Source organism: Pseudonaja textilis, chromosome 6 (genome assembly GCF_049901715.1).
Source record: "Pseudonaja textilis isolate UNSWEBS1 chromosome 6, rPseTex1.2, whole genome shotgun sequence".
Classification (NCBI taxonomy): Eukaryota; Metazoa; Chordata; class Lepidosauria; order Squamata; family Elapidae; genus Pseudonaja; species Pseudonaja textilis.
The window spans coordinates 3880091-3951445 of NC_141995.1; the positions used below are offsets into that span (position 1 = coordinate 3880091).

Consider the following 71355-nt stretch of genomic DNA (forward strand, 5'->3'; position numbering starts at 1 on the left):
ATACCGGAAGTGCCGAAATGGGCTTGTTTTTCGGCCTGCAGAGGCTGCCCTCGAGCCTCCAGGAGGGCGAAAACGGTCTCAAACGGGCCAAAAATTAGTTGGGAGCCACGAGCACGTGCAGTTCAGGTAAAGGGGTGGGCAGGGGTGTTAGGTGCGTATGCACAGGGGGTGGAGCACACTATCGGCACGCGACAAAAAGTTTTGCCATCTCCGCTTAGGAGCATTGCCGTATCCACGCGATCAAAATCCCGGGTGCTTGGCAACTAGCACGTACTTATGACGATTGCAGGATCCCGGGGGCACGGCGTCTCACCCTTTGTGATCTTCCCAGGCAGCCTCAGACAAGCGAAGTCCAAAGCCTGATTCGTTTAATGACCGCAAGTTTCATTTAACTGCAGTGATTTACTTCGCAAATTTTGCAAAAAAAAAGAAAAATCCAGTTGCAAAATTGGGCGTGATTCGATTAACCACCAACTGGCTGAAGAACGGAAATTCTGGTTCCAATTGTGGTCGTAAGCCGAGGACTACCTGTACCTCAGGTGTAGCATGTGTATAAATCAGAGGATTTCATTTCCTGGCAGGTGGTTTTTCTCAAGCTCAGTGTCAAGTTTTAAGATGTGTGGACTTCAACTCCCAGAATTCCCAGCCCACTGAGAGACCCTTGTCTAGCGGAAGGATGAAATTTGTTAAGGGTGGGAGGGAGGGAGAAAGGAAAGATAGATGGGAAAAGGAAGAAAAGGAAGAGGGAAGGAAAGAAAGAGTGAAGGAGACAGAGAAATGTGTGGAGGTGGGGAAGGAAAAGAAGGGAAAAAGGAAAGGAAGGAAGGGAGAGAAGACGGGAAAAGGAAGAGAAGAAAGGAAGAGGGAAGGAAAGAAAGAGCGAAAGTAGGAGAGAGAAAAATTAGGGAGAAGGGAAGGAAGAAAGGAAAAGAAAGAAAAAAAGTAAAGAAAGAGGGAGGGAGAAAGGAAGGAGATAGATGGGAAGAGAAGGAAGCAGGACGGAAGGAAAGAAAGAGACAAATGTAGAGAGACGGGAAGGAAAAGAAGGGAAAAAGGAAAGAAAGAGGAAGGGAGAGGGGAGGGAAGAGAAGACGGGAAAAGGAAAAGAAAGGAAGAGGGAAGGAAAGAAAGAGCGAAAGTAGGAGAGAAAAAATTAGAAGGGAAGGAAGAGGAAAAGAAAGGAAAGAAAGAGGGAGGGAAGGAGTAAGGAAGGAGATAGATGGGAAGAGAAGAAAGCAGGATGGAAGGAAAGAAAGAGACAAATGTAGAGAGAGGGGAAGGAAAAGAAGGGAAAACGGAAAGAGAGGAAGGGAGAGAAGATGGGAAAAGGAAGAGAAGAAAGGAAGAGGGAAGGAAAGAAAGAGCGAAAGTAGGAGAGAGAAAAAATTAGGGAGAAGGGAAGGAAGAAAGGGAAAAAAAGGAAAAAAAGTAAAGAGGGAGGGGAGAAAGGAAGGAGATAGATGGGAAGAGAAGGAAGCAGGACGGAAGGAAAGAAAGAGACAAATTTGGGAGGAGAAGGAAGGAAGGAAAAGAGGGAAAAAAATAAAAGCGGGAGGGAGGGAGGAAAAAGGGAGGGAGAAAGGAAGGAGCGATGGGAAAAGGAAGAGAAGGAAGCAGGACAGAAGGAAAGGAAGACAAATATAGGGAGAGAGGGAGGAAGGAAAAGAAAGAAAAAGAGGGAGAGAAAAAGAAAGAAAGAAAACAGGATTCTCACTGGGAGAAGAAACACTCAGGTTTTCCAAGGGATTTTGGTGGTGGTGGGACCTTGGTCAATGACCGCAGCTTGCGAGGTGTGTGTTCTTTATTAATTACTTTTATTTCTGTGATTTGTTTTATCCCATTTTTATTACAGGAAGTCCTCCACTTATAACTCTTCATTTAGTGACCGCTCCAAGTTACAACGGCACTGGGGGTGGGGGGAAGTGACTTAGGACCACTTTTCACACTTAAAACGACCGTTGCAAGCATCCCCAGAGGGTCGTGCGATCCGAATTAAGACAGTTGGCAACTAGCTTCCATTTATGACGGCCGCAGCGCCCGGGGTGGTGGTGGCGGCGGGGTCACGTAATCCCCTTTTGCGACCTTCTGACGAGTCAATGGGGGAAGCCTGATTCGTTTAACAACCCTGTTACTGAATTAGGAACTGCAGCGATTCACTTAGCGACTGCGGCAAGTAAAACAGGGCAAAACGCACAACTTACAAGCATTTGTTTAGTGACCGAAGTTGCAATTAGCACTGGGGGGGGAGGAGTGACTTATGACCGGTTCTCACCCTTATGACTGTTGCACTTAACAACCATCTTGCTTAGCAACAGAAAGATTAGGCTCAATTACGGTCAGAGGCCAAACCCATTATGAGGTGCAGCGAATCCTTGACAACTCCAATATTTGATCCAGTGGAAGGGCTACCCTTTATCAGCGGCATCTTGGGTAAAGAGTAGGAACGTCCAAGCCGATCGCCTTGTAGTAAGGTCCCATGCAGAAAATCCAACCAAGCCTTGGGGGCGGGTTTGCAACTCTTTAAGTTCTATACCTGCAATCAATTTGGTTTTTATGCGTTTTTTTGGGGGGGTGGGGGTGTTGCACTTCAAGAAGTGAGGGGAGCCGAATGTCAACTCATAAAATATTTCTATGGTCTTTTTAGAGTTGCCAACAGAAAGGGAGGAGGGAAAGGGTTTTGCTTGGAAATCGAAAGTGCATCCCATACATAGTTTTTCAGAGATAGTAACTAGGTGACTGAAGTCTCTGCCGCGCAAAATTCTAACTGGAGAGCATGACTGATGACTCTGGGCTATGGATGTGTCCCATTGGAGAATATGAATTATGATACACCCAGAGAGGTGGGGGAAAACCAGGGTGTCAAGGGTGACAATGAATGATGTGCCTCAGAGTTGGCTGCACCCAAGTAGTGCCGGCATGTTAACTCCCAATAAATTTTTAAGTTTTGGCTCGAGACTCATGGTTTAATTGGGGTAGCTGCCGGAATCCTGACAGCTGGAGGAATTCCTGTGCTGTATCAAACGAACATTAAAGATTAATCAGCATTATTCATTACATATCCGGAGACGAAAAAGCAAGCCAAGCCAAATCGAAGCAAATCTTTTAGTGTATTGAAGGAGGCGGGAGAGATTTGCATAGAATTACAAAATTTGCAGGAAGAAGCGTGAACGGACGAAAAAAGGGCCTTCAAAAAGCAAAACTATCCGGTTTTTCAATCCCGGGTCAGGACAGCAGACAAGACTAAAACAAGGATTAATGATAGTCCGTCTGACAATCCGGGACTGGATTGCCGAAAAACGGAGGGACGGCCGAACACGTCGCAGCAGGCCAAGCAAACTCGGGTGCCGGGTTCGGATTCTGGCTTTTGGAGGCTGTGGGTCGAGGTCCAAACCCCGGAATCAACCCAGCCTGCTTGGGGGGAAGAGGGGGAAGGGCAGGGGTAGGGTTCAGCCGGTTTGGACCAGTTTGGGAGAACTGGATGTTAAATTTGCACCTGGTTCGCCGAACCGGTCACCCCTCCCGTCCCGTCCCCGGAGTCTCCACGCGGCCCGTTTCTGATGCAGGTTAAGTGCAGACTCCACGCAGAGGATCTGGGAGCGGGGGAAGTACAAAACCTTCCGGAAGTACAAAAGTCTGGAAACAGGAGCCTGGGGGAGGCTGTTTTCGCCCTCCCAGAGGCCTGAGGAAAGCCTCCGGATTCTGGGACAGGTGAAAAACAGCCCTCCCGGAAGTTCCAGTAGGCCACGCCCACCCTGGCCACGCCCACACAGCAACCAGGTAGAGAACTGGTCGCTGGGATTTTTGAAACCCACCCCTACGGGAGGGGGGGTGCCCCGTGGGACTTCAGGCCTGGCCTGTGGGTCTCCCCCAAAACACCCAGCCCAGCCAGCATCTTGAAATGGACCCCCGATATTTTCGGGCCCGGGCTGTTTTGCATAGCTGGAGACCACAGGGGGAGCAGAAAGAGAGAGAGAGTGAGCACAGGTAAACTTCGACTTACGACCACCTTGTTTAGTGACTGAAGTCAGCCCACGGCCCCCCAAAAAGGGCTTTTAAGACATGTTTGGTAGTTACGACCTTTCCAGCATCCCCCGTGGGATCGTAATTCGGATTGCTTGGCAACTGGTTCACATTTATGACCGTCGTTATGTCCCGTTGCAACATTCTGATAAAAGGGGGGGAAGCCCGATTTGCTTAACAACCGGGAGGGACTGACTTATCAACGGCGGCGATTCACTTAGCCACAGAGCAAAGTCATCCGAATGGGGACAAACTCCCCTTTGGCAAAATGTCTCACTGAACGACAGAAACTTAAGGCTCAATGGTGGTCATAAGTCGAGGACCAGCTGGATAGAAAACCAGGTTTATCTGCTTCGCTTCCCCGGGAAGACCAAGAGCTGCGGTTCGGGGCCAGGATTGGATTCTCACGGCCTTTAAGGCAAATACTGTCTCACTGGCTAGATGCAAACCTGGTTAGGATGGATGAGTTTTTGTTGAATCCTGGTCTGTTGGAAATGGACACCCAGATCTTCTGCTCCCTTCCAGGTTGGAGTGGCCAGGGGGCATCCATGCCCATTCAGGACCCAACCATTCCTTACTGGGCACCCTGTGGGTCAAGAGGATGGATACGGAGGTTGCTTTGAGCCCCTCCCTGGCCACCACATGTCCCCCCCACAACTTTCATCCTCCCAAGCCACCATCTAACCAGGATGCTGTTCCCAACACAGCCCAGGGCTCTAGAGGTGTCCCCCATTCGTCCCTTCCTCCCCCTCCCACCCTGGAGCCCAGATCAAACGTCCGTCATCTCGTCTTCCAGCTCAGCTCCGTCCGCCTCTCCTTCGACTTCCTCCTCCTCTTCCTCCTCCGACGTTACGTCCGGATCCTCGGCTTGAGCCAGGCACTTGGGGCAGGAACAGACGAACAGGTAGTTTTCCCTACAGAAATTTGGGGGAGGGGAGAACCGGGAGAGCGGGAAGGGGAGAGAGAGAGAGAGAGAGAGAGAGAAATTGGGAGAGTTTTCACGACACGGAAGATTTGCTGGGAATTGAAGGCGGGTGTGATGACCCAAAGGGGCGTGACACAAAAATAACAAAGTCACCAAAGTAGAATAAATTCCCTTTAATGCCTCCAACTTGGCCCCCAATGTCCAGTTATCCTCGGCTGGAGATCAAACTCTTCCAAAAACAGTCTACGAAGGGCAGAAATGCAGTCCGAACCCAAAGTAAAGATAATTAGAAATAAAAAAAGCCAACACAAACCACACTGAAGTAATTAACATGGCAGGCCGGGATGATAAATTGCAGACTTTCAAAGGATAATGCGGCACCCACAGTTGGGAGGACCCCAAAACCCAGATAAGCCTCGGCCAACATAAAGCACGCTGTGCTTCCAGCAAGGAGCTATTTAAATGCTCCACTTATATCTTGTTCTCCCAGCTGCAACTAATGAAAGGGATCAGGGCCCTTTTCTCTCCCGTAAGCCAGTTTGCTCCCTTCTCCGTTCCTCCCTGCGTGCCTTAGGATGAAGAGGGGGTGGCCTTCTTCTGAAGGCCCAGCTGGACTGTGCCCTTCCCCCATTTCTTCCACAGCCACTGGAGCCACACTCCCACTCCTGTCAGCTGCTCAACCTCCCCCCCAGAATCGGACTCTAACAAGGGCATGACAGCAGGCCTCGACTTATGACCGGGTACTTCGCTGGCAACGTCTCGCCATCAAGAAATTAAAAATACAATCCTTTGGGACATAGAACTATTCAGGTAGTCCTCGATTCACAACAGTTCATTTAGTGACCATTTGAACTTACAATGGCCCTGAAAAAAAAGTGACTAAGGGTTTCTTTTTCACACTTATGACTGCTGCAGCGTTCCCCAGGATCACATTTATCCAAATCCAGACCCTGGGCGACTGGTTCATATTTACGACGGCCACAGTGTGTCATGTGATCCCCTTTGGCGACCTTCAGACAAAGCCAAATCCATGGAGGAGCCAGTTTCACTTAGCGGCCGGGCTACTAACTTTCAACTGCAGCGATTCACTTAACAACCGAGGCAAGACAAGTTGTAAAATGGGTGACTTGATAAATGCGTCACTTTAACAGCAGAAATGTGGGGGCTGGATTGTGGTTGTAAGTCGAGGACCTGCCTGTAATGAGCGGGCTTCCCTTCTGGTCATAGGTTGAGGATATCCTAACCCAGGCTGAGCTGGAGGAAGGGGTCAAAGGTGTCATCAGCCTCAAGATTGCAGTCCCGGCCACTTTGAATTCCGCTGACTCTCATCTGGCTTGGACTGTTCAGATTCTCGTAGGGCGCAAATGCTTGCAATAAACCTTTATCCCTGTTTGAACTGCCTGGGATTCCTGATTCCCATGCTGGACAGCCCCCTACGGAAAGCCAGTCAACTCTCTTTCACCCCAGCCCACCTCACAGGGTGGTTGTTGTGGGGAAAATAAGAGAAAGAAGGATTAGGAGGGATGTGTTTGTGTGTGTGCTTGTGTGTGTTACGGACGGATGGGCAGATAGATAGATAGATAGATAGACAGACAGATGATAGACAGGATAGATAAATAGATAGATAAGAGATAGGTAGGTAGATAGATAGATAGATAGATAGATAGATAGATAGATAGATAGATAGATGGAAGAATGGATGGATGGATTGATAGACGGATACATACAAAGGCAAATAGATAGATAGATAGATAGATAGATAGATAGATAGATAGATAGATAGATAGATGATAGATAGATAGATAGATGATAGATAGATAGACAGACAGACAGACAGACAGACAGATAGGATAGATAGATAAAAGATAGATAGATTGTTGGGTATAACATTGATACACCAACTAAGTTTGGGTGAATAAATATATAAACCAAGGTTTGGGAGTTTGTAACTTGTAGCTTTAAGCACAAAACTGCTTGTAATTAACTAATTAAGGGTGCGGTTACAAATGGCAATAAAAAGGCAGTAAGAAAGCAATAACCTCTCTCTGCTTGTCATCTGCTTGCTACTGTTTTGTTTGCTACTGTTTGCTACAACTGTTTGAATACCTGAGCGAAAGGACTATTTCATTGATGTGCTGATATCCTGTGAATACTCAGCGTTGTCTTCAAAGAAGGTATCAGAGGAGAAGATATCTTTACAAGAAGATAAGGATATAGAACTGACTAGTAAATGGACTAAGTTACTGAAAGGATATATTTGTGAATGACATATGGACTGATTGACAATGTTTAAACTCTAATTGGATTAAACAACTATTTAACCTACAAACAGTGTTTTGTCATCAGTGTGTGTAAACCCCAGGGCCCTTCCTCTCTCATTTGGCTGCCTGGCTTGACTGCTGCTGCACATTCTGTTTGGGGGTTTGTCCCCAAACACTAACATAGATAATAGATTTTTGGGAGGTGGGCTGCAGGAACATTTGAGAAAGAAAAGGCTGCCAGGAGGATTTCAGCTGTGTGTGGAAATGTAATTTCTTAGGAGCCAGCTCTTTTGCTCCATCAATTTAACAATCCAGGAGTTTATAAATGCCAGGTTTGCCAGATAGATAGATAGATAGATAGATAGATAGATAGATAGATAGATAGATAGATAGATAGATAGATAGATAGATAGAGATGATAGATAGATGATAGATAGATAGATAGATAGATAGATAGATAGATAGATAGATAGATAGATAGATAGATAGATAGATAGATAGACAGACAGACAGACAGACAGATAGACAGACAGACAGACAGACAGACAGACAGATAGATAGATAGATAGATAGATAGATAGATAGATGGATAGGTAGGTAGGTAGACAGGATGGTAAATGGATGGATGGATAGGATGGTATATAGATGGATAGGTAGGTCAGTAGGTAGATAGAGATAGAAACAGGTCAACAGGTAGGTAGATAGATAGATAGATAGATAGATAGATAGATAGATAGATAGATAGATAGATAGAGATAGATAGATAGATAGATAGATAGATAGATAGATAGATAGATAGATAGATAGATAGATAGATCAAGCTGGCTGGCTGCCTGGCTGGATAGATGCATATATCAAGATGGATGGATGGATGGATGGAGAGACGATAGACAGACAGACAGACCCTCACTACTCACTGTAGGATTTTGCACCGGCTGTGCCGGCTCCGTTCTCTCTGGCAACAGTCCAGGTAGCTGATGCAGATCTCCTGGGTGGACGAAAACGCCGTTTGCAAAGGCCCCCAAAGCAGAAAAACGAGGTGCCTCCGCCACAGCCAAGACAGCCGGGGAGGGAAGGGGAAAGAGAGAGCGGCCTCCCTGGGGGAATTCTCCCCCAGGCTCTGCCGACAGATCACCTCACCTCTCCCCGGTGGATGTCCTCCACGGCCGTCAAATGCAGGACGAAATTGTTATCCGGGAAGGAGGCCTCGGCGTTGGGAAGACAGCTGTGGTTGCCTGTAAAAAGGAGCAGTTGAAGCCTTTGTCCGGATGAGGGGGAAGCGGTCCGGGGTGTCAAAGAGCAGAGACCCCTCCCCGGGAGGGGAAAGGGGGGGGGCGGAGAGGCGGTGCTGGGTACTCACAGCAGCTCTGGAGCATGTAGAGGCCGGAGCCTTCGCAGTTCAGGAAGTCCCCTGTCTCTAAAACCAAAGAGACCGAGAGAGAGACGGTTCAGAGAAAGACGGGGCGACGTGGAAGGGGCTGGACGAGGTTGGAAGGGGTGTGGAATCACGAGGCTCAAAAGCCGTCCCTGGGACCGAGAGAGGGAGAGGGGGAAGGAGATAGACGGGAGGGGTGGGGAAGAGGAGAAAAGGGGAAGGGAGGAGGGAGGGAAGGAAGGAGGGAAAGAAGGAGATGGATGGGAGGGATGGAGGATAGGAGAAAAAGGAGAGGGAGGGAGAGAAGGGAGGAAGGGAGGAAGGAAGGAAGGAAGGAAGGAAGGAAGGAAGGAAGGAAGGAAGGAAGGAAGGAAGGAAGGAAGGAAGGAAGGAGATAGCTGGGAGGGAGAAAAGAGGGAGGGAAGGGAGGAAGGAAGGGAGGAAGGAGATAGGTGGGAGGGAGGATGGGAGAAAAGGGGAAGGGAGGAGGGAGGGAAGGAAGGAGGGAAAGAAGGAGATAGATGGGAGGAATGGAGGATAGGATAAAAAAGAGAGGGAGGGAGGGAAGGGAGGAAGGAAGAAAGGAAGGAGATAGATGGGAGGGATGGAGGATAGGAGAAAAGGGGAAGGGGAGGGAGGGAGGAAGGAAGGAGGGAAGGAGATAGATGGGAGGGAGGATAGGAGAAAAAGGAGGGAGGGAGGGAAGGGAGGAAGGAGGGAAAGAAGGAGATAGATGGGAGGGAGGGAGGATAGGAGAAAAGGGGAAGGGAGGGAGAGAAGGGAGGAAGATAGGAAGGAAGGAAGGAAGGAAGGAAGGAAGGAAGGAAGGAAGGAAGGAAGGAAGGGAAGGAAGGAAGGAAGGAAGGAAAGATAGGGAAGGGAGGGAGGGTAGGAGAAAAGAGGGGAGGGAAGGAGGAGGGAGGGAGGGAGGGGAGGAAGGAGGAGATAGATGGGAGGAAAGGAGGATAGGAGAAAAGGGGGACGGAGGGAGGGAGGGAAGGAAGGAAGGAGGGAGGGAAATAGATGGGAGGAATGGAGGATAGGAGAAAGAGGAAGGGGAGGGAAGGAAGGAGATAGATGGGAGGGAGGATAGGAGAAAAGGGGGGCAGGGAGGGAGGGAAGAAATAGATGGGAAGGATGGAGGAATGGAGAAACGTAAGGAAGGAAAGCAGGAAGGTAGGAAAGAGAGGAAGAAGGATGAGAGGGGGAAGGAAGGAATGGAGAGGGGGATGAAGGGTGAGAGGCAGGAAGGAGATAGATGGAAGGAAGGATGGAGGAATGGAAGGAAGGAAGGAGAGAGAGAGAGAGATTGAGAGAGAGGTGGAAAGGACAGAGGGAGGGGTGGAAGGAAGGAAGGTTCGGACTCTTTGGAGGTCTTAGAAAGCATCTACTCAGCCCTTCCACCTCTGATCCACATGGTCTTCCCTGGATCTTCCAGCGCGTCATGAGTTGGGCAATGCTACCCCAACGTCCGGTAGTTTCTCCCCAATTTCCAGAACTCCCATGGAAGCCCCCTCCCCACAAGAACCCACCGAGCCTTCCCCCACCGTCCCATCCCGTCCCTTCCCCCCCAGCAGGGCAAGGACCTTCGAGGGGCTGGAGGTCTCCCCATCTGACTCACCCTTCTCGATGTCCTTGTACAGCTGGTCGATGAAAGCGTCCAACTCTTCCCGTTGTTGAATCGGGAGCTCCAAAGCGTCGCAGGCATGGACCCACTGACTCAGGGAGCTGCCGGGGGAGGAGGGGAGGGGAACGAGGGCGGGGGAGAGAGAGAAGCAAAGCCCACAACAAGTGGGATTATGAGTCTCAACCTGCCCTCAATTTCTAAGAACAATAACAATAACAATAATAATATCCTAAACAGACTGGTTAAAAAAAGATAATAGGGAAACATGTAGATTTAAACCTGAACTGTTTTTATTAGGGATGATATCAGAAAAAAAAAACCGGTAAGGAAAATATGTACTATATTTTGTATTACATGTCTTAGCGGCAGTGAGGATGATCTTCACACAATATTGGAAAGACGAAGAAACACCGCAAGATGAAGAGATAATTAAGATATCAGATGGTGCAGAAATGGATAGATTGACATTAAAAATCAAGCAGAAAGAAGGCACAGAATATGATCAAACATGAAATTTATTTTACCAATGGCTGGAAAAAAGGGGTGGAGAGTGAGAATGGAATCGGTATTGATAAGCAAATTAAATACCCAGACAACATGATGTTTGTTAAGCACTAAGAAATGTAATTAATAGAAACTTCATTACATTTATTTTTAAAAAAACCATCCTAAGCAAACCCCAAAATCCAGCCATCCCATCTACAACACACAATGTAAGGACTGCAACCACTATACAGAATACAGAATAGGTAGTCCTCAACATACGACCACAATGGAGCCCCAAATTTTTGTTGCTAAGTGAGACATTGGCAAGGGGAGCTTTGGTCCATTTTACGACCTTTCTTGCCACCGTTAAGCAAATCATTGCAATTGTGTTAACAACACGGTTGTTAAAGCGAATCTAGCTTCCTCCTTGACTCTGCTTGTCAGAAGACCTGATCCCGGGACACTACAACCGTCATAAATGAGAGACGGTTGCCAAGTGGCCAAATTTTGATCACATGACCCTGGGAATGCTGCAACAGACGTAAGTAGGAAAATTAAGTCATTGTTTTTCAGTGTCGTCGTGACTTTGAAAGGTCATTGAATAAACGGTCATAAATCGAGGACTGCCCATAGCTATTAAGTTTATATATTTGACTTACCTCGTCCCAATGCCTTGTCCGTTGGTCCCAACCAGGGCAAACAAAGACCGAAAGCCTTCGGGAGAAAACCACTGTAGGAGAGAAAAGAAGAATTGTACACATTGGGGAGGTGCAAATTGTGCCACATTCATATCCCTGATAATTGGTAAAATTTGCACTAAGCTTAAACTATTTGAACTGAGTTCTGCATGATATGGGGAAAACGGCTCAGCTTTCCAGAGGAAGGTTTTCGGAGAATGGCCCAAACAGCAGCCCAGAAACAATGCATGTCTTCAGGAGGGCCAACTTTCAGATAGGTGGCCTTCAACTCCCAGAATTCCTCAGTCAGCACATGTGGACTTCAACTCCCAGAATTCCCCAGTCAACACATGTGGCCTTCAACTCCCAGAATTCCCCAGTCAGCACATGCGGCCTTCAACTCCCAGAATTCCCCAGTCATCACATGTGGCCTTCAATTCCCAGAATTCCCCAGTCAGCACATGTGGCCTTCCACTCCCAGAATTCCCCAGGCAACACATGTGGCCTTCCACTCCCAGAATTCCTCAGTCAACACATGTGGCTTTCAACTCCCAGAATTCCTCAGTCAGCACATGTGGTCTTCAACTCCCAGAATTCCCCAGTCAACACATGTGGCCTTCCACTCCCAGAATTCCCCAGTCAACACATGTGGCCTTCAACTCCCAGAATTCCTCAGTCAGCACATGTGGCCTTCAACTCCCAGAATTCCCCAGTCAGCACATGTGGCCTTCAACTCCCAGAATTCCCCAGGCAACACATGTGGCCTTCCACTCCCAGAATTCCTCAGTCAACACATGTGGCCTTCAACTCCCAGAATTACTCAGTCAGCACATGTAGCCTTCAACTCCCAGAATTCCCCAGTCAGCACATGTGGCCTTCAACTCCCAGAATTCCCCAGGCAACACATGTGGCCTTCCACTCCCAGAATTCCTCAGTCAACACATGTGGCCTTCAATTCCCAGAATTCCTCAGTCAGCACATGTGGCCTTCAACTCCCAGAATTCCTCAGTCAACATATGTGGCCTTCAACTCCCAGAATTCCTCAGTCAGCACATGTGGCCTTCAACTCCCAGAATTCCTCAGTCAACACATGTGGCCTTCAACTCCCAGAATTCCCCAGTCAGCACATGCGGCCTTCAACTCCCAGAATTCCCCAGTCAGCACATGTGGCCTTCAACTCCCAGAATTCCTCAGTCAACATATGTGGCCTTCAACTCCCAGAATTCCTCAGTCAACATATGTGGCCTTCAACTCCCAGAATTCCTCAGTCAACATATGTGGCCTTCAACTCCCAGAATTCCTCAGTCAGCACATGTGGCCTTCAACTCCCAGAATTCCTCAGTCAACACATGCGCCTTCAACTCCCAGAATTCCTCAGTCAGCACATGCGGCCTTCAACTCCCAGAATTCCCCAGTCAGCACATGTGGCCTTCAACTCCCAGAATTCCCAGTCAGCACATGTGGCCTTCAACTCCCAGAATTCCTCAGTCAACATATGTGGCCTTCAACTCCCAGAATTCCCCAGTCAGCACATGTGGCCTTCAACTCCCAGAATTCCTCAGTCAGCACATGTGGCCTTCAACTCCCAGAATTCCACCCAACTTGAAGCATGCTAGCTGGAGATTTCTGAGACTTGAAGTCCGCGGATCTTTAAGTTGCCAAGGTTAAGACACACTGCGTTCTCAGCTGGGAAAGGATCCAAAATCTCTCCCCAGCCTTTCCAAAATGGCTTTTTCACCCCAAAATGGCTTTTTCTCCCCAAAATCTTGTTGATGGAAGTTGCACACTCCTGGCCAAGATATTTCTCTATAAGGAAGCACGCAAATTAATCCCACCCGTGTTTCTCTTCCTGTGAAATGTCTTGAGTCATGGAATTACACGTGGTCCTAAACAGTTTGTTTAGCGACCGTTCAAAGTTAGAACAGAACTGAAAAGTGTGAGTTATGAACTTTTTTCACTTATAACCACTACAGCTTCTCCATGGTCAGGTGATTAACACTGAGATGCTTGGCAACTGACTCATATTTATGACCGTTGCGGACTCCTGGGGTCACGTGATCCCCTTTTGCAACCTCTGACAAGCAATGGGGAAGCCGGATTCACTTAATAACTGGGTTACCAACTTAACAGCTGCAGTGATTCACTTAACAACGGTGGCAAGACCATGGGGCAAAATTCACTCAACTGCCTTGATTAGCAGAGGAAATTTTGGGCTCAAATGAGATGGTCAGTCAAGGATTACCTGTCTAGTCCCTGCACTGGTTGAAGGGGGCCTACAATGGCTGGACAGGTGTGAGGTTTACCTTGTTGAGATGGTCATCATAAAGAGCCTCTGTGAAAAGCATCCGCAGGACTTCGAGTTGGCCCTGGAAGGAGAAGGAGGAGAAGAAACTCGGTCTTACTGACTGCATCTGCACCACACAAAACCTGGCTAGTGAACTAACCCGGATATGGGTTCAGATGGAAAGTGAGAAAGCGCACAAAGGTACCCAGGGAGGGCTGGGTAGCACCGCACACCTGCAACCACAAAGATGCTTCGAAATTGGAACAGAGCATTTCTTTCCAAATCTTTAAAGCAGCCACATCTTTCCCTAACCCAAACTTTTTAAAGTAGCTGCATTCTTTTGCTAACTGAAACTTTTTAAAGTACACATTCTTTTCCTAACTGAAACTTTTAAAAGCAGCCGTGTCATTCCCTAACCCAAACTTTTTAAAGTAGCCGCATCTTTCCCTAACCCAAACTTTTTTCAGCAGCCACATCTTTCCCAAACCGAAACTTTTAAAAGCAGCCACATCTTTCCCTAACTGAAACTTTTTAAAGTAGCCGCATCTTTCCCTTACCAAAACTTTTAAAGCAGTCGCATCATTCCCTAATCGAAACGTTTTTTAAAAAGCAGCCACGTCTTTCCCTAACTGAAACTTTTAAAGTAGCCGCATCTTTCCCTTACCAAAACTTTTAAAGCAGTCGCATCATTCCCTAACCAAAACTTTTTAAAAAGCAGCCACGTCTTTCCATAACTGAAACTTTTTAAAGTAGCCACATCTTTCCCTAACCAAAACTTTTTAAAGCAGCCGTGTCATTCCCTAATCCAAACTTTTTAAAGTAGCCGCATCTTTCCCTAACCAAAACTTTTTAAAGCAGCCGCATCTTTCCCAAACCGAAACTTTTTAAAGCAGCCGCATCTTTCCCAAACCGAAACTTTTTAAAGCAGCCACGTCTTTCCCTAACTGAAACTTTTTAAAGCAGCCACGTCTTTCCCTAACTAAAACTTTTTAAAGTAGCCGCATCTTTCCCTTACCAAAACTTTTTAAAGCAGTCGCATCATTCTCTAACCGAAACTTTTTAAAACAGCTGTGTCTTTCCCTAGCCAAAACTTTTTAAAGCAGCTGTGTCTTTCCCTAACCAAAACTTTTTAAAGCAGCCATGTCTTTTCTTCGGAATGAAGTGAGCACTGTCAGCACAAACCCACAGACTCCAGATTAATTTCCAAGGATGCCTTCTGCGGCAAAATTTGAACAGCCTGCTGTGGACACTCTCACAAAATGACTCCAGTGGGAGACCCACGGCCTACCTAGGGCCCTCCTTAGCTCCCTTGTAAGTTTCTCCCTCTGCCCTTGCTAAATTCTGTCTTGGCACAACTAACCCTGGAGCAGAAGGCTTTCCCCATTTTTAATTTAATTTCAAGCGAGCATTCGGAGAGAGAAATGTTGCATCTGCACCAACATTACTGCAACTACAATGTGATTCCTCCAAGAGAGAGAAAACTGTAATGTTTTGATTTGACATTTGCATCGTTTAATAGATTTAAAAACAGAAATATGGCATGGCAAAAGAGAAGGGAGTGGGGTGTAGGAGGAGGAAGAGGAGGAGGAGGGAAAGAGGAGGAAAAAGAGGACCAAGAGAAAGAAGGAGGAGGAGGAGGAGAAGGAAGAAAAGAAGGGAGAAGGGAGGAGTAAAAGGAAAAGAAGAGGAGGAGGAGGAAGGAGAAAAGAAGGGGAGGGTAGGGGGAGGAGGAGGAGGGGAAGAGGAAGAAAAAGAGGAATAGGAGAAAGAAGAGGAAGAGAAGGAGGAAGAAAAGAAGGGAGGAGCAGAAGGAGAAGAAGAGGAGGAAGGAGAAAAGAAGGAGAGGGTAGGGAGAGGAGGAAGAGAAAGAGAAGGAGGAGGAAAAAGAAAACAGGAGAAAAAGGAGGAAGAGGAGGAGGAAGGAGAAAAGAAGGAGAGGGTAGGGAGAGGAGGAAGAGAAAGAGAAGGAGGAGGAAAAAGAAAACAGGAGAAAAAGGAGGAAGAGGAGGAGGAAGGAGGAAGGAGAAAAGAAGGAGAGGGTAGGGCGAGGAGGAAGAGAAGGAGGAGGAGGGGAAGAGGAGGAAAAAGAAAACAGGAGAAAGAAGAGGAGGAGGAAAAGAAGAGGAGGAGGAGGAGGAGGAGGAGGAAAAAGAAGAACAGGAGAAAAAGGAGGAAGAGGAGGAGGAGGAAGGAAGAGGAAGAGGAGGAGGAGGAAGTGGAGGTAGCACACCATGGCCATCTCTGATCCTTTCTTTGAAAAACTGTCCTCACCTTAAATTTGTCTCCCAGCAACTTGTGAATGATCTCTTCTTCCTCGTTGGCGGTTTTATTGCAGAACTGAGAAAAAAGTTTGATCCACCACTCTTTGTCTTTCGCCTGGAACAAAATGAAGTTTCACTCGACGACCCCTTAGTGAAACGGAATTAGCGACAGTCTCACTCAGCAGCAGGAATTTGGGGGCTGAACTGTGGTCGTAGCTCGAGGACTAGCCGTACTCCCAGGAGGCTTAGCCTGCAGGGGCCCCGTCCTCACTGGCGGGCACAGCCCATACGTACCTGCTTGACGGTTGCCACCATCCTGGCCATCAACATAATGCTCGCAGTCTCCGGGGGTAGTGGATGTTCCTAGACAGGAGAAGCGGGGGGTTTGTTTTTGTTTTTAAAAAGGAAATTCCAGAAACTTCCAGAGACAAAATGGACATTTTGAGCCAACCCCTTGGAGAGAGAAAGTAATGACCCACAGATTGGCTTTGCAAGATGCAACGCATAGCCTGCAACCGACCCTAACCCCTTGCGAGAGACCCTGGCAATATATATTGGATTTCGTGATGATGATCATGATTTTATCACTTCTTGCTTGTATGTACACTTCTGCAGAGGAGACAAATTCCTTGTGTGTCCAGTCACACTTGGCCAAGAAAGAATTCGGTTCTGTTCCATTCTATTTTCTATATTCTCTTCTCTTCTACACCATGCCATGCCATTCTGCTTCTATTCTATTCTATTCTATTCTATTCTATTCTATTCTATTCTATTCTGTTCTATTCTATTCTATTCTATTCTATTCTATTCTATTCTATTCTACATTCTACTCCATTCTATTTTCTGTTCTATTCTACTCTATTCTGTTTTCTGTTCTATTCTACATTCTATTCCATTCTATTTTCTTTTCTATTTTCTATTTTGTTCTGTTCTATTCTATTCTATTCTATTCTACATTCTACTCCTATTTTCTTTTCTATTCTGTTCTATTTTGTTCTGTTCTGTTCTGTTCTGTTCTGTTCTATTCTATTCTACATTCTATTCCATTCTACTTTCTTTTCTATTTTCTATTCTATTCTGTTATTCCATTCCATTCCATTCTATTCCATTTTCTGTTCTATTCTACATTCTAGTCTATTCTATTCTATTTTCTTTTCTATTTTCTATTCTATTCTACTCTATTCTATTTTCTGTTCTATTCTACATTCTATTCCATTCTATTTTCTTTTCTATTTTCTATTCCATTCCATTCTAATCTACATTCCATTCCATCCTATTCCCTACAAAAGCCATTTTGGAAGAATTGTGCAGCTGCTTCAAAGCAGTTCCTCTTGAACCCGAACCCGAACACACATACACACACACACACACACACACACACAGACACATACACACACACCTCTTACCTCCAAGCTTCCTGCAGTTTGTTGAGAGGATGACCGGGGTCTTGCTTGGAGGGTCCCAGGCAGAGAACCTGATGGTACTGATTCCACGCGGCCTGGCGGCACTCAGAACTGCAGTAATCCACCTGGGAAGCAACAAGACAGCAACACGAAGAAAAGTCACACTGCCATCGCAGGTGGTCCTCGGCTTACGACCACAACTGAGCCCCAAAATTCCCATAGCTCAGCAAAGACAATTAAGCGAGCCAGTTGGCAAAGCTTCTAAATTTTTGATCCCATGACCACGGGGGAGGCTGCAACGGTCGTTAAGTGTGAAAAAAGGGGTCGTCAGTTACTTTGTTCAGTGCCGTTGTAACTTTGAACAGTCACTAAATGAATGGTCGTTAAGTGGAGAGCAACCTGCAAAGGAGAATATTTGTAGCTCGAGGTGGTCTCTGAGCCGGGTGCTTTTCTTGAAGAGATTCCGTAACCCCACTAGGTAACCTCATCAATGCTAGAAACTGCGGGGTGTCAACTCATAAAATATTTCTCTGGTCTTTTTAGAATTGCCAATAGAAAGGGAGGGGGGAGCAGTGAGGCAGCTTGGAAACCGAAAGCGCATTCCATAAATAGTTTTTCAAAGATAGTGACGAGGTGACTGAAGTTCCTGCCGCGCAAAGATCTAACTAGAGAGCCTGACTGATGACTCTGGGCTATGGAGGTGTCCCATTGGAGAATATGAATTAGGATACACCCAGAGGGGTGTGGGGGGGGAAACCAGGGTCAAGGGTGACAAGGAATGATGTGTCTCAGAGTCAACCACACCCAGGCAGTGTCGGACATGTGAACTCCCAATAAATCCTTTTGAAGTTTTGGAAGTTTGGCTCGAGACTCATAATTTAATTGGGTGGGGAGGGGGTAACTGCTGGAATCCTGCCATGGGGTTTAAAGAGAGGGGGAGGAGCAGGAGGAGGAGGGGGAAGAGGAGGAGCAGGACAACAACAACAACAACAACTATGAGGTCCATGGTACTTTCGGAGTTGGAGGTTTCTTGCAGGCATTTCAGGACGCAACTAGGTAACACCATCAGTGCTAGAAGGGGGGTGGGGTTTGCAGGGGGGAGGAGGAGGAGGAGGAAAGGAGGAGGAGGAAAAAGGAGGAGAAAGGGAAGGAAAAGAGGAGGAGGAAACGAGGAGGAGGAGAAGGAGAAGGAAAGGAGGAAGAAGAGGAGGGAAGGAGGATGAGCGATGACTGTGGAGTCCCTGGTGCTCTCTGAGCTTGGTGGTTTTTCTTGCAGGCATTTTATGACCCAAGTAGGTAACATCATCAGTGCTAGAAGGGAGTGGGATTTGCAGGGAGGAAAAGGACAAGGAGGAGGAGGAGGAGAAGGAAAAGAGGGAGGAGGAGGAGGAGGAGGAGGAAAGAGGAGGAGGAGAAGGAAAAGAGGAGGAGGAGGAGGAGGAGAAGGAAAGAGGAGGAGGAGGAGGAGAAGGAAAAGAGGAGGAGGAGAAGGAAAAGAGGAGGAGGAGAGGAGGACTGTGGAGTCCCTGGTGCTGTCTGAGCTTGGTGATAAGGCTTTGCCATTACAAATGACTTTAAAAAAAAAATTAATAGCATGCAAACACACACACACACACACACACACACACACACACGCACGCACGCACACAATGCTGGTTTACCTGGCAGCCGGGACAGCACTGATGGAGCTCTTTTCGAATGCTGCATTTCTCTGGGTGAGGAAGGAGCTGGAATCTTCCCAGCAGCCTCTGAGCATTTTCCTCAGCAGTTTCTAGGGCGCGTAAGCAGTGGTCACAGGCTAAAAGGGAGGGGGGGGAGGTTGCAAATAATAATAATAATAATAATAATAATAATAACAACAACAACAACAACAACCCGCCCCCGAGGTGTTAGAATTGTCATGAATGGACAAAGGAATATCCCAATCGACGAACCAGCAAGAAGAAAACCACCCCCACAGCAAGACTGACAGGTCTTCAAGCCAATAGAATATAAACAGAGAACAACCCCCCCATACACACACTCCCCTCTAGCCCTGATGGTGTTACCTAGTTAGGCTATGAGATGTCTGAAAGAAAACAACCAAGCTAGAGAGCGCAAGGACTCACAGCCCTCCCTCTCCTTTCTCCTTTTCCATAAAATTCACTTCCTTCTAAGCGCTGATGAAGCTACCTAGTTGGGTCATGAAACGTCTTGCAAGAAAGCAACCAAGCTCAGAAAACCCCGAGGATCCAACTGACCACCTCCTCCTCACAAACACCACTCCTTCTGCCACTGATGATGTGACTTAGTTTGGTAATGAGATGTCTGCAAGGAAACAGCAAAGCTCAAACAGCACCAAGGACCCCCACAGTCCTCCCGCTCCCCCTCCTCTCCACAAACCTTACTCCCTTCTAGCCCGGAAAATGTTCCCTAGTTGGGTCATGAGATGTCTTGCAAGAAAGCAACCAAGCGCAGAGAGCACCAAGGACCCCACCGTCTTCCCTTTCTCTTCCTCCTCCTCCTCCTCCTCCTTCCCCTCTCCTCTTCCTCCTCCTCTCCCTGCATCCCTCTCTCCTCCAGCACTGATGGTGTTCCCTAGTTGGGTCATGAGATGTCTTGCAAGAAAGCAACCAAGCGCAGAGAGCACCAAGGACCCCACCGTCTTCCCTTTCTCTTCCTCCTCCTCCTCCTCTCTCCCTCCCTCTCCTCTTCCTCCCATCCCACTCTCCTCCAGCACTGATGGTGTTCCCTAGTTGGGTCATGAGATGTCTTGCAAGAAAGCAACCAAGCGCAGAGAGCACCAAGGACCCCACCGTCTTCCCTTTCTCTTCCTCCTCCTCCTCCTTCCCCTCTCCTCTTCCTCCTCCTCTCCCTGCATCCCACTCTCCTCCAGCACTGATGGTGTTCCCTAGTTGGGTCATGAGATGTCTTGCAAGAAAGCAACCAAGCGCAGAGAGCACCAAGGACCCCACAGTCTTCCCTTTCTCTTCCTGTTGGGTCATGAGATGTCTTGCAAGAAAACTACCAAGCTCAGAGAGCACCAAGGACCCCACCGTCTTCCCTTTCTCTTCCTCCTCCTTCCCCTTTCCCCTCTCTCCCTGCATCCCACTCTCCCCTAGCACTGATGATGTTGCCTAGCTGGGTCATGAAACGTTTGCGAGAAAACCACACCCACCACAATCAGAAACACCAATCGTGCAACGGTGGGACACTGCAAATGGTCACAAGCGTGGCCCAGTTGTTGTGTATCCAAACCCATGACCAGGAACATGCCACATGCACCGTCCCTGTGAGGACAGGTTGCCCCTCATCCACTTACCTCTGTATTTATACAAAGCATTCCAAAGAAACTGAGCTGACACCACAGGTTTTTCCACGAAAATCGTGTCCCCTTTCCTGATGTTCTGGGTGGCAAAAAGCCCTTTGCCCTTTAATTGGAGAAAAATGAAGTAGAATTCAGGAAATGTCCAAAGCTGGTCCTTTGCAGGAAGGGTGAGCTGGACGCAGGGGTCTTCAAACTTGACAGTCCTTCCCAGCCCTTCTCTTCATTCAACTAGACGTACCCAGTTCCTGCAACCGCTCTTGCATATGTTTTATCCTCCAGTCCCCTAATCCTCTTTGTGGCTCTTCTCTGCACTCTTTCTAGAGCAAGGGTCTTCCAACTTGACAGCTTTTAAGACTAGTGGACTTCAACTCCCAGAATGCCTCCTCCAGTCACGTTAGCACAGGAATTCTGGGAGTTGAAGTCCACAAGTCTGAAACTGGTCAAGTTGGAAGACCCTTGGGGTAGCCAGATGAAAGGAAGGGAGAGAGAGGAATAGATGATTGATAGGATGGATGGATAGATAGATAGATAGATAGATAGATAGATAGATAGATAGATAGATAGATAGATAGATAGATATGGATGATATAGGTTACATAAAAATCTAGATACAGAACTAGATAGAGAGATAAATAGAGAGACAGAGAGTGTATGGCAGGCTGGCTAGCTGGATGATAGACAAACAGAGGATGGGTGACATAGATTATATAAAGATCTAGAGCAGGGGTCTTCAAACTTGACAGCTTTAAGACTTGTGGACTTCAACTCCCAGAATTCCTCCTCCAGTCCATGTTAGCTCAGGAATTCTGGGAGTTGAAGTCCACAAGTCTTAAACTGGCCAAGTGGGAAGACTCTTGTGATAGATGACGGATGGATGGACAGATAGATAGAGATGGATGGGTGGGTGGATGTATGTATGTATGTATGGATGGATGGATGGATAGATAGATAGATAGATATGGATGATATAGGTTACATAAAAATCTAGATACAGAACTAGATAGAGAGATAAATAGAGAGACAGAGAGTGTATGGCTGACTGGCTAGCTGGATGATAGACAGACAGAGGATGGGTGACATAGATTATATAAAGATCTAGAGCAGGGGTCTTCAAACTTGAGTTTTAAGACTTGTGGACTTCAACTCCCAGAATTCCTTCTCCAGTCATGTTAGCGCAGGAAGTCTGGGAATTGAAGTCCGTAAGTCTTAAACTTGCCAAGTTGGAAGACCCTTGTGATAGAGGATGGATGGATGGATAGAAATGGAGGGATGGATGAGGAGAGGATAGATAGACAGACAGACAGATGATAGATCAGGGGTCTTCAAACTTGGCAGCTTTAAGCCTTGTGGACTTCAACTCCCAGAATTCCTCCTCCAGTCATGTTAGCTCAGGACTCCTGGGAGTTGAAGTCCAAAAGTCTTAAACTTGCCAAGTTGGAAAACCCTTGAGCTGGAGAAATCAGTTCTTACCTAGTTGTCCTGGGGGAGGTTATCTCAGAGAAGACCACCCAAAACATCTCTTTTAGAAGGAAGACCAACAGACAACCCCTTCCCCCAAGGAGTCTGGAAGATAGGTGGGCTCCAACTCCCAGAATCCCCCAGGCTGCAAGCTTTAAGAAGGGTAAATTCCAATTGCAGAATTCCAATTCCAGAAATCCTCAGCCCAAGTGCTTTAAGACAAGGGTCTCCAACCTTGGCGACTTTAAGCCTTGCGGACTTCAACTCCCAGAATTCCTCAGCCAGCTTTCAACCATCTTAAAAGCAAACCCGGCTGAGGAATTCTGGGAGTTGAAGTCCGCAAAGCTTAAAGTCGCCAAGGTTGGTGACCCCTGGTTTAAGACCTATGGGCATCCACTCCCAGAATTCCCCAGCTGGTGTGCTTTAAGATGGGTGGACTCCAACTCCCAGCATTCCCAGCCAGAGAGAGAGAGAGAGAGAGGTCAACTTGTTTTCCAAAGCACCAGAAGGCAAAAAAAGAAGCAGCAAGGGATAGAAACTAATCCAGAAAACAAGCCAGGAGTAAGGAGAGATTTCCTGACAGTGAGCACAATTAACCAGTGGAACCGCCTGCCACCAGAAGTTGTGGCTGCTCCATCACTGGAGGTTTTTAAGAAGAGACTGGACTGGTATAGGGTCTCCTGCCTGAACAGGGGGGGTCGGACTAGAAGACCTCCGAGGTCCCTTGGATCGATCGATCGAGTGACAAGAAGGGAGACGCCGCTGCTCAGGAAACCCACCCCCATATATAGATCATTCGGGCAAGGATCTCAAGGGATCGAGTCGCAATCGGGTCTCTCTTTCCATCACCCCCCCCACCCCCTCCTGCCCAGCCTCACTGGAAGTAGCCAATGCTGCCTTAGCTTCGGACGATTCCGACGATCCGGGCCGGGCGCACGTGGCCAAAGCCCCCGGCCGCAGCCCAGGCAGGGAGAAGGGGAAGGGGGGGTGTCCCCCCACACGGCCAGTCCACCTGCCCCTCCCCCGGCTCCCTGCCTCCCCATAGGAAGAAGTGCAGCCGGGCAGCCCAACCGGAGCCCCCCCCACCGCCAGCCCGGCGCTGTTGCTGCTGCTGCTGCAGTTGCTGCGGGCGCCCGGTTGCCGATGCGGGTCGGGGCTGTGCGGGCTCACCTTGGCGCTGCCGGTCAGGCGCAGCTCCAGGGCGCGGCGGGCTTGGCCGGGGGGCGCCTCCAGGCAGAAGGCGAAGGGGTCGCCGCTGGGAGCCGCCATCTTCGCCCCGCTCGGGAGGAGGAGGAAGAGGAGGAGGAGGAGGAGGAAGAAGAGCAGGAGGAGGAGCCGCCTGGGCCGGCCCAGCGTCGCAGCGCCGCCCTCCAAGCCGGCGCCCGCTGGATGGACAAAGGGAGAGAGAGAGAGAGGGAAGGAGAGGTGTAGACGGAGAGAGAGAAAGAGATGGATATATATAATACGGAGGGAGGGAGGGATGGATGGATGGATGGAGGAAGGGATGGCTGGAGGGATAGAAGAAAGGAGAGATGAGGACAGAGAGAGAAAAAGAGGAATGGATACACACACACACACACATACATGGAAGGAGGGAAGGAAGGAGAGATGTAGACGGCTATATAGAGGGAGGGAGGGATGAAGGGATGGATGGAGGGATAGAAGAAAGGAGAGATGAGGACAGAGAAAGAGGAATGGATATATATATGGAGGGAGGGAGGGATGAATGGATGGAAGAAGGGATGGCTGGAGGGATAGAAGAAAGGAGAGATGAGGACAGAGAGAAAAAGAGGAATGGATACACACACACACATACATGGAAGGAGGGAAGGAAGGAGAGATGTAGACAGCTATATAGAGGAGGGAGGGATGAATGGATGGATGGAGGAAGGGATGACTGGAGGGATAGAAGAAAGGAGAGATGAGGACAGAGAAAGAGGAATGGATATACACACACACACACATATACATACATACATACATACGGAGGAGGGAAGGAAGGAGATGTAGACAGCTATATAGGAGGGAGGAATGAGAAATAGAAGGACAGAGGGAAAAAGAGATGGATATATGGTATAAGGAGGGAGGGATTGAGGGATAGAGGAAAGGAGGGAGGGAAAGATGTAGAAGGAGAGAGGGGAGAGAAAGAGATGTAGATGATGGATGGATGAAGGGATGGATGGGTTGAAGGAGCGGGTGGGTGGGAGGAGAGATGGAGATGGAGAGAGAAAGAGAGATGGATATATAAGAGGGAAGGAGTGAGATAGATTGAGGGAGGGAGGGAAGAAGAGATGTGGACGGAGAGAGGAAAGAGATGTAGATGGATGGATGGATGAAGGGATGGATGGGTTGAGGGAGGGAGGAGAGATGTAGATGGAGAGAGAAGGAGAGATGGATATATAGAAGGAGGGATAGATTGAGGAAGGGAGGGAAGGAGAGATGTGGACAGAGAAAAGCAGAGAGATGGATAGAAGTATGGAGGGATGGATTGAGGAATAGAGGAAGGGATGGATGGACAATGGGAGGGGAGAGATATAGATGGAGAGAAGGATGAAGGGAGGGATAAAGGAAGGGAGGGAGGGAAGGAGGGATGTAGAGAAAGAAATAGATAGTTAGGGATAAAGGCATGGGTGGATGGATGGAGGAAGGGTTGGATAGGAAGGGAGAGATACTAGATTAGATAGATAGATAGATAGATAGATAGATAGATAGATAGATAGATAGATAGATAGATAGATAGACAGACAGAGAGAGAGAGGGAGAAATGGGGGGATACATAAAGGAAGCAAACAGATATAGAGGTTGGATCAGGAGTTAAAGTCTACAAGACACAAAAGGGCCGTCGTTCTCCACCCCTGGTCAAGAGGCTGAGAGATGCCTTCCAGAAATGCCGCAAAATGGAAAAGGGGCATTTTGTTTTTCCTTGTCCCAGAAAATTGGCCTTTTAGGATAGACTATTCCTGAAGCTGGGTGCTCGGAGAGTAGCGTCACGTCTCACAGACCAGCCTCGGTGGGACCTCAAAGGCCGCTTCTCAAATGTGGTGCCAAGTTCTTTGCAAATGAAGGCTGATTTCGTGAGGTAAGTTGGCATGGCAGGAGCAGAAGTTGGAGAAAGGGCCGAAACTTTACGTTTGGCTTTCTTCGGATTTTTCCCCATTCGATCAGGCGCAGGCGCCTTTCTCTTCTAGAATGATTCTCTCAGCGGTCACCCAATTCAGCCCCCCTGCATCCCACATCTCCTTGCTAAGAGAGCCAGTTTGGTCTAGTGGTTAAGGCACCAGAGTAGAAACCGGGAGATGGTGAGTTCTAGTCCCACCTTAGGTAGGAAAGCTGGCTGGATGTCTTTGGGCCAATCACCAGGTGACAGTGAATTCTAGTCCTGCCTTAGGCACGAAAGCCAGCTGGGTGACTTTGGGCCAATCACCAGGTGACAGTGAATTCTAGTCCTGCCTTAGGCACGAAAGCCAGCTGGGTGACTTTGGTCCAATCACCAGGAAACACTATGAAAACCAGGAGATGGTGAGTTCTAGTCCCACCTTAGACATAAAAGCCATCTGTGTGACTGGGCTGATCACCAGGTGACAGTGAGTTCTAGTTCCACCTTAGACATAAAAGCCGTCCGGGTGACTGGGCCGATCACCAGGCAATAGTGAGTTCTAGTCCTACTTTAACCATGAAAGCCGGCTGGGTGACTTTGTGCCAATCACCAGGTGACAGTGAGTTCTAGTCCCACCTTAGACATAAAAGCCATCTGGGTGACTGGGCCGATCACCAGGTGTCAGTGAATTCTAGTCCCACCTTAGACATAAAAGCCATCTGGGTGACTGGGCCGATCACCAGGTGACAGTGAGTTCAAGTCCTGCTTTAGGCACGAAAGCCGGCTGGGTGACTTTATGCCGGTCATTCTCTCAACCATCTCCACTTCCAAGCAAACCACTCAATCTAGTCTACAAAATCAACACAAAATCTGCCGATTTCAAAGAAAACTTTAATATCCGCCTTTCGCGGAAAACGAAAGCCTTGTGCGGGGCCGCTCAGAAAGTTGAGGCAGGCGGAGGGCGATAACCGAGAGTATCTCCCAACATCAAACCTTTCCGCTCTATGATTTGACCCAGGAGGGCAAAGAAACGGCCTTGAAATGACCCCAATTGGATTTTATTCCCCCCTAAAACAGTTTGGGGCAGATGGAACAAGGAACGAAATCCGTGAAAATGAGCGTCTTTTTTTGAAATCGTTGCTCCTTCTGCGGCGCTCCCTCCCACACTGCAGGACAGAGAAGGGGGTGCTGTGTTTTTTTAAATTCACCCCCCTCCTCAAAAAAACAAAAACCAAACCCAGCACCCCAACATTCAGGGCATTCCCATTAACAAATCTCAGTTCAAATCTTCCCTAAGTCTAGCAGGAGCCCAGTTGTCCTTGTTTCAGTTCAACTTGGCGGCCCTTCCGTCCAGGTGCGTTGGTCAGAGGGCCGGCTGGGGAGGATGGAGACGGTAGTCACAAACTCCTGGAAGTTGCAAAGCTGCTTCTGGACCGGGCCAGAGTTTGTTTGTTTGTTCTTTTGCAACCCGGCAGGGCCAGTGAGAAGTAACTGGTGAATGGTGTGGAAAAGCTCATTTCTTTCCCAGTTGAGCTTTCGCCTGCTCCAGCCTGGCCACCACGGTGGCGTCGGTGCATTTCGAGAGGATGAGTGCCATTTCTGCTTCGTTCTTGCGCTCCACGGCGGCTTCGGCGGCTTGAGTGAAGTCCCTACGGCCACAGGAGGAAGAAAAATGACATTCAAAAGAGACAAAGGCTCATTCGATCCCTTTCCGGAGATTTTCCGCGGCAAAGCTGAACGCTAAGTGAATAGTCCTCATGAGGGAACCTTTCTAATACTAATAAATATATTATTATATATTATAATATTATATATAATAATATTATATAATAATATGATATTAAATAATACTATTATTATTTCTAATAATAATAATAATTAGCCAGCTAATCCCTCACCCACCCTCGCAGAATTTCTTGAGGAGAATTAAAAGTGTCTAAAATGGCGCCTCTGATAAATATGGTGTATATATTTGGATTCAGAGCCCCTTTTTTAAAAACAATGTGGGTTCAAATTCTGCATTTCCTCAGCTTTAAAATCACAAACTCGGGCTGGGTCCATTGAGGTTACCTATTTGGCGTTGCTCAAACGTGGCCCCTTTAAGACCAGTGGGACTTCAATTCCCAGAAGCCGGCTGAGGGGTGGAATTCTGGGAGTTGAAGTCCCACAGGTCTTAAAGGGGCCACGTTTGAAAAATAAAAACCCAAAACAAAACAGTGATTTCATCCAATTTCTGCTGAAGGCAGGAATCCAGATACTAAAATTTAAACCCATTCTCCTGCCTTTTTTGCCTTGAGGGAGGACAGCTCTTGAGCCCTCTTTTTTTTTGGGGGGGGGGGTGACCCCCTTAGGGGTCTCTCATGTACCTTCTTGGTAGGATTTCACTCTGAAAATGGATGAAAACGCACCCCAGTTCAAGTCAGAGGAGCAGAAAAGGAGGCCAAGAAGGCCCAGAAAGGCTCTGACCCACATATCTGGGGTCCCACCACTCAGGAAATTTAAGGGGACGGGAGTCTGAGATTCCGGGGAGAGTTGGGGGGGCACGCCTGCTACCTACCCCACCAAGAGGAACGCCTTCACTTTCTGTTCGGGGGTGACTCGGGCGGCGTACTTCTTGGCTTCACCCGGCCTGCCATACTTCATGCTGATCTCTGCAAAGGGCTGCAAGGGAGGAAAGGGGACCACACAATGATCACCTGCAAAGGGCCAGGCCAATCACAAGAGAAAACCCAAGGCCGATTCTTGTTGTTGTTGTTTTTTTCAGACCTTGATCCACCTCTGTGGAAATGACAAGGAATTTTAAGATCTGTTGAAGATCTGTCGGAAGTCATTATTTCATAAGGTTAGGGTTTTTCTTTCTTTCTTACTTCTCTTGTATTCTTTCTTTCCTTTTCTTCCTCCTTCTTTCCTTCCTTCCTTTCATCAATCTCTCCTTCCTTCCATCCATCCATCTCAATCCTTTCTTTACTTCTCTTTCTTTCCATCTCAATCCTTCCTTTCTTTCCTTTTTCCTTCCATCTCACTCCATCTATTTCAGCCCTTCCTTCTTTCCTTCCATCTCGATCCTTCCTTCCATCCACCTCAGTCCTTCCTTCTTTCCTTCCATCTTGATCCTTCCTTCCTTCCATCTTAATCCTTCCTTCCCTCCCTTTCTACCTCAATCCTCCCTTCCCTTCTTTTCTTTTCCTATCTCTTTCTTTCTCTATCTGTTTTTATTTTATGTAAAACCCTCGGTAAACAGAACGGAACAAAGGCAAGGAATTGAAGTCTCGTCTTGACAAATGGCTGGGAGGGAAGGTACAATTACTCAGTTCTGCAGAAACACACACACACACACACACACACACACCCTCCAACTTGACTTTTTAGCCCTCCAGAAAATTGGGTAGTGAAAATTTTGGACAAGGTTTCCCAAGATCCATCCAAGACAGCTTGGAAGAATAGTTCCTAACTACAGACTTCAACTCCCAGAATTCTCATCCATGGCCATGCTGACTCTGGAATTCTGGGATTTCAGGTCCATCTACTTGGACATGCCCCAGATTGGGACACAACGCCCTACAAAAATCCAGAAACGTTTCTGGTGGTGTCCTTTTCTTGACGTGTCTACTTTTGCCCCCCCCGGGGATATCTTCTTGAGAAATTGTAGAATTCAAGTGTGTTGAGTTAAGAAAACAGACCCACCACCATTTCCCCCGTCATCTTCTCACCAGGTAGCCGATAGGTGACTTTTTGGACTTGGAGAACTTCTCTAGATCTTCCCAGGCCCCTTGTTCTGCCAAGGCACTGATCTTCAGCCACCAGAACCTGTCAAGACAGCAAGGGAACAGATCAAGAACAAACATCTTCATTAGAATAGAACAGAGTAGAGTAGAGTAGAGTAGAGTATTGAATTGAATAGAGTACAATAGAATAGAATTGAGTAGAGTGAGTAGACTAGACTAGACTAGACTAGACTAGACTAGAATAGAATAGAATAGAATAGAATAGAATAGAATAGAATAGAATAGAATAGAAATGGAATTCTTTATTGGCCAAGCGTGATTGGACACACAAGGAATTTGTCTCGGTGCAGATGCTCTCAGTGTACATAAAAGAAAAGAGACATTCGTCAAGAGTCAAGAATCATCAGGTACAACACTTAATGATAGTCATGGGGTACCATAAGCCATCAAATCAGACTAGGAAACAGTCCATAAAAATCGTAAGGATACAAGCGACAAAGTTATAATCATACAGTCATAAGTGGGAAGAGATGGGTGAAAGGAAGGATGGGAGGATTAATAATAATAGTAATGCAGACTTAGTAAATAGTTGGACCATGTTGAGGGAATTATTTGTTTAGCAGAGTGATGGTGTTTGGGAAAAACTGTCCTTGTGTCTAGTTGTTCTGGCATGCAGGGCTCTATAGCGTCGTTTTGAGGGAAGGAGTTGAAACAGTTTATGTCCGGGATGTGAGGGGTCTGTAAATATTTCCACAGCCCTCTTTTTGACTCATGCGGGATACAGGTCCTCCCTGGAAGGCAGGTTAGTAGTAATTGTTTTTTTCTGCAGTCCTAATTATCATCTGAGGTCTGTGTCTGTCCTGTTGGGTTGCAGAACCAAACCAGACAGTTATGGATGTGCAGATGACAGACTCAATAATTCCTCTGTGGAACTGGGTCAGCAGCTCCTTGGGCAATTTGGCCTTCCTGAGTTGGTGCAGAAAGAACATTCTTTGTTTTGCTTTTTTGATGACATTTTTGATGTTGGGTGTTCATTTTAGGCTTGAGATATAGAACCTAGAAATTTAAAGGTCTCTACTGTTGATTCTGTGTTGATACTGCAATACAGTCTCAGCTGTATACTAGTTAGTGTATCTGCCTCCAATTTGAGATTCTCCAGATGTGTTGGAAGACACACGTGATTTTTTTGAGGAAAGCTGAGCGAGAATATATGAGTTATCTCATTCCAGTCCATCTTCATACAGAGTTTAAGTCAGGGGGTGTCCAATTTTGGCAACTTTGAAAGCTGTGGACTTCAACTCCCAGAATTCCCCAGCCAGCCCTCCGGAGGCTGAAAACAGGCACTTCCGGTATTTCCGGAAGGCCTGTTTTTCAGCCTCCCGAGGCTACAGAGGTTCCCCTTGAGCCTCCGGGAGGGCAAAAACGGCCTCCAATGGGCCAAAAATCAGTTGGGAGGCATGTGCGTGCACAGTACAGCTGAGGGGGCGGGGCGGGGGGCATTGTGGGCACCGCCATGCTGGTTTCGGCACACCACAAGAAAAAGGTTCGCCATCACTGGTGTAGAGTTTCCTGCTTGAACAGGGGGGGTTGGACTAGAAGACCTCCAAGGTCCCTTCCAACTCTTTTTGACATGATTCCCTTAACAGCCGGGACAGGAAAGATCGTAAAAATGGGCCAAAACCCATTTGACAACTGTCTTGCTTAGCAACAGGCTCAATCGTGGTTGTAAGCCGAGGACTACCTATTCTATCTCGAGTCACCTGGATTAACCCATCCCGGTTTATTCCTGAGTGGTAGCGAATCAGAACTCCGAGAAGGAATAGGCCCGCCCGTCTGTTGTGGTTCGTCAGCAGCAGGTGCGGATGGCTGAGGTCTCGGAGAGCGAGGACTTGGATGAGGGGCCTGTATGTGATGCAGGGATGGGGCCAGGATCCTCAGGGCGTGGGGTGCTGCCTTCGGAGCTTGTGGAGGCTGGCAGCAGTGAGGAAGAGCACCCTGAGGAGCCTCTGCCCAGTGTGCGTGCGCATAGGGCTGCTCAAAGGAAAGAGCAGCTGCAACAGCACAGGGGATGCGGGAGTAAGGCTGCAAGGTAATGCCCCCCCCTTTAAGAGATAAAAGCCAGCGGAGAAACCGGAGTTCTGTGCAGGAAGCAAATAAGTTTTTCCACTCAAGCTTTGTGGACGTTCGGAATATCTTTGTGTTTGAAGACTCTTTGTGTTTGAACTATTTCTCGGCAACTTCATCTAGCGTTCTTGGCAGCCTCGCACCACCTCGGCAAGGCTCGTTCTTATCAGAGACGATTAGTTTGAAACAACCTTTTCACCGGGAAGGAACGGAATTCGTAGAGAATCGTTAAAAGGTTTTGCTGTTCCCTCCGTTTCGTGTTTGTTTCCTTGGAACCAGGTTTGGGTCAGAACACTTTCAAGCCAGCTGGTGTGGGGTAAAGGGTTCAAGCCCTTTGCCCTGGGCTTCCCGAACCTCAGCCCTCTCCCCGGGACTGTCCTCACCGTTTATCGGGGATACGGAAGTCCCGGTACAGATGCTCAGCAAGCTTGTGCTTCCCATCCAGAATGAGGTTGTAGACGGTGTCGTGCAGAGAAAGGTCCACGTAGGGTTTGTCGAAGTCGTCCTGAAAGCGACGCTGTTGACGCAACAGCTTGATCTGGTCTTCGGAGGCCTGGTGAGCAGAAGAAGGAAAAAGCACAGTTGCTTTCCGGATGGGTCTAGGACAATTTGCCGCAGTCAGATTTGCCACGGCCAAATCGCCACAGTCAACTTTCCACAGTCCAGCCAACTCACTACGGCCAACTCACGACAGAGAACTCGCCACGGCCATCTAGCCACGGCCAACTCACCACAGCCAGCTTGCCACAATCAACTCACCACGCCCAAATCGCCACAGTCAGTTCATCATAGTTCGCCGTGGCCAAATTGCCACAGTCAGTTCACCACAGTCAACTTACCACAGTCAACACACCATGGCCAACTTGCCATGGACATCTAGCCACAGCCAACTCACCACAACCAACTTGCCACAATCAACTTGCCACAGTGAACTCACCACAGTCAATTTGCTACAGTCAACTCACCATGACCAACTTGACCTAGAGAACTCGACACAGCCATGTAGCCATGGCCAACTCACCATGACCAACTCACCAAAGCCAACTTGCCACAATCAACTCACCACGGCCAAAGCACCAGTCAATTCGTCATAGTCAATTCGCCACGGCCAAATCGCCACAGTCAACTTGCCACAGTCAACACACCATGGCCAACTCACCACAGCCAACTTGCCACAGTCAACTCACCACAGAGAACTCGACACAGCCATCTAGCCACAGCCAACTCTCCATGACCAACTCGCCACAGTCAACTTGCCACCAATCAACTCACCATGGCCAACTCGCCATGGCCAACTCACCACAGTCAATTCTCCACAGTCAACTCACCATGGCCAACTTGACCCAGAGAACTCGCCACAGCCATCTAGCCATGGCCAACTCACCATGACCAACTCAACACAGTCAACGTGCCACCAATCAACTCACCATGACCAACTCGCCACAGTCAACTTGCCACCAATCAACTCACCATGGCCAACTCGCCATGGCCAACTCACCACAGTCAATTCACCACAGTCAACTCACCATGGCCAACTTGACCCAGAGAACTCACCACAGCCATCTAGCCATGGCCAACTCACCATGACCAACTCAACACAGTCAACTTGCCACCAATCCACTCGCCATGGCCAACTCACCACAGTCAATTTGCCACAGTCAACTCACCATGGCCAACTCGCCATAGACCAACTCACCACAGTCAACTTGCCACCAATCCACTCGCCATGGCCAACTCACCACAGTCAATTTGCCACAGTCAACTCACCATGACCAACTCACCACAGCCAACTTGCCACCAATCAACTCACCATGGCCAACTTGACCCAGAGAACCCGCCACAGCCATCTAGCCATGGCCAACTCAGCATGACCAACTCACCACAGCCAACTTGCCACAATCAACTCACCACGGCCAAATCACCAGTCAATTCGTCATTGTCAACTCGCCACGGCCAACAGAAATTCTGGTCACAATTGCAATTGTAAGTCAAGGTTGACCAGAGGTGGTATTCAGCAGGTCCTGACTGGTTCTGGAGAACCGTTAGCGGATATTTTGAGTAGTTTGGAGAACCGGTAGCAGAAATTTTGAGTAGTTTGGAATATCACCTTCGACTGGTTAGTGGGGGGTGAGGATTTTACAGTATCCTTCCCCTGCCACACCCACCAAGCTACACCCACAGAACCAGTAGTTAAAAAAATTTGAATCCCACCCCTGAGAATCAGGCTCTCTTTGGCCCTCGGGGCCTTGTTCCCTCACCTTGGCTGCAAACTCATTCTTGGCTTTGTAGTACTCGTCGACTGCGTTCTGAAGACTGGCCACACGCCCCTCGATCCACTGAGGAAGAAAGCAGATCCTGCAGGTTGAATCTACTTTGTAAAAAAAAAAAAAAAATCCCCGAAGCCAAAGTACTTAAATAAAAAAATCAAAGCACTAACAAGAGGAGTAGGCCAACTTGTTTTTCCAAAGAACCTGAAGGCAGGATAAGAAGCAACGGATGGAAGGAGAGAATGAGAGAAGAGACTGGAAGGACAGCTGTCTAAAATAGTATAGGGTTTCCTGCCCGAAGGGGTTAGACTAGAGGACCTCCAAGGTCCCTTCCAACTCTCTTATCCTCTTCTCTTCTGTCGGCTTCCCTTTCCTAATACTTCCAGGCCCACTTCCGGAGATTTCAACCAGAACCTTAAGGACTAGAAACTTTCAGAGAGCAAGAGAGGGATCATGAAACTTAATTAATCGTGGTTTGTCTATCTCCCCTTTTAACCACAAATGCAAAAGATTTGCAGGCTACTTGGGAGAACGTGCAACGCTTCTAATATTAGAAAAATATTAGAATGTGCAGAAATGAACAGATTAGCACTTGCAATTAAAGAGAAGGAGCGAACTGAGATTATAAGATATGGGAACTATTTTATCAATGGCTAGAGGAAAAAATATGAAAGCTAGAAATAGCTAATAGATTAGTGAAATATGGAAAATAGGTTTACAGAAGTAAACATGCTAAGAAGAGGAGCATTATAGTAATGGAGATGTTATGTATGTTAATAAGATAACAAGAATAGAGAATGAATACCAAAGTAATGAACATGGATGTACATTTTAATTGTTATTGCACTCTGTCTGTCTGTCTTTCCATGTGTCTGTCTATCTATCAATCTATCTATCCACTATATTTCCATTGTTTGTCTGTCTTGTCTATCTATCTGTCTGTCTGTCTGTCTGTCCGTCTATCATCTATTGATCTATCTATCCACTATATCGCCACTGTCTGTCTGTCTGTCTGTCTGTCTATCATCTGTCTATCATCTATCACTCAATCTATCCACTATTTCTCCATTGTCTGTCTGTGTGTGTCTGTCTGTCTATCTATCGTCTATCTGTCTGTCTATCATCTATCAATCAATCTATCCACTATATCTCCATGTGTCTGTCTATCTATCTGTCTGTCTGTCTATCATCTATCAATCTATCTATCTATCCACTATATCTCCACTGTCTGTCTGTCTGTCTGTCTGTCTGTCTGTCTGTCTGTCTGTCTGTCTGTCTGTCTATCTGTCTATCTATCTATCATCTATCTGTCTATGATCTATCAATCAATCTATGCACTATATCTCCATTGTTTGTCTGTCTGTCTGTGTCTGTCTGTCTATCTATCATCTGTCTGTCTACCTATCATCTATATCAATCTATGTAATTTATCTAATCTCAATCTCTCTCTCTCTCCCTCCCTCCCTGCCTCCCTCCTCTGGATCAGAATCTGCCAGGCGTTTTTCCATGCCCGCTGCCCCGTTGCAACGGCACCTACCTTCTCACTGACGTAGCTGCTACGGACGTGGAAGTTGCCCAGTTCTTGGTGGTTGTCGTCTTGATTGTAGAGGTCTTTAAGTGTGTTGGGCTCCTTATGTTTGCAGAACTGAGGAGGGACAAGAGCCGTACATGAAAAAGGTTGGGTATAAATTGATTCATTGTCCTCGTTCTCATAGCTCTTCATGTTTTTTCTATTTAAGAACCTTTTCATTTTTTTAAATTACATTTGTTTTTATTAAATTAAATGTATATGCTTCCCCTCTCGCCCCCTGGAGTAAGTCTAGGAGGCTTAAAACACATTATTTGGAGACTTTTACCTCAGATCTATTTTATCTTATTTATTTTATTTATTTCCTTATTCGTGGGCCCAAAGTTTGAGCAGAGGCCGTCAACCTTAGCCACTTTAAGATGTGTGGACTTCAACTCCCAGAATTCCTCAGCCAGCTATGCTTTAGGGCCACAACATGGCTGCCATGCTGTCTGGGGAATTCTGGGAGTTGAAATCCACAAGTCTTAAAAGTGCCCAAGTTTGGAGACCCCTGCTTTAGGGCCACAACATGGCTTCCGTGGTGGCTGGGGGATTCTGGGAGTTGAAGTCCACCCATCTTAAACTTGCCAAGTTTGAAAAAAACACTCTTCCACAGTGGCCAGAAACCCTTCACACACAGCAAGGAGGCTCGGAACTTGAATTTTTGGTTGGTCAGAGACACCCAGAATCCTCCAGCCCAAAATCTGAAGATGCGCAGATAAGGGTCCGGTCTGTTTCTCTCTATCTCGGCCGGCTTCTGTGCAGCCAGGCCAGCCCCAGCAACGAGAGCACGTGGCTCAAAAACCTCACCTGACGATAGAGACTCAACGCCACGGGCTGGTTCTGCAAAGCCATGAAGAAATCGCCCCGGCTGAGGTCGTCCTTCAGGCGCGAGATGACGGTGTAAACTGAGCAGGAAGAGGGGGGGGGCAAAAAAGAAAGGAAAGGAGAATGTTTGCCAGCCCGCTCCATCCAGCCTCTCGGCTGGGGAAGGTGGGGCCTGCAATTCGCAGCCGAGATAGCGGCTTTTAATTTGCGCTTGCGTTTCCCCTGGCAGGATATATTCTAGAGGAGGTTAGGGTGGAAAAAAAAATCCCTTTTTTTTCCCCTCCCCTCGCTGAGCTTGCCTTAGCATAAACTGCAGGGGCTCCAGAGGGAAAGATTGCTAAAATGGCTGGATATTCTGTATTTTTATTGCGATTCATTCTTTCCCTCCCTCTCTCCCTCCCTTTCTCTCTCCCTACTTACCTTGATATCTCTCTATATCAATATCCATCTCAATATATAACTATCATCTATGTAAGTATTTAGGTATCCACCCACCCACCTTCATATCTATTGCAATATCGTTGTCTATATTTATCATCTCTCTCATCTATCTATTATTTATCTCTCATCTATCTCTATCTTTCATCTCTCTATCTCATCTATATCTATTTATATCTTACCTCTCATCTCTCATCTCTCTATCATCTATCTCTATATATCTCTATATATCTCCATCCATATCTATCTATCTATCTATCTATCTATCTATCTATCTATCTATCTATCTATCTATCTATCGTCTACCTCTATATACCTATCTCTATATATCTCTATCCATCCATATGTCATCTATCTATCTATCTATCTATCTTATCTAATCTATCTATCTATCTATCTATCTATCTATCTATCTATCTATCTATCTTACTTATCATCTACCTCTATATACCTATCTCTATATATCTCTATCCATCCATATGTCATCTATCTATCTATCCATCCATCCATCCATCCATCCATCCATCTATCTATCTATCTATCTCTCATTTCTCTCTCTCTCTCATCTATTTCTTATCTATCTCACATCTGTAATCTATATCTGTCTGTCTGCTGTCTATTATCACTCTCTCACACACACATATATCTACCTACCTATCTCTCATCTCTCTCATTTCTCTCTCTGATCTATCAATCTATTTCTTATCTATCATCTATCTATCTCTGTCTGCTGTCTATCATCTCTCTCTCTCTCACACACACACACACACATCTACCTATCTCTCATTTCTCTCTCTCTGATCTATCTATTTCTCATCTATCTATCTGTATCTGTCTGTCTGCTGTCTATCATATATCATCTCTCTCTCTCTCTCAATCTCTATCTTCTCTCTCTCTCTCTCTCTCTCTCTCTCCATCCTTCCCTCCCCTCCCCCTCCGATTTACCCAGGTCACTGTCCCCGCTCTCGATGGCTCTGCTCAACGCTAGCTGGTTTCTATTCATGGTCAGCAAAAGAGGAACCTGCTTTCCTGGCCTGGGTTCGTATTCCAGCAGCTGCAAAAACAACAACAACAAAAAACCCCACAAGGTTTCCATCATGAAATTCTGGGAGTTGTTTGAAGTCCAGGCTTCTTCAAGTCGCCGAGGGTGAAAAAACACTGATCTAGCAGGGCAACTTAGGACGTTGTTCTCGCTGACTGTGGCTGGGCCCAGTCCGCCTGCAGAATGCCTAGATCCAAGCTGAAGCTATCTGGGATTTTTCCAGGCGGGCGAGACGAACGCCTCGCATCTCGAAAGGTAGCATGTCAGGGAAATGGCCAGGAGGGAACCCACCCCTCTGAACAGTGGAACAGCTTCCACCAGAAGTTGTGGTGTTCCAACATGGGAGGTTTTTTCCAGAAGACACTGGACAGCCACCTGTCTGAAATGGTATAGTATTTTCTGCTTGGACAGGGGGTTGGACTAGAAGACCTCCAAGGTCCCTTCCAGCCCATTCATCCTATTCCTATTGAGAGAAGCCCTGTTGTTTCCTGCTTCTTAGACCCTCCTTCCTTCCCAGGCCTTCTTCGGGACGGATCACAACCCATTTCCCTCGAACCTTGATAGCCAGCTCTGGCCGGCTGCTCTCGTAAGCCTGCGTCGCGATGTCCGAATACGAAATGCCCACGGCGTCACCGAGTTTCTGGTTGATGACTTGGGCCAATTCCTCGTCTGATTTGTCTCTCTGTTGAACCTGAGAACGAAGAGGTGGGTGTTAAAAACGCCATTTCAGGCCATCCGCGCTTAGCGACTGTTCGCAGTTACGAACGGAGGGGACTGACAACTGGCGCCCGAAGTTAAGAACCGTTGCGTCAAGATGCAATTTCGGGGGAAGGTGGGGGGAAGGACTTGGGCAGGCTGTTCCCACTTAATGACGGCTTTCTGGATCGTACCTTGTAACAGGCCCAGTGGGCCAAAATCCGGCTTATTCCTTGGAATTCGGAGAGACGGAGATACTCGCAGATCTTGATGGCGATGGGATACAGTCTTCTTAAAACCACCCTAAAACACAACGGCTGAAGGGTCAGGTCACACGGCTAGAATACAAGCCGTGGTTTGTGACAGGCGTGCATTCCCATGGAACAGGGCTCAGTCTTTAACCGGGAGCCAAAAGAGAGCCTCCAGCTTTAGGGACAGGCTATTTTGGCTACAAAAAGCCAGTTTAGTATAGTGGCTGAAGGTGCCAGGGGACTTTGGGCCAATCACTAGGAGACTGTGAGTTCTAGTACTGCCTTAGGCATGAAAGCTGGCTTGGTGACATTGAGCCAATGACCAGAAGACAGTGAGTTCTAGTTTCGCCTTAGGCATGAAAACTGGCTGGGTAACTTTGGGCCAATGACCAGGAGATGGTGAATTCTAGTTCTGTCTTAGGCATGAAAGCTGGCTGGGTGATTTTGGGCCAATCACCAGGAGACAGTGAATTCTAGTTCTGTCTTAGGCATGAAAGCCAGCTGGGTGATTTTGGGCCAATGACCAGGAGACAGTGAATTCTAGTTCTGTCTTAGGCATGAAAGCCGGCTGGGTGACTTTAAGCCTGTCAATCTATCTTAACCTCAAGAAGGAGTCAATGGCCAACCAGTTCTAAACAAACTTGCCAAGAAAACTATCCAGGATGTCTCGAAGAATCAACCAAATTGAACTTATAATAATAATAAGAAGAAGAAGAAGAAGAAGGAGGAGGAGGAGGAGGAGGAGGAGGAGGAGGAGGAGGAGGAAGAAGAAGAAGAAGAAGAAGAGGAAGAGGAAGAGGAAGAAGAAGAAGAAGAAGAAGAAAAAGAAGAAGAAGAAGAAGAAGAAGAAGAAGAAGAAGAAGAAGAAGAAGAAGAAGAAGAAGAAGAAGAAGAAGAAGAAGAAGAAGAAGAAGAAGAAGAAGAAGAAGAAGAAGAAGAAGAAGAAGAAGAAGAAGAAGAAGAAGAAGAAGAAGAAGAAGAAGTAGTAGTAGTAGTAGTAGTTGTTCTTGTTGAGAAGGTTCTGGAGAATGGAAAAGCCAAGATCTTGTGGGACTTCAGAATTCAGACGGACAGGCACTTGGCCCACCACACGCCTGACATAACAATAGTTGAGAAGAAAAAGGGTTTGGTTCATTGACATGGCAATACCTGGTGACGCACGAATTGAAGACACGCAGCAAGAAAAAAAATCACAAAGTATCGGGACTTACAAATTGAAGTTGAGCGACTTTGGAAAAAGAAATCGTGTGTTATCCCAATTGTAATTGGAGCCCTTGGAGCAATACCTAAAGGGCTGCTTTGCTATTTGGAAATCCTGAATTTATCAGGCTTGAATACCCTGATTCAACAAAAAAAACCACCCTACTTGGAACAGCTTATATCCTCCAATGCTACCTAGACAGTTCCTAGTTCCTTGGTTAGGACTCTAGCTGTTGAGCTACCAACCAGCCCCAAAGGCTGTGAATCTCGCCAAACTAATAATAATAACAATAATATAAAAAACAATTTTGACTTCTACCGATGTTCAGCTTCAGACTCTAGTAAGCCAGAGCAGCCCTTAAACTGAGATTGATCCAGATTTGTCCGTTTTTAGATGGAAAAGAGGAGGGAAATTAACCCAAACGTGCAATACATTTATAGGAGAAATTAAGTTACCTATCCAGTAAAACCTCCTTGGTCAGCTGTTTATATCTGTAAATCATCTGTTAAGAATTTTCTAGGATTCGTTGGTTCACATATCTTGAAGGAAAGGAGATCAGAAGCTTGTATGTTACCCCTCCCCAAATTACAGGCAGACCTCGACCATCCATTTAGTGACTGAAGTTAAAATTGGATCAGAAAAAAAGTAACTTATGGCCTGTTTTCACACTTACGACCATTGCAACATCCCCTTGGTTACATGATCCAAATTCAGACATTTGGCAACTGACTCATACTTACAACGGCTGCGCTTGGCCCGGGGCCACCTGATCCTCTTTTACGACTGTCTGATGAGCAAACTCAACGGGGGAAGCCAGATTCGCTTAATGACTTGCCGAACCACCGTGAGACAAAAGGTCATAACATGGGGCAAAACTCACTTAACGGCCCCGCCGAGCCTCCATTGGGGTCGTAAATCGAGGACCCCCTGTCTTTTTGTTGCTTTGATGAGAAAGCAAATTTTTGCATGATTAAAAACGGAGGGACAAAAAAATTGTGTGGTGGGGGGGGGAATCCGGTTTCCCGTGATCCATTTTGGTTCCGCCATCCGGAAAGGATACTGGTCGAAGCTGAGGGGCATCCCAATCTGGTAATCTCGCACGGCGTTAAGCACTCGCAGATCTCGGCAGGTTTCGACAAAATGTTCCGGTGCGTATTTGTCGATGAAGCATTTTCCAAAAGAGGCTGCCTACAAGGCGAGAGAAAGAAAAGAGTGAACGAAGGAACTGTTTTCTTCTTTAAAAGCGCAAGTTTGTAGTCCTTATGGTTATCAAGTGGGAAAAGCTTGCAAAGGGAATCCTCGGAGTGGAATCCACCCATCTTAAAGCTTGTTGGTTGGAGGATTCTGGGAGTTGAAGTCCACCCATCTTAAAGCTTGTTGGTTGGAGGATTCTGGGAGTTGAAGTCCACCCATCTTAAAGCTTGTTGGTTGGAGGATTCTGGGAGTTGAAGTCCACCCATCTTAAACCACGGTGGCTGGTGGATTCTGGGAGTGGAAGTCCACCCATCTTAAAGCTTGTTGGTTGGAGGATTCTGGGAGTTGAAGTCCACCCATCTTAAACCAGGATGGCTGGGGAATTCTGGAAGTGGAAGTCCACCCATCTTAAACCAGGATGGCTGGGGAATTGTGGGAGTTCTTAAACCACGATAGCTGGGGAATTCTGGGAGTGGAAGTCCACCCATCTTAAACCAGGATGGCTGGGGAATTCTGGGAGTGGAAGTCCACCCATCTTAAACCAGGATGGCTGGGGAATCCTGGGAGTTGAAGTCCACCCATCTTAAACCACGATGGCTGGGGAATTCTGGGAGTGGAAGTCCACCCATCTTCAACTTGTCAAGCTTGCTAACCACTGGTCTATCCCAACCCTCCCTCTGTTCTCCCACCTGAGCAAAGGGCTGGTCCCAGACCCTCTGCAGGGGTTTACCTGTCCCCTTCTTACCTGGAGCAGAGCTTTCTGGATGGGCGGGGAATGTTCATAGCTGGCTGCTTTAATGCATTGCTCAACAGCCTCCGAAAGCAGTTTCTGGTCCTTGATTTCACGCAGGTATTCATCCGCCTTCTGGCTTTCTTTCTGACAGGAGAGACGAACACAACCCGTTTAAATTTGGCGCTCAGCTGTGGTCATAATTCAAGGACCACCTGGACAGAATTGACTACAACTGAGTCCAACATTTTTTGGCTGCTAAGCGAGAAAGGCGATAAGTGAATTTTCCTCCATTTTTACAACCTTCCTTGCCACTGTTGTATATTCTATTCTATTCTATTCTATTCTATTCTATTCTATTCTATTCTATTCTATTTTCTATTTTCTATTCTGTTCTATTCTATTCTATTCTATTCTATTCTATTCTATTCTATTCTATTCTATTCTATTCTATTCTATTCTATTCTATTCTATTCTATTCTATTCTATATTCTATTCTATATTCCATTCTTTTCATTGCAGTCATACATCGAGGACAAGACAGATTTTTCTAGCATTTTTCGTTCCAGCCCTTCTGAGTCGCCTTATTTTACCTCATACTCTTTCTGAGCCTCGAGCAGCAAGGCCCCGGGCGACATGGAGGCGATTTTGAAGATCTCCTCACTGGCCTCTGAAAGAGAAAATGGGGTGGGAAGTCTCGACTATCGACTATTTAAACGTCGGGGGAAAGTTTCTAGTCCTCTTCGTTCACATTTGGACTATTTAAACCAGGGGTCTCCAACCTTGTCAACTTTAAGCCGGGAGGACTTCAACTCCCAGAATTCCCCAGCCTCCAGGCTGAAAGCTGACAAGGTTGGAGAGCCCTGGTTTAAACTTCAGGGAAAGTTCCTAGTCCTCTTTGTTCACGGTCGAGCCAGGTAAACCCACCTGGGATCTCATGGAGGAATTCGTGGGTGGAGCGAGAGAAAATGCGCACCCCGTCCAGCTCTGGGACCAGGTGCGAATCCTCGCTCAGAGGGTATCTTGAGGGTTAAGCGTTAAGGAATCGCGGAGCTGACCTTCGCAAATCGACGGGAGAACGATGACCTCTGCTGATCCTTGCTATGAGCCCCAACCTCCAGAGACCCCAGAACTCCAGCCACATCCTAAGGTAGACTGGTTCAAACCATGGAGGCCCCGCGTTCTGCCTGGTTGCAAAGTCAACCAGGTTCTCCAGGGCTGCTTTTGAGTTTTGAGTTAGGATACTGGATGCTTTGCTGGTCGCTTCCAGCCACCACAAGGCACCGGTCCCAGGCCATCACAACAGCACGCTGCCGGCTGTGCTGTCGAGTACACCTGTCATGTTAAGGTGAAAAGAACAAGAGTCAGGAGGGGCCTTGGAGGTCTTCTCGTCCAGCCCACCTTCTCAAGCAGAAGACCCCCTACTATGTCAGACATAAATGGCTGTCCCATCTCTGATTAAAATCCTCCAGCAATGGAGCACCCATAACTTTTGGTGGCAAGGAGTTCCTCTGGCTAATTATTATAACTGTCAGTAAATTTCTCCTTAGTTCTAGGTTGCTTCTCTCCTTGATTAGTTTCCATCCGTTGCTTCTTGTCTTGCCCTCAGGGGCTTTGGAGAATAGCTCGACTCCTTCTTCTTTGGGGCAGCCCCTGAGATATTGGAAGACATCCTATCATGTCTCCCCTGGTCCTTCTTTTCATTAGAGTAGACCTACCCAGTTCCTGCAACCGTTCTTTGTATGTTTTAGCCTCCAGTCCCCTAATCCTCTTTGCGGCTCTTCTCTGCACTCTTTCTAGAACAAAGTCCTCAAACTTGGCAAGTTTAAGACTTGTGGGCTTCAACTCCCAGAATTCCTGGGCTAACATGGAATTCTGGGAGTTGAAGTCCACAAGTCTGAAAGCTGTCAAGTCTGAAGACCCCTGAATTCTATCATCTATCTGTCTGTCTATTGTCTCTCCATCCATCCATCCATATCTATCCATCCATCCATCCATCCATCCATCCATCCATCCATCTCTATCTCTCTATCCATCCATCTCTCCATCCATCCATCCATCTCTATCTATCCATCCATATCCACCCACCCATCCATCATCTATCACAAGGGTCTTCCAACTGGGCAAGTTGAAGACTTGTGGACTTCAACTCCCAGAATTCCTGAGCTAACATGACTGGCAGAGGAATTCAGGGAGTTGAAGTCCACAAGCCTTAAAGCTGTCAAGTTTAAAGACTCCTGAATTTTATCATCTGTCTGTCTGTCTGTCTATTGTCTTCCCATCCATATCTATCTATCTATCTATCTATCTATCTATCTATCTATCTATCTATCTATCTATCTATCTATCCATCCATCCACCCACCCACCCACCCATCCATCCATCCATCTCTATCTATCTGTCCATCGATCCGTCATCTATCACAAGGGTCTTCCCACTTGGCCAGTTTAAGACTTGTGGACTTCAACTCCCAGAATTCCTGAGCTAACATGGACTGGAGGAGGAATTCTGGGAGTTGAAGTCCACAAGTCTTAAAGCTGTCAAGTTGGAAGACCCCTGATCTAGATCTTTATATAATCTATGTCACCCATCCTCTGTCTGTTTATCATCCAGCTAGCCAGCTAGCCATACACTCTATTTATCTCTCTATCTAGTTCTGTATCTAGATTTTTAAATAATCTATATCATCCATATCTATCTATCTGTCCGTCCGTCCGTCCATCCATCCATCCATCCATCCTATCAATCATCTGTTCCTCCCTCTGCCTTCCTTTCATCTGGCTAGCCCAAGAGTCTTCCAACTTGGCAAGTTTAAGACTTGTGGACTTCAACGCCCAGAATTCCTGCGCTAACGTGACTGGAGGAGGAATTCTGGGAGTTGAAGTCCACAACTCCCAAACTTGCCAAGTTTGAAGAAGACCCTTATTCTAGAGCCTCAACCCCTTTTTTATATCGTGGCCACCACAACTGTTGTACGTGGAGGACTGCTTGTAATAAATTTTAGGGAAAGGCAGAAGGAGCCCCGCGGTTTTAGGGGTGCTTACCAGGCCATCTGCTTGGGAGGCGATCGGTAGTCGCAAGTGAATTCAGCCATTTTTTCCTGACAGGAAGCAGAAGAAAAAGGCAACAAGGGACGGATGCAACCAAGCCGACTAATCGAAAAATATTTGCTTGGCTGTCTAAAGTTAGCTGCCTGGGGAATTCTGGGAGTCAAAGTCCACCCAATCTGCCAGAGGAATTCTGGGAGCTGAAGTCCACCCATGATGGCAGTGGAATTCTGGGAGTAGAAGTCTACCCAATCTGCCAGGTGAATTCTGGGAGCTGAGGTCCACCTATGATGGCAGGGGAATTCTGGGAGTAGATGTCCACCCATGATGGCAGGGGAATTCTGGGACTAGAAGTCCACCCATGCTGATGGGAATTCTGGGAGCTGAAGTCCACCCAATGTGCCAGGGGAATTCTGGGAGCTGAAGTCCACCCAATCTGCCAGGGGAATTCTGGGATTTGGATCTCACCTTTAAGTTCGACCGGCCCATCCAGACGTAGCCGGTGTTGGTGAAGAGTGCCAAAAAACGGTGGTTGAACGACACGGCCATCCTGAGGAAGGAACCGGCGTGGGGACTGAGCCCAGGCAGGGTCTACAAAAAGGAAAGGAGACCACCGGGCTAAATTCAAGACCCCGATGCCATTCCCCAAATTGACTCATCCCCTTAGGGTTGCAGGTCGTTGATTTTCAACCCCCGTCGGGCCCATGATTGTGGTCATTAAAATGAGCCAGGATCCATTTTATGACCTTTTTGTGGCGGACATGAAGTGAATCCTGGTTTCCCCATTGGCTTGGCTTGGCGGAAACCCTCTGGGAAAGACACGCATGGCGATCCCATGACCCCTGGATGCTGCACCTGTCACAGATATATGTTGGTTGTGCCAGACACTCAAATTCGGGGCAAGTGGCCATGGAGATGCTGCAAGTGTGAGGCAAATAACCCCTTTTTTTCCCAGCACCATAGGAACTCTGAACGGCCACTAAACGAGTGGACATAAACCCAAGTCCTACAAAATAGGGTCAAAATTCAAATTCAGCAGCAGAGATTCCCTGGAAGGAGGTTCCCCAGGCCAGACAATTGAGACGGACAGATTTCCAAGATAAGGAAATCCTGGTGACTCCTAAAATGGCGGCTTCTTTTTATTTTGTATTTGTTGTTGTTGCCGGTGGTGGGGTTTTGTATCCCATCTTGGCTGCTCAGATTCTTACAAAATTACTCTTACAAATAACTCAAGGTGGTGAATGTCTCGAATTCTCCTCCTGCCTCCTTTTTTCCCTGCTACAAGAGCCCTGACTCTGAGGGAGAGGAGGAACAGCCGACAAGGAGTGGAAGTGGGGCTCCGGAGGTGGTGGAGGAGGCTGGGGAAGGGCAGAGGCCGGCTGGGCAGTCAGAGGAGGACCCAGGCCCATCCCCTCTCCATCCTAGGGCAGGCAGGGAGGAGAGGATAAGGGAGAGACATGGTCTATGGGGGAGGAAAGGGCCTTGATCCCCTTCATGGGCTGCAGCTGTGACAACTGGATAAGAGGAAGGGCCTGCGTATGGGTGAGCGCAGGAAACAAAGCATGGAAATATCTCTAGTTTATGGTTCCTCTCTGAGTCTGGCGCGGACGTCCTCCAGCCCTTATCTTGCCTGGTTTTGTGTTGCTTTTTCCCTTCTTCTTGTGTGGGAGGTTTTTTTTGGCTTCCGTCAAGAATATTCAGAGCTTGGAAACCAAGCGAAGGAATAAAAGGGGCTTCACTTGTTGTCTGTAACTGTGTTTGTTTTGTATCCCCGCCCGGGGTCCTCACAGAACGACGTATTTTAGTATCAGCTGCATCCCGCTAACGCCAACATGGCCACTTCTAATAAATCAATTTTCTCTGAGAGATGTGGCTAGAGACTTTTGATTTGAACGGGGGTGGATTTGTTGGGAGTCCTGACACATGGTTTATGTAGTCAGGAAAGTGGTTAAGCATCCGAATTCCAGCCCCTGCAGAAATACCAACAATTTCAGAAAGAAAGGATTTGGGCAAACCTACCACCGGGTTGTAGGCTGCGTCATCCAGAAGGTACAGTTCTTGCCCGACCGCAAAGAAAATGTTGGTCACCCTGTTTTGACAAAGGACCGTCCAGCAGGAAGGGGGGCCTTGGAGACCTGGCCGGAGAAGGAGAAAAAGAGATCATCCATCTGAACTTGGGAGAGAAGAAACGTGGAACTTTGCCTGATAGCGACTGCCGTAAGGTCGCAAGTCCTCGGCTTACGATGAGAACGAAGCCCCCAAATTTCCATTGCTAAAGCGGGGATAGTTTGTTCAGCGAGATTTGTCCCCTTTTACGACCTTGCCTGCCACGGTCGTTAAGCGGATCACGGCCATTGTTAAGTTAGGAACACAGTTGCAAAAGGGGATCGTGTGATTCTGATACGCTGCGATCCTTATAAATATGAGTCCATTGCGCCAAGCGGATGGATTTTGATCGCGTGACCATGCAGACGCTGCAGCGGTCATTAAGTGCGAAAAACAGCCATAAGTCATCACTTTTCTCAGGGCCGTTGTAAACTTCGAACGGCCACTAAACGGGACTGTCGTTAAGTCGAGGACTACCCTCCATTTCTCACGGGTGTTTTTTTTTGCAGCTCGGAGCTCCAAGGCTCAACTCAGAGTAGATTCTGACTCCTGAACCACGAGGGCTAGAAACCTGAGACTTCCATTTTGCCTGAAACGTTGAAAAAGTCCCGTTTTGGCAACAACAGGTAACCCATCAATTTGCATAGGTTCGTTTAGCGACCGTTCAAAGTTGCAAAGGCAGTGAAATAAGGGACCCATGGCTGTGTTGCAGTATTCCACCCCCCCCCCATGGTCACATGATGAAAATTCGGACGCTTGGGCAAAATGGGACTCATACTTATGACGGTTGCAGTGTCTTGGGGGGTGGTCGTGTGATTTCCCTTTGGCGACTCTCTGGAGGCTTTTAATGCCATCTGCCAGAAATGGTGTAGGGTCTCCTGCTTGGGTGGGGGGTTCGACTAGATGATCTCCGAGGCCCCTTCCAACTCTGATTATCTGAATCTATAGCTACCTATCTGCCTGCCTGCTTACCTAGCTACCTTATCTATCTATCTATCTATCTATCTATCTATCTATCTATCTATCTATCTATCTATCTATCTGTCTATCTATCTATCTATCTATCTATCTATTTCCATCTCTCTATCTACTTGCCTATCGACCCACCTCCCTTGTCTGTCTGTCTGTCTGTCTGTCTCTCTTACTTACCTACCCATCTACCTTATCTCTCTATCGCTATCTACTTACCTACCTACCCACCTACCTTGTCTGTCTGTCTGTGTTTATCTCCATCTCTATCTCACTCTCTACCTCTCTCTTTCTCTATCTATCTATCCACCTACCTTATCTATCTGTCTGTCTCTCTTTCTCTCTCTATCTACTTATCTACCTACCCACCTACCTTGTCTGTCTGTCTGTCTATCCATCCATATCTATCTATCTATCTATCTATCTATCTATCTATCTATCTATCTATCTATCTATCTCCATTTCTCTATCTATCTACTTGCCTATCGACCCACCTCCCTTGTCTGTCTGTCTGTCTGTCTCTCTTACTTACCTACCCATCTACCTTATCTCTCTATCGCTATCTACTTACCTACCTACCCACCTACCTTGTCTGTCTGTCTGTGTTTATTTCCATTCCTCTCTCTCTCTCTATCTATCCACCTACCTTATCTATCTGTCTGTCTCTCTTTCTCTCTCTCTTTCTCTACTTACCTACCTACCCACCTACTTTGTCTGTCTGTCTGTCTGTCTGTCTATCTGTCCATCTATCTATCTTCTATCTATTATCTAAATACCTAGAAACAGATCAAGGAGAGATTCAACCTAGAAATAAGGAGAAATTTTCTGACAATGAGAACAATCCACCCATGGAACAGAAGTTGCCTTCAGAAGTTGTGGGAGCGCCATCACCGGAAACCTTCAAGAAGAGATTGGACTGTCCTTTGTCGGAAATGGTGCAGGGTCTCCTGCTTGGACAGGGGGTTGGACTAGATGACCTCCAAGGCCCCTTCCAAGTCTGTTAATCGTCGGTTAAGAAGCCAAGATAGGAGCCGGGTTTCTCTTAGCAACTGGGCGACTGTCTTAACCGTGGCAGAGATTCCCTTAACAACGGTTGAACAATGGGGCAAAATTGACTTAACTTATTTAACCAATGCTTCCCTTAGCCCCAGGTACATTGTGGGTCAATTTTGGCCGTTAAGTCGAGGACTACCTGCGCAGGGACCCCAAGCCGGTTCTCCACCCTCCCGGGACGGTGTGTCAAGGCTACGGAGACGCATAGGGGTGGGATTCAAAAATCCCAGAAACCGATTCGCTGCCCGGTTGCTGGGTGGGCACGGCCTACCGGAACTTCCGGGAGGGCTATTTTTCGCCTTTCCCAGAGTCCGGAGGCTTCCCTCGGGCCTCTGGGAGGGTGAAAACAGCCTCCCCTGGACTCCAGAGGCCTTCCGTAAGCCGGAAACGGGCCTGTTTCCAGACTTCTGGTCCTTCCAAGAGGGCTGTTTTCCCGCCTCCCAGAGCCTCCGCGCGAACCCGGCCCTTACCTCCATCCAAAATGGGCCGCGTGGAGACTCCCGGGAGAGGCGGGGTGGGGTGGAAGGGGCCAGCCAGTCGGTTCAACAACTAGTTTGGCGAACCAGATGCAAATTTAACACCCGGTTCTCCTGAACCGGTCTGAACCGGGGGAATCCCACCGGCGGAGCCGCACCTGGCACGACGGGAAGCTTCCGTAGTTTCATGTCATAGATGTTGTTGGCCAGGCTGAAGCGGTGTTGAAGGGCGGATAGGATGGCCAAGCCGGTGCCGTATGTCGTGTAGAAGACCCTGGCCTCCAGCACACGTTCCTGCACCACGTCCTGAGGGACAAAAGAGGAAAGAAGGACCTCAGGAGGAAGCGTGGATCTGTTCTGGTTCTGGTCCAAGGCCAGACAACGTTCTGACCTAGGCTTCCTTTCCATAAAACACGATCTTAGTTCCCGTCAAAAACCTTTTTTTTTATTTCCCACGGCTGCGACTTACGTTCATTCACAGCCTGCAAGGCTTCGCAAACGGTCTTTCAGAAAATAGAACAGAAGAGGAGTTGGAAGGGAACCTTGGAAGTCATCTAGTCCAACCCCCTGCTCAGGCGGGAGACCCTACACCATTTCAGAGAAGTGGCTGTCCTTCTGCTGCGGATTCCAGTCCTCCCTCCAGTTAACCCTGGGTTTATAGCAGAAGTCCAAAGGACCCATCGGATTTCACGCACCATGCAAAGCCCCGGATGTGGCTTGCTTCTTGGAGGCTTAGCCTGTGGCAAGAAGACTCCACGCACACAACCGTTGTCTTGAACCCAGGCTCCACCGCAAACCCTCCGCCCGCCGTCACTTACGTTGGTCATGGTGACTTTCTTCTTGAATTCGCCGAACAGGCTGTGGAGAAGGACGATTCCGTTCTCTTGGACGCTGAGCAGCTCCTCACTGGTGGTCCAGCCCAGGAACATCGCCGGAGAGTCCTTCCACTATTGGCAAAGAGAAGGAGGCGCTTGCAAGACTGGTCAACCACGGGTCCCGTCAGCCCCACCGGGTTCCTAGGCTTGGCTTTCTGCCTGGATCTTTAACCTCAGACGGTCGACTAACTTTAACCTCAGACAGTCTACTATTGGCCTCACCCCTTTCCTAAGCGCATAAGAGTACCCCTTTTCTGTAGGGGGGCGTGCATAAGCGCACCAACGTGCCTACCGTCCCTGTCCTATTGTTTCTTTTATATATATATATTTATTTTTCTTATAGGTATCCATGTATTCATAACTTTGTTTTTACTTATACTTATCTTATAAGCAATTGGCAAAAAAATAAAAAAATAAAAAAAAAATCTCAAGGTGTCCTTAACTTGGATTCCCATGTTACCCTCCCTTCGTCCACAGCAGCTCCTCTCTCTGGTGAAAACTACAACTCCCAGTATCCCCAGCCAGCTCTCCTAGTATCCCCAGCCAGCTGTTGCTTCGCCCCCTTGTCCCACCCAGGATCCCCAAACATTGACGGACTACATCTCCCATCCTGCTGAACAATGGCTTGAGTTGGTTTAGAACCAGGGGTGGGATTCAAAATTTTTGGCTAGATAGGTGTGGCCATGTGACTGGGTGGGCGTGGCTTCTTCTTTTTTGCAGCAACACCCCCTTTTTTGCCTCCTGAGTCTCAGGGAAGTTTCCTGGGCCTGGGCAAAAACAGCTGAATCAGAACAGCTGATCATGGTCATCAGAACAGCTGATCATCAAAATAGCTGATCATCAGAACAGCTGATCATCGGAACAACTGAAAGTCAGGAGGGGGAAACGACCTTAAGGAGTGACTGGGCGGGGGAGAATGCAGTCAGCGATGTCGGGCATGCACGATAAGGACTGATTGACGGGGAGGGGCGGGGCCAGCCAGGGGCACGATTTTCTGGTTCTCCAAACTGTGCAGAACCATAACAACCAGTTCAATAGAACCGGTCTGAACCAGTAGAATCCCACCCCTGTTTAGAACTGTTTTTTTTTTCCCTCAGGCTTGCTGACTTTTTAAGACCGGTGGACTTCAACTCCCAGAATTCCACACTGCTGCTGCTGGCTGTGGAATTCTGGGAGATGAAGTCCACAGGTCTTAAGAATCCACAAGCTTGAAAAACTGTGGTGTAGCATGACAATTATGGGACGTCCTCGATTTACAGCCACAATCGAGGCCCCAAGTTTATGTCGTTAAGTGATACATTTTTGTTAAGTAAGCCTTGCCCCATTCCACAACCATTCTTGCCATGGTTGTTAAGTGAATCCCTGCAGTTAGGAACATGGTTGTTAAGTGAATCTGGCTTCCTCATCGACTGGGCTAGTCAGGAGGCCGCAAAAGGCGATAATATGACCCGGGGACACTGCGACTGTCATAAATATGAGTCCTGTTGCCAGGCGTCTGAATTTTGATCCCATGACCCTGGGGACATTGCAACAGCCGTAAGTGTGAAAAACGGCCCTAAGTTGCTTGTTTCAGTGCTGTTGTAAGTGGGAACGGTGACTAAATGAACCGTCATAAGTCAAGGATTGCCTGGAACTGACCCCTGGGTCTTACTCACCACAACGCTGGCCAGCTGGATTCCCGAGGCAGAGTAGATCTCTAGAATAGGCCGGGAGCTGGGAGATTTCTCCTTCTTGTTTTTCATCAGGGCTACAAATTAAAATAATAATAATAATAATAATAGGAAGAAGGAGAAGGAGAAGAAACAAGAAGAAGAAGGAGGAGAAGGAACAAGAAGAAGAAACAAGAAGAAGAAACAAGAAGAAGAAGAAACAAGAAGAAACAAGAAGAAGGAGGAGGAGGAGAAGAAGAAGAAACAACAAGAAGGGGGGGGGGGGGGGGGGGGGGGGGGGGGGGGGGGGGGGGGGGGGGGGGGGGGGGGGGGGGGGGGGGGGGGGGGGGGGGGGGGGGGGGGGGGGGGGGGGGGGGGGGGGGGGGGGGGGGGGGGGGGGGGGGGGGGGGGGGGGGGGGGGGGGGGGGGGGGGGGGGGGGGGGGGGGGGGGGGGGGGGGGGGGGGGGGGGGGGGGGGGGGGGGGGGGGGGGGGGGGGGGGGGGGGGGGGGGGGGGGGGGGGGGGGGGGGGGGGGGGGGGGGGGGGGGGGGGGGGGGGGGGGGGGGGGGGGGGGGGGGGGGGGGGGGGGGGGGGGGGGGGGGGGGGGGGGGGGGGGGGGGGGGGGGGGGGGGGGGGGGGGGGGGGGGGGGGGGGGGGGGGGGGGGGGGGGGGGGGGGGGGGGGGGGGGGGGGGGGGGGGGGGGGGGGGGGGGGGGGGGGGGGGTTCTTCACAGGTTCTGTGGGCATGGCCTAATTTGTGGGTGTGTCTTGGTGGTCATGTGACTGGCTGGACATGGCTTATGTGTAAATATTATAAATATTCATGTAAATATTGATTTTTTTATTTAAAAAAAGAGCAACTTTAACCCAAAATCAAGCAAAGCGGGCAGGCAGATTGAGTTGCTCGCAGAATCACAGATTCACTCAGAGATCTACCGTTCTGCCATCTGCTACCTGAGTCTGCACTGAAAAATAGAAGCTTCAGTCCTAAGGAAGGTTCAGCTCTGCTTGTAGATTAGCTAGAAAGCAAGAAATCCAACAACTTCCTGCTTTCTAGCTAATCTAAATCTCCCGGCACAGCGGAAGAGCAGATGGTCAGGGGGAAAAATGGAAAAATAGCAATTTAGCAGGCAAGTTTGCTGGGTGTAAGGAGTGAGTAGGGAGTGGGCAGGGAAGGGAGGGGCCAGGTAGTAGCACGATTTGCCGGTTCTCCAAACTGCGCAGAATCGTAGCAATTGGTTCTATAGAACCAGTGTGACCAGGTAGAATCCCATCCCTGCATAAACTCCTGAACATACACAAAGCGAAAGGCAAGAAAAAGGATCAAAAGCAAACAAATAAAATAATCTCTGTATATAAAAGCGAAAGACCACTCACGCATCATCACAAAATCTCCACAACCGTAAAGCCTACAATCTTGAAATTTGGCATCTATGTTCCTCTTGGCTGCTAGGTGCTTGCTAAGGAAGGATTTTTCGAAACGGCCAACAGAGCATTTAGTATTTCCTATATTATTATTAAAATGCTCTGATGCTAAGGAGTTCTACTCCCCCTCCCCACCTGGAAAGAAATCTCTTCCAAATGCAAAACACAAGCAGAGGAGAAGAGTTTCGGTTTCACAGCAGCACCAAGCAGCTTTAGTACAGAACAGTTGAGTTAAGCCACACCCAGGTTCCTTGCTGTCTCCTTCTTGCTCATACAGCAAACACTGTTTCAGTTTCCAAACAGCCCTCAACTCTCTCACACACTGACAGGACTCTATCCAGATGAATACCGAAGGATGCTGGTAGGCCGAGGCAGAATTTTCCCCCCCCCACTTATTTTCCTCCCCACAAACTAAGCCTGACCACATAGTTTCGTAGCGGAGCACGGGGACCCAGCTTGTGCCTAAATAAATGAACTGCGGCTAGGATTGTATTTGCTAAAAATTGGAAAAATGAGAAAATTCCATCGCAGGAAGAAATTATTAAGAAAATATTGGAATGTGCTGAGATGAGTAGATTGACATTTGAAATTAGAGAGCAAGAGGATAAACAATTTTATAAAATTTGGGACCTTTTCTATCAATGGTTGGATGATAAAATATAATAATAGAATATTTAGAATGTTAGATAATAAGGAATATCTTTGTTTTTTCTTTTTCTTTTGTTATTTGACATCATATCTATAAAGTGTTTTTTAGGATAGGTTTGGTATGATTATATGATTTGTTATAGAATAAACTACCTAAATTATAGTTATCTCATAAAGTATGAATGAATAAAATCATAGTCAAATGATTTTTTAATAATGATATGAGGACATATAAGTTTGGATTGATAATACGAGTTATTATGCAATATAACTGTAATTGAGACTACGAAATGAATGCACAAAACTGATGAACCAACCGACACACTGTTTGTATATATGCATGGAAGAGAGCTGATGTTTTTATGCTTTGTTTTGTTTGTTTTTTAAAAAAACCAATAAAATTGTTTTCAAAAAAAAAATAAAAATAAATGAAATACCCCAGGAAAAGATAACAAAAAAAAGATGAATGGAGCCTCTCCCTACTTTATTTGACCTACGATGCTAAGTCTTTGTCATGCGTGGAGCAAAGTGGGGAGTTTGAAAGTGCAAAAAAAATAGAGAGAGAGAAATAAGAAAAATATACCCGTATTGTGGATTACTAGCAGTTCAGGATGCGAGGAATGTTTTGCAGCAAGAGGTAGAGGAGAGAAAAGAAAGGATTCTCACGTACCGATGGGGCCCCCATACGGAGCTGCAGCCACCAAATACTCTCGTAGGTCTTCCTTCAAATTCCAGCTCATGCTATAAAGTTCCAGTTTCCTAAAGAGGAAAGGCACGATTATTTTTATTTATCAATCTATCAATTTTATTCCCCCGCCCCCATACGCAAGAACTCTGGGTGGCTTACAACATCGATTAATTCAATAAGAGTAGATTTTTTTAAAAAAAATAACAATCGTAACTTAGCTTTTGTCTATCTGTCCTCCAACCACCTCCTCGTCCTTCTGCGTCAAGTGTTTTCGGTAAATTTAGATAACTATTTTTGCAACCTGATCATTTAAAATCAGATTAACTTAAAAAAAAAAAATACAGGAATTTAAAATTCTACTGAAAACCTCCAGCAACGCAGCTCCCACAACTTCTAGTAGCAAGCTGTTCCACTGGTTAATTGTTAGGTATCAGGAAATTTCTCCTTAGCTCCAGGTTGCTTGTCGAGGGATGATTGTCTATACTTATTCATGTTGTATTGTATTTTCTGCTGTGGATTGCACCAGTAGAGGCTAAACCAACTTCGTTGTATACATGATGTAGAATGACAACAGTAAAGGCTATTACTACTATGACTACGATTACTATTAGATTGCTTCTCTTCTGGATTAGTTTGCATCCGTTGCTTCTTGTCCTGCCTTTTGGTGCTTTGGAAAATAAGTTGACTCTGCCCCCCCTTCTTTGGGGCAGCCCCTCAAATACTGGAAGAGGCTATCATGCCACCCCTAATCCATCTTTTTTCCTTAAACTAGACATACCCAATTCCTGCAATCGTTCTTCCTGCATGTTTTATCCTCCAGCTCCCTAATCCTCTTTATTGCTCTTCTCTGCCCTCTAGAAAGATATTAATTTTATTTATTAAAAAAAATGTTGAGACTCTAGAAAGAGTCTTGTTAGGAATAACATAGGTTACCTAACGTAGTTTGGGTAAAATAATATATATAAACTATGATTGTAAGTTTAAGTGTGTGTCACTTTAAACTGCAAAGCATGTAATTTTGGGTGCGGTTGTGAAACCGCCATAAGAGGGAGCAAGAGAACCTGTTGGATTGCTGACGATTGCTGGTTTGCTGGATTGATGGTTTGCTAACTGCGTGTTCCCTACTGCTGAGTTGCTGTCGTCGAAGGAAGAAAGGAGGTTTTGACTTCTTCATATCTCTACTGCGAGGAGATATATTACTGGACTGATATTTGTAAGTTTACTGACCTCTTTTTTCGACACTGGAATTTGCAACTGAATAATCCCTGGATGGACTGAATTAGTAAATGATATATGGACTGTTTGACTATGCTATAACTCTTACTGGAATAAACTATTTAACTAGCACGGTGTATCTGTTTTACTGAGTGTAAGCTACAAAAACGTTTATCTCACATATTTTGCCTGCCTGCCTGACTGCCGTGCAGATTCTGCTAGGGTGTATCCCTAACAAGTCTCAACCTTTTTTAATAAATAAAATAAAAATAAATCCTTTATTGTCATTGTATGTATATACACAGTATACACATACCATGAAAATCACATAACACCCAGAGACCAACACGCACACAAACATGACAGTCCACCAAACACACCTCCACCAGCCAAAAATTTCCCGCCGCCTAAAAACACACAAGCATCCACACAACAGAGCAAGGGTTACTGTCCAAAAGCTCACTGATGGTGGTCCTTCAGTCCATTATAGTTCTGGAATAAAAACTGTTCAGAAAACTCGTGCGGTCTGAGTTTTAATTGTTCTGCATCTTCTGCCACAAGGCAACAGTTCATGAAGATTGTAAGCAGCATCGGAAGAGTCTCTGAGAATGTTGTGCGACTTCCCCAAACGCATATTGTGGTGAGCAAAACTGGATGCCGTATTCCAAGTGTGGCCTGACCAAGGCCTCATAAAGTGATATTAACACTTCTTGTGATCTTGATTCTATCCCCGTTTACACAACCAAGGATCATATTAGCTTTTTTTTGCTGCTGCTGCTGCTGCAGCACATAGCTGGCTCATATTTAAGTGACTGTCCAGAAGGATATAACAAATATAACAGATAATCAGAGTTGGAAGGGACCTTGTAGGTCATCTAGTCCAACACCCCGCCCAAGCGGGAGAACCTACACCATTTCTGACAAATGGCAGTCCAGTCTCTTCTTGAAAGCCTCCAGGGATTTAAGCTCCCACAACTTCCGAGGGCAACTTCTGTTCCATGGGTTAATTGTTCTCACTGTCAGAAAATTCTTCCTTATTTCCAGGTTGAATCTCTCCTTGTTCAGCTTCCATCCATTATTCCTTGTCTGGCCTTTGGAAAATAGCTTCATCCCTTCCTCTTTGTGGCAGCCCCTCAAATATTGGAAGACTGTTATCCTGTCTCCCCTGGTCCTTCTCTTACCTAGACTAGCCAGGCCCAGTTTTGATCTTAGATAGATTCAGATTAACAGAGTTGGAAGGGACCTTGTAGGTCATCTAGTCCAACCCCCACCCAATCAGGAGACCCTACACCATTTCTGACAGACAGCAGTCCAGTCTCTTCTTGAAAGCCTCCAGTGATGAAGCTCCCACAACTTCCGAGGGCAACTTCTGTTCCACGGGTTGATTGTTCTCACTGTCAGAAAATTTCTCCTTATTTCCAGGTTGAATCTCTCCTTGTTCAGTTTCCATCCATTATTCCTTGTCTGGCCTTTGGAAAATAGCGTCACCCCTTCCTCCTCTCTGTGGCAGCCCCTCAAATATTGGAAGGCTGTTATCCTGTCTCCCCTGGTCCTTCTCTTACCTAGACAAAGATCCCTCTCACAGTCACTATTCTTGAGCTAAAATCTTTAAAAGCAGCAGATACAAAGAACTGGATGAGAATAAAGAAATGTCTCGAGGAGATTATTAAGCAAAAAATTGAGTGGAAACCAGAATTATTCATTAGGTATAATAAAGGACAATTGAAATAAAAAAATCAATATATCATACTCTATATAATGACAGCAGCCAGAATTGTTTTTGCACAACATTGGAAACAGACCAATACCCCTATAGAAAATATGGTGATTAAAAAAAAAGTGCTTGAATAAGCAGAGATAGATAAATTAACGATAAAGTTAAAAGACAAGGAGGAAACAATATAAGATTTGGGACATTATGGTATGAGTGACTAGAGGAGAAAGGTAAAGAATATGTATAAAAATTTCTGAAGAGTAGCAGGAAATGCATATATAAGGAATTATAAAAAGGTAAAGAATAGAATAGAATTCTTTATTGGCCAGGTGTGATTGGACACACAAGGAATTTGTCTTGGTGCAAATGCTCTCAATGTACATAAAAGAAAAGATACATTCGTCAAGAGTCAAGAATCATAAACACTTAAATATAACACTTACAACACTTAAATATAAATGTAAAAATATTAGAGAAATATACCAGGAATTGAAAATGAAAATGAAAGTATTACTATGTAAATAGGAAAGAAGCCAACTCTGAAGCACTGTCAAAAATGGAATTGTGGTGTAAAAGTTTGAAAAATGTGTAATAAAGAAATCAAAATAAAAAAATAAAAAAGCAGCAGATACGAAACGAAACCAAATTTCTTTAAAAAAAGGAAAGTATCCTGAATGCACTTTTGCAAACAGCCACATAAAACCGGATTGACACACACACACAAAAACCCCACACACATAAAATACACAACAAACCTATGAAATATACTATCGTATATATATGCTAAAGGTTAGGAATTTATAGAATACTAGTTTTATTCCTCTCTCTCTTTGACTAAGCTATATAAATGACTTATCTATAAAAAATACATAGTTATAATCCAATAGTAACAATAGATTATTATGTATAAAAAAATTTGTATTATTAATACAGTTATTCTACAAGGGATAGGAAGTAACTGCCATTTAATACTTCCTATGAGATATTTAAATCACTATCAAAATGTATTCGAGGAAAATACAATTAGTCTTACAGAATGTGTTTTGATGTTTATTTGTATGATTTTTTTTATTTTTTTACTCTTGTATATTTGTATATTTTAATCTTTTGTATTCAATAAAGTTTATTTAAAAAAAAAAAAAAATACACAACAGTCTGAAGTCAGCCACCAAAATAGCAATTGCAATAAAAGGGAAAGAAACCCTAATTTAGTTTAAAAAAAAAAAAAAAGGTTCCTTGCAGAGATAGCTTTTCCTCAAGGAGGAAGAAGATATTTTGGGGAGGAGAGAGGTTTTTTTTTTTTTGAAAAAGACTTTAGCACCCCCTAACCCCCGGGATCCTACCCCTGCTGCCCCTGCTTGAAGGGTTGCACGGCTGTATGGATCTCATCATCATTATCATCATCCCCTCCTGGCTGGGGAGGATGGGTTTTGCAATGCAAAGCTGCTTAAAACTGCCCCTGACCAAAGGCAATGAGCTGTTTGAGGATTTGTGCATCCCCCAATAAGCATCATTTTTGCAAAGGACTGGGGTGTCGGGAGGGGGGGCAGAGGGAGAGATGCATTAAAAACAAAGATTTTGGGGTTGAAGAGCCTTAAAAATGAGGTTTTGGGGGGGGAAGAAAGGGGGTGTCTGTTATGGGTAGCCTTTTGCAAGAAGAAAGGCCCGGGGGATTTTTGGAGGGGATGAGGGGGGCGGAGGGGGCCTGAAAAAGAAAGCCACTGACCGATAATAGGCGGATTCCCCCAGGGGATCCCAATTGGCCGTGTAGCAATCCATTTGGGGCGAGCTGGAGGATCTGGGGCGCTCAGCTGCTCTCCCTAGGAAGCTTCCCGAAGCACTTCCGCCCTCACTTCCCGGCCTGGGTAAGCGGAAGGGAGGAAGCAGCGGTGGCCATGTTGACCGAGGGCAGCTCCAGCAAACACGGCTTGGCTCGCGGCTGCCCTCTAGAGGAAAGACGGCTGCTTTCCTGCCCGGAGGCGAAAAAAAAAGGCGAAGGATCCCTCGCAGTCCCCGATTTACGACCACCCATTGATTCCCAGCAGTTCTGTTGCTAAGTGAGACCTTGGTTGCTCAGTCAGTTTTCAATTTTTCAATTTCATGGTTGCACATGCTGTGCATTGACAATAAACGTTGGATGGATGGATGGATGGACTTTGACCTATTTTACAGCTTTCCTGGCCACCATCATTGAGTGAATCTCTGCCATCATTAAGTGAGTCACATGGTTGTTAAGTGAATTGAGTTTCCCCATCGACTTGGCTTGTCGGAAGGTCCCCCCCCCAAAAAAAGGGGGGGAAATCACATGACCCCAGGTATACTGTGGCCGTCATAACTTTTCCAACTTGACTGGCACTGTCTGAAACAGGAACAACAGTTTTGGCAAAATATTCATTTTTACTATCGAAATACATCCCAATAGTGGTAACTGCAATTTGGCCCAATTATCTAAATCTTTAACTATTTGCATTATTAACTTATCATAGTTATCTTTTTTAATCGATGAACTTCTAGCAGTCAACCAGATCCCTAAGTATTTTACTTTATTTACCACCTGCATACCTGATTTATTTGCTAGTTCTTCCTTCTGCTCCTTTGTACAGTTTTTTGTTAACACTTTTGTTTTTTCTTTGCTAATTTTTAACCCTGCCACCTTTCCATATTCTTCTATTTCTCTTAGTAGTATAGGGCTCGCTTCTCAGGGTTCTTCTAATATAAATGCCACATCATTGGCGAATGCCTGGAGTTTATATTCCTCTTTTTTAATTTTTAGTCCTCTAATCTCTTGTCTTTGCCTAATTTGTACTAAGAGAGTCTCTTCTGCCAATATATACAATAGAGGAGCTAGGGGGCAGCCTTGTCTTACTCCCTTATTTATCTTTATGGTACCTGTATTTTCCCCATTTATTAATATTTTTGCGGTTTGCATGTTATAAATTGCCTTAATAAACCCTATAAAATTTTCTCCAAATTTCATGCCTATCAGTTGTTTAATCAGGAAGTTCCGATTCAGGTTATCAAAAGCCTTCTGGGCGTCTAAAAATATCAATGCCATTGTCTTGGTTGAGTATACTTCATAATATTCTAATATATCCATAATGGTTCTTGTGTTTGTTTTTATTTGCCTATGGGGGAGGAAGCCATTCTGATCAGTGTGGATAATTCTACTTAATACTCTCTTTAATCTTTCCGCCAATATTGTAGCCATTATTTTGTAATCTACATTTAAAAGTGATATTGGTCTATAATTTTGAATTTGTTGTGGGTCTGATTGTTCGTTATAAATAAGGGTAATATATGCTTCCAACCATGATTTAGGGATGTTAGCATTCTCCAGGGCTTCATTGTACAAGTCCACCAATATCTCCTCTATTGTTTCCTGGAATTCCTTATAGAATTCCAAAGGAATTCCATCTGGGCCAGGGATCTTATTTGCTTTTTGTGTTCCGATTGCCTTCCTAATTTCTTCTATAGATATTTTATTATTCAAATTTTGTTTCTCTTCATCAATAATTTCGGGCAAGTTCTTTTCATTCAAATATTGATCAATAGATTCTTCTGGTATTTCTTCCTGTTTATACGATTTCATAAAAAACTCCTTAGCAATTTCTTTCTTTTTTAGGGTCTGCGTGCATAATTTCCCTTCCTGATCTTGGAGAGCTACGATCATTCTCTTTTCTTGTTCTTTTTTAATTTTATGGGCTAACCACCTCCTTGGCTTGAAGGCCGCTATTGAAGCATCCTGGTCTTCCATAACAGTGATAGCGCCCAGGAAGGCGAGGCGACGGCAGTGCTGCTTCCCTGGCCGGCAGGTCCGGCAGAGAGAGCCCGAAGCCACCCATCCTTTCCACCACTTGTCCAGCCCGTCCTCGTCCCCACACATCTCCAAATGCGCCAGCAGCTCCAAACGCTGCAGCGGCAGGGGCCTCGGGCAGAGGCGCTGACTCGGCAGGGCTCAGCTCAGAGGAGGACACAGCGCAGGCCGTCGCCTCGCCTCCCTGTCCACAGATGGTTTGGCGCTATCACTGCATCAAGCGGCCTCTCCCAGTGGCCCCTTCGGGTTCGGGCTGAAGGGACTTGGGAAGGAAGCCAAGCTCGGGTCGGCACAGCTCTTTCACTTGGCAGGTGGGCGCGTACCCGCGGCTCGCTTTCCCAGCTCTGCCCAGCCTGCATGGCTCTGGCACAGCTCTGGCGGGATGAGCGGAGGGCCCAGCAGAGAGGTGCTCACTGCCTTGGCGAGAGCTCCACCGCCAGGCAGGAGGGCCCGCCTGTGAGCTGCGCTAGGTGCCCTAGGAGAAGCTCTTCGCACTCTGCCCGGCACCAGGCAGGGATGGCGGCTGGGCGCTTCTCCTAGGGTGGGCCGAACCTGAGCTGCGGCCCCGGGAGATTCGCCACCCCACGTGGGGTTGGGCTGCCCTCTCCGGCAGGGGAGGCTTTGTTGTACCAGTAGTAGGGCATCATTTTTAAAAGAATTGGCTTTGCCTTCGAAGGTGAAGGGAAGGCAGCAACAGGAGCGCCTGAAGCCTAGTGTCTCCGCCGGGCTCCGGTTGCAGGGAGGAGCCCTGGCTGACCGCGTGTGGCTGTGACAAATGTCGCGGCATTGCTCTAAATGCTGCGGCAGCACAGAAGAAGGGAAAGCAACGGTGGCGGAAGGTCTCGCGATACGAAGTGCTCCACCAACGCCGAGATCAACATCCAAGCCATCGCCGCCTGCCCACCCGAGGATGCAAGGGGGGGAATTAAGTCACCCCGAAAAGACAGCCTAGCCGTTTTTTCGGAGGGTCAAAAAAAAAAAAAAATTAAGGCCTCGCCTTATTTTGTGAGAAACACAGTACTTTTCAGAGGTCCAATATTGTTCTATGTACAATCCTTGTTTTATTGATTGCATGTAATATTCTAATTTTCTGAGATTGTGGATTTGGGGTTTTCATGAGCTGTAAGCCATAATCATCACAATTATGACAAATCACGGCTTGAACGATCTTGCTTTGCATGTAATGAGTCTATCTCATATATTAGTTTCACTTTTTAAGTTGCATAACTGAAATAAATGAACTTTTGCACAATATTCTAATTTTTCAAGTTTCACCTGTATACCAACTCAACACCTGTCCTTCGCTACGAAACTGTGTAGTCGGGCTTAGTTTTTGGGGAGGAAAATAAGGGGGGTGGGGAATTCCTGCCTCTGCCTACCAGTATCCATTGGTATTCACCTGGCTAGCATCCTGTCAGTGTGTGAGAGACTTGAGGGCTGTTTGGAAACTGAAAGAGTATTTCCTATGTGAGCAAGAAGGAGACAGCAAGCAGCTTGGGCGTGGCTTAGCTCAACTGTTCTGTACTAAAGCTGCTTGGTGCTGCTGTGAAACTGACATGGAAACTCCTCTGCTTGTGTTTTGCATTTGGAAGAGATTTCTTTTCAGGTGGGGATGGACTCCTTAACATCAGAGCGTGTTAATAATAATAATAATATAGGAAATACTAATGCTCTGATGGTCATTTTGTAGAATCCTTCCTTAGCAATCATCTAGAAGTCAAGAGGAACATATGTGCCAAATTTCAAGTTTGTAGGCTTTATGATTGTGGAGATTTTGTGATGATGCATGGATGGTATTTCACTTATATATATATATATAGATAGATAGATAATAGATAATAATATATTTTCATTAGAAGGTAGGCTAAGAGGGAGAAATGAACAGAGTCATAATGCTGATTATTATTAGTATAAGATTAGAGAATTACTAGAAAGGTAACGAATATTGTAAAGGTTGATTGTAGTAGCACAGAGACATTTGTTGCCAGACAACACACTGTTTAAATGGAAGACGATGTTGGGAGGAAAATGCCTTCTGATGAAGAATAAATACAATAACGAAGCAGAGCTGCTGGAAAGAAATATTTTAATGACAAGAAACCAAGACGAGTGACATTCAGCAAAGTTTCTTGGCTAGAAAGACTGATATTCAAACTTGATTGTTATATACCCTTTGAGTTTTTTTGTCTAAAACTGGTTTTTGGTGATGTTTAATTCTAGTGTTTATTGATGGGATAATTTTCCCCATTCATCTTTGTCTGGAAGGAGGAAGATTAATCTCTGTTCCTGGTTGAGAAATCTAATTCCTGTTTCTATTTGTTCTGGATAATTGGTCTAACAAGAAACACTTACTATGTTTGCTCTTTTGCTGCATTCTAGTGCTAATTGTGTTTTTTTGTAGTTAGGTTTGTTCTGTACAGACATTTGCATACATTTCGAAATCCGCAGCCCGGATTGGCTAAAGCGCACGGCCACCGGATTGGCTGAGTGCGCGGACTGATTGTCGCTTGAATCGACCGCGATTGGCTGAGCGATCGCGATGGCATTCAAAACGACCCGATTAACCGCAGCACTCGGCAGAAAGTGCTTTAAGCCGCGTTTTTCCCACTTTCCCCACTTGTGTTTTACCCTAATAAATGAGCTGAACCAAGTCACTGACTCGTCCTTTGTTCGTGTATGAGATATACGACACTGGCGACGAAGGTGGGATCTTAAAACAAGTCCCACACCGCACGTGGCCCACGGAACCGCAACCAGCAGCATGGCCAGCGGCAACGTGCCACCCGCTCCCTTCAACCAAGCTACGGAAGATTGGGAATCGTACATAGACCGATTCCTCATGTTCCTGGAGAGTAGCAACCTCAAGGACGCGAACGGGCAGAGGAAAGGGACGTCTTCCTCACACACTGCGGGCCCGAGTGTTTAAAATGGCAAAAGCCTCGCCAAGCCGCTCGACGTAAAGGCCATGGACTGGGCTGATCTCGAACCGCTGCTGAGGAGCCACTACGCACCCGCCGTGCCCACCCTCATCCACCGGCACGAATTCTACCGCCGCGATCAGAAGCAAGGAGAGCGTCAGCAACTTTGTGGCCGACCTCAGAGACCTCGGGGCCTGTGCGGGTTCACCCGATCTCGATGAAGCCCTGCGGGACGCGCGTCGTCCTCGGCCTCCGGGACCCCGTCCTGCAGAGCCGGATCATGGCAAAGGGTGACATCTCCCTCGCCGACGCCTTGCCGCCACCGCAGCAGAAGCGACCCGGAAATCAGCGGCCCAATGCGGCAAGCCGGCACCGCAGAGCGACCCGCCATGACCGGCGACCGCAACCCCCGAGAACCAGTCCGGATTCGACCATCGAGCAACGCGCCTCCACACATCACGGCGATCTCGAATCCTCCGACTCAGAAGATGACGAGGAGGACATCCACCGACTGCAGACGGGACGCCACCGGGCGCGAACAACGGAACCGAAAATCAAAGTTCCAATGCGCCGCTGCGGCGGGCGAACACCCGCGGTCGGAATGCCGGTTCTTTGATGCCATATGCCGGCATTGGCGGCAAGCCGGGGCCACATCGCTAAGGTCTGCCGTTTCAAACGGAACCACAGCCCCCGCCGCCGAGACGGCAGCCCACGGAGGCGCGACAATACCAGACGCGACAACACCCCCAAGGAACCGCGACCGGGATAGCGAGAGCCGTTGGAGCCGGGAAGCGAGGAGCATTGCCGTTTCGAAAACCGCCAGCGAGGAAACGCACCAGACGGTTATCGTTGGCCATTCCTCCAACTGGGATGGCCGGGAAGGTCCACGTGGAGGTCGCCATCGAAGACCGCCCCTGCAAAATGGAAGTCGACTCCGGATCTTACCTATCCATGGTCGCGTGGCGGGAAATTAAGCGGCTAGTACCCTCCATGCAAACGGCACGAGCTGGAGAGCCAGAAGCTCATCCTCAAAGACTACCAGGGAATCGCATCCCGTGGTGGGGACCGGGCACTTCAAGGTCACATTTAAAGGCACACCGAAATACTACCCCTAACCATCGTCCGAACGAGACCGCCCCAGCCTCCTGGGACTTCAATGGTTCGCGCCGTTGGGACTAGAAGTGACCGGCACCAACCACGTTGCCGAGGCGGACTGGGAGGAGCAGCTCGTGCGAGTTCCAAGAGGTCTTCGACGGAAACCTAGGCAATGCCGGGGCCCCCAATATCATTCAGCCTTGACCCCACCATTGCCCCTATCCGCCTCAAACCCCGGCGAGTGCCTTTTTGCCCTCCGCCCCAAAATCGATGAGCAACTAAATAAGCTCATCGAGCAGGGAGTCCTCGAGCCAACGGACCATGCCCGATGGGAGACCCTATAGTCACCCCGATAAAGCCAGATGGGTTGGTGAGAATCTGCGGGGACTATAAGGCCACCCTGAACCGTGCGCTACAACAAAGCGCCTACCCCGTCCCAGTAGTGCAACACCTTCTACACTCACTGGGGGGCAGGGTTTCGCCAAACTCGACCTGGCCCAAGCCTATCAGCAACTGCCGGTCGACGAGGAAACCGCAGAAGCGCAGACTATAGTCACACACCGAGGGGCATTCCGGCTGCAAGAGGCTCCAATTGAGTCAGTGTAGCCCCGGGGTATTTCAAAGCCTAATGGAGAGGCTCCTCCGGGCATAAAAGGGGTAGTACCCTATTTTGACGACGTGCTGGTAGCATGCGGCGACCAGAAACAATTGGAGGGCCGCCTAAGGGAAGTACTGCAAAGATTCCAAAGTGCAGGACTAAAAGTTAAGAGGAGAAATGCCAACTGCGCACGGCACGGCCAATTCTGGGGTACCTACTAGACCAGCACGGAATCCACCCCACCGAGGGCAAAATAAAAGCCGTCAAAGAAGCCCCCAAACCCAGAAACAAAACTGAGTTACAAGCATTCCTGGGGTTGATTAATTTCTACAATGTTTTCCTGCCCCAAAAGGCGACCGTGGCGGAACCGTTGCATAGGCTGCTCGACAAGGCAGCCACCTGGACGTGGGGAGACGAGAAGAGGACGCTTTCAACAAAACCAAGGACCTTCTCACATCAGACGCTGTCCTCATCCAGTACAGCGAGACACTCCCATCACGGTAACGTGCGACGCATCACCCTTCGGCGAGGGGCCGTCCTCAGCCACACCCTCGCCGACCGTAAAGAAGTACCCATCGCCTTTTCTCAAGGACCCTTTCAAAACCCGAAAGAAACTACAGCCAATTGGACAAAGAGGCTCTAGCAATCGTCGCAGCCGTGAAAGAAATTCCACGAATACCTTTACGGCAGGACCTTCTCCATAATCACGGACCACAAACCGCTGCTGGGAATACTGGCAGGAGACCGGGCCACCCCAATCATACTCTCCCCAAGGATGACAAGGTGGTCCGAATTTCTCGCCGCCTACAATTACCGGCTAATCCACCGCCCGTAAGTCAATCCCGCACGCTTGGATGCCCTCAGCCGCACACCATTGCCCACCCTGGACGCTGACCCAGCACCCACCACATCCACCCTGAGCATCGAGACCTTACCCAACCTACCCGTGACCGCGTCAGACATTGCCCTAGCAACCAATAAAGACAAACGCCTGGCGCAGGTCCTAAGATGGGTGGGAAAAGGGTGGCCGGAGAAGGGGCGTGGACAACGAGTTCAAAGCTTACCGGAACCGACAAACTGAGCTATCAACGCAGAAAGGCTGTCTACTGTGGGGGACAGAGTCATAGTCCCAGAAAAATTGCAAAGAAGTCCTGAGCATGCTGCACAAAGGGCACCCCGGCATCGTTAGGACAAAAGCCCTGGCCAGAAGTCACGCCTGGTGGCCAGGGATGGACAAGAAGATCGAAGCCTGGGTGGCCTCCTGCAAACAGTGCCAGGAATCAAGACCAAACCCCCGCTGCCCGATCCTGGAATGGGAAACCCCTCGGGGGCCATGGTCCCGGATCCACGTGAGATTTCGCGGGACCAACCAGAGGACACACCTTCCTGGTAACCGTGACGCTTACTCCAACTGGCTGGAGGTAAGCAACATGAAGACAACTACCACAGACGCCGTCATCAGAGAACTCAGCAAGCTCTTCACAACCCACGGCCTTCCCGATGTCATCGTGTCAGACAACGGCCCCAGTTCACCGCGCTACCCTTCGAGAAATTCTTGGCAGAACGAGGGATCCGACACGCGTTAACGGCACCGGCTCACCCGGCGCGAACGGAAGGGCGGAGAAAATGGTCCAATTCACAAAAGACCATCCAAAAATCGAAACGGGGACATACAAGACAAAATAAACCGGATGCTACTAATTCAGCACATAACCCCGAGCACTACGATGAACAAGAGCCCAGCGGAGCTACTAATGGGGAGGAAATTGCGATCACCGCTTGACCGCTTGCACCCCACATACAACCCAGAAAGACCCCTGACTCCACCAGCAAACGCAGAACATTCGCACCGGGAGACAGGGTCTACGCAAAAACCTTACCGGGACCCCTCTGGATACCGGCAACGATCACCAAGCAACAGGCCCACACTCGCACGCCTTCAAACTACCGACGGACGGCGTGGAACGCCACATCGACCAATTGAGATCAAGAACCACCGCGGGAAATACAACCGACACGCAAACACCAGACACTGAAAGGAACCGGCAAAACACCAACCAAGAGGGAGGGAAGGCCCCAAAGAACAAAAAGAACAAACCCACCCAAAAAGAAACCAGCAGTACTCACCACCTGAAGAACCGGAGAGCGACCACTCGAAGCCTCACCTGGAAGGAGCAGCCGAGCCAGCTCAACCGGCCCCGGAAGCCGGCGGGAGCAGCCAAGCCAGCTCAACCAGCCCGAGAAAAGCCGAGCGGGAGCAGCGAAGCCAGAAGCTCGACCAACCCGGGAGACCAGGAGGGAGCCGCGGCGAGAGGCCTGACTCACCCTTCCAGGCGGTTCCATCAACAAGGCGGAGAGTGACAGAGTCCCACCCGAACCGGCCGACAGCCAGGAGACAACTGACCAGCGCAAGTCCAGTCGGAAAATATGGAGCCCGCCTACTTACGGGACTACGTCACGTAGGACCAAACCAAGAGGGGAGGGGTGTTCTATACAGACATTTGCATACTCGAAATCCGGCAGCCCGGATTGGCTAAAGCGCCACGGCCACCGGATTGGCTGAGTGCGCGGCACTGATTGGTCGTTTGGAATCGACCGCGATTGGCTGAGCCGATTGCGGGCGATTCAAAACGACCCGATTGGTCAACAGCACTCGGCAGAAAGTGCTTTAAGCGCGTTTCTTCCCCACTTTCCCCACTTGTGTTTTACCCTAATAAATGAGCTGAACCAAGTCACTGACTCGCGTCCTTTGTTCGTATGAGATATACGACAAGGTTTATCTCAAGTGTTTTACACTTGAGCTTGCCAGAGGTATGAATTCTGCCAATGAGCCAGACAGGGCTTTTCTTCCCTTTATGATTTAATTATTTGTATTGTGTTTTTATGTTTAATTATTTGTGTTGTGTTTGGATTATTTGCTGCCTCGTGATTTCTTCTTCTATCTGGGGAGGGGGGTTGCTCTTCTTCAATGATAGGTTCAAGTTAAAAAATAAAATAAAAAACTTAGAATTAGAATTATTTATTGATTGGACACACAAGGAATTTGTCTTGGTGCAAATGCTCTCAGTGGACATGAAAGAAAAGATACATTGTCAAGTGTCAAGAATCATCAGGTACAACACTTAATAATAGTCATAGGGTACAATAAGCCATCAAATCATACCAGGAAACAGTGAATAGAGTAGAGTAGAGTAGAGTAGAGTAGAATAAGAATAAGAATAGAATAGAATAGAATAGATATTGGAAGGAATAGAATAGAATAGAATAGAATAGAATAGAATAGAATAGAATAGAATAGAATAGAACAGAATAATTTTATTGGCCAGGTGTGATTGGACACACAAGGAATTTGTCTTGGTGCAAATGCTCTCAGTATACATAAAAGAAAAGATACATTCGTCAAGAGTCAAGAATCATCAGGTACAACACTTAATGATAGTCATAGGGTACGATAAACAATCAAATCATACTAGTGTGAGAAGTGTTCATAAAGTATCCTTTTTATGACTCAAATCTCAAGTTGAAAGATAGATTATGTCCTTGGAGTAAGGGAGTGCAGTACCAGGCATAGGCCTTTGAAGCGCTGGGAATTATCACACTCTTTTGGAATGTCTTTGAAATGCCAGATACCGGGTAAGAAAGTGTTTGTTATGTGCTGGGTACCAAAAAGATAATAAAATGTAACTTGTATCCTGAAAGATGTATTGTAAATCAAGCCATTTGTATACTGTGTGTGTGTGTGTGTGTGTGTGTAGTTTTAGAGTATAAAAGTAGAGCGAAATCTGTGCTTTTCGTTCCTCCCAGCTGCCAAGGGTGGAACCCATCTGCAGATGTATCTCCAATAAAGCCTTTTTCCTTGGATCAACTTTGAATCCTGGTGGTTTTTTCTTTAGCCACAATCTCACACTAGGAAACAGTCAATATAAATCGTAAGGATACAAGCGACACAGTTACAGTCATACAAGTGGGAGGGGATGGGTGATAAGAAAAACTTATTAAAAACAAAAAGGAAGGCAATTTAAAAACCCCTTTTTATTGAAATAAAAAATAAAAAAGAGGTGGTCTTTCTGTGTAAACGAAAATGATCCAGCCCAACCCGGAGCTGTATAAGGGCAAGTCTAGTTTCTGGGCAAGTCCAGACTTGCCTGTCCTAAAGACGTCATATCTACAGCATCTAAGGGAAATATTTGTTGTGTTTGCCACCGAAATCTCTCGCTGGTTTCGTTTTCTGCTTCTGTGCCCCTTTCTGGGTGCCAGGCCTGGCTGAGCTTCAAGTTAAAAGCATTTGCGGAAGGTTAGATAATTTTAATTACAGATCATTACAGATAATCAGAGTTGGAAAGCACCTTGTAGGTCATCTAGTCCACACACACACATCACCGCCGCCACCTAAGCAGGAGACCCTACACCATTTCTGACAAATGGCAGTCTTCTCAATTGACTTTTGTCATCCAGGTGAGAAAGGAACAGATCATCTCCAATCTGGGGATGCAGAAATAGAAGATGCAATTATTTGTGTGCAACTTAGAACTGTAGGAAGTTCGCACCCACCCTTCTCCTAGAAGAATGAAATATCCTGGGAAATATTAAAAAGGCAGAATATTTCCCCTAAAAAGAGAAGTAGAAGCTCAGAAGCAGAAACTCACCTCAGAAGCAGAAGCTCACCTCCCCACACACACCCCACTTTGTTAATGGGAGGGCCATTAAGGCCTGGGGCTGAGTATTCTACATCACAAAGCCCTCTACCCATCTCACCTCCTGGCCTGGGAAGATTGCATCAGCCAGCACTCAGGTGAAGCCACGGGATCCAGGCAAAGCCTATAAAGTTAGCTAAGACCCTCCCGCCCCTGGGAGTCTGACAGCCAATGGGATGCATTTCTTACACAGGAACAGGAAACACTCAGGTGGGTCCCGACAGACGGTAGGAAACAAAGGGATTCTCCGCATCTCCGCCCTTTCTTTTCCTTCGCCCCACATCCTGAAGCGTGCGATCTTCCTTTTCACTTTTGGAGCTCCGAGCCACGTGGTCCTGTCCACCCTTAAACCCTCTTCCCAAACGGCCTCCAGGTTTCCAGTGTCTTTTTCCCCCACTTGGAACCGAACCCAGAAGGATGTTTCTTCCAACAGATCTATAGAGATATTTCTCGACAATGAGAACCATTTAACCCGTGGAATTGCCTGCCACTAGAAGTTGTGGGTGCTTCATCCCTGGAGGCTTTTAAGAAGAAACCGGACAGCCACTTGTCTGAAACGATGCAGGTTGTAGCCCTCGACTTACAACAGTCCGTTTAGTGCCCGTTACTACGGCACTGAAAAAAAGTGACTTAGGACTATTTTTCACACTTATGACCGCTGAAGCCTCTCCGGGGTCACGTGGTCAAAATTCAGAGGCTTGGCAACTGCTTCATACTTACGACCGTTGCGTTGTCTCCCGGGGAAATCCGATTCACCGGCTAACTGACTCGGCTGCAGCGATTCACTTAGCGGCCGTGGCAAGAAAAGTCGTAAGACAGGGGCAGAACTCCCTTAACAAATCCTCACTTGAACAATATAAATTTGGGGCTCGATTATGGTGATACTTTGAGGGCTACCTGTTTAGGGTTTCCTGCTGTTTAGGGGGTTGGACTTTCCTCCTGTTTAGGGGGTTGGACTAGAAGACCTCCAAGGTCCCTTCCAACCCTATTGGTTATTCTGTTAGTTCAATTGTGCTGTGTTTTACTATCAAACTTGGGCATTCCTGCTTTTCCTTTTTTTTTTTTCCAGCTCTGCCGCTTCTATAGTTGTCAGTCAGTGGAGGGCTACCCAGAAGGAGGAATTTCCTGA

The 71355-nt window shown here is 47.2% G+C and overlaps 2 protein-coding genes across 2 annotated transcripts; both read right to left on the reverse strand.

The window, feature by feature from the left end:
* Positions 1-3088: 3088 nt before the first annotated feature.
* Positions 3089-23371, reverse strand: SMYD5 (SMYD family member 5). Its single transcript, XM_087935697.1, is given in 14 exon segments — positions 3089-4934; positions 8124-8194; positions 8347-8441; positions 8567-8623; positions 10203-10309; positions 11354-11424; positions 13675-13737; positions 15927-16031; positions 16211-16269; positions 16272-16279; positions 17323-17444; positions 18981-19117; positions 20621-20729; positions 23255-23371. Coding segments are annotated over 14 exon segments (1248 nt in total). The 5' UTR covers positions 23354-23371; the 3' UTR covers positions 3089-4789.
* A 2681-nt stretch (positions 23372-26052) lies between these two features.
* On the reverse strand, positions 26053-59055 carry VPS16 (VPS16 core subunit of CORVET and HOPS complexes). Its single transcript, XM_087935688.1, has 24 exons — positions 58834-59055; positions 54161-54249; positions 51426-51517; positions 49714-49842; positions 49054-49201; positions 46311-46426; positions 44760-44882; positions 44289-44344; positions 42490-42579; positions 42172-42266; positions 41838-41914; positions 41260-41391; positions 40381-40508; positions 39776-39811; positions 38063-38171; positions 37729-37863; positions 37076-37184; positions 35675-35772; positions 34835-34942; positions 33289-33366; positions 31414-31583; positions 28892-28988; positions 27739-27842; positions 26053-26830 (listed from the first exon to the last, which is right to left on the reverse strand). Exons 1-24 carry the CDS (start codon positions 58884-58886, stop codon positions 26695-26697), a joined length of 2508 nt encoding a protein of 835 aa, XP_087791814.1. The 5' UTR covers positions 58887-59055; the 3' UTR covers positions 26053-26694.
* Between the last annotated feature and the right edge of the window lie 12300 nt (positions 59056-71355).

Bases quoted from the DNA above. Each gene is read 5' to 3' on its own strand.
- VPS16 (XM_087935688.1), bottom strand. From the start codon at position 58,886: ATGGATTGCTACACGGCCAATTGGGATCCCCTGGGGGAATCCGCCTAT. The intron at 44,883-46,310 runs GTAGGTTTGCCC...TCCTTTTTGTAG, and splicing joins ACGCAGCCTACAACCCGGTG to ACCCTGCCTGGGCTCAGTCC. The intron at 28,989-31,413 runs GTGAGGACAGTC...CTGTCTTGACAG, and splicing joins TTCCGTATCCCCGATAAACG to GTTCTGGTGGCTGAAGATCA.